This window comes from Mobula birostris, chromosome 2, assembly GCF_030028105.1.
Source record: "Mobula birostris isolate sMobBir1 chromosome 2, sMobBir1.hap1, whole genome shotgun sequence".
NCBI lineage: Eukaryota > Metazoa > Chordata > Chondrichthyes > Myliobatiformes > Myliobatidae > Mobula > Mobula birostris.
In genome coordinates this window covers 57,483,302-57,555,390 of record NC_092371.1, presented here as the reverse complement: position 1 = coordinate 57,555,390, position 72,089 = coordinate 57,483,302, and the positions used below count along the sequence as shown (strand labels likewise).

The 72,089-nt window shown below is 39.5% G+C and overlaps 1 protein-coding gene and 1 long non-coding RNA gene across 2 annotated transcripts; one reads left to right on the top strand and one right to left on the bottom strand.

Moving 5' to 3' along the window:
* Nucleotides 1–24,609: 24,609 nt before the first annotated feature.
* On the bottom strand, nt 24,610–26,790 carry sox18 (SRY-box transcription factor 18). Its single transcript, XM_072277119.1, has 2 exons — nt 26,401–26,790; nt 24,610–25,958 (listed from the first exon to the last, which is right to left on the bottom strand). The coding sequence occupies exons 1-2, from the start codon at nt 26,678–26,680 to the stop codon at nt 25,105–25,107; spliced, it is 1,134 nt and encodes a 377-aa protein (XP_072133220.1). The 5' UTR covers nt 26,681–26,790; the 3' UTR covers nt 24,610–25,104.
* Nucleotides 26,791–27,332: 542 nt separating this feature from the next.
* On the top strand, nt 27,333–55,929 carry LOC140208431 (uncharacterized). Its single transcript, XR_011888774.1, has 3 exons — nt 27,333–27,376; nt 52,797–52,980; nt 55,409–55,929. It is a non-coding gene; the product is annotated as an uncharacterized lncRNA (long non-coding RNA).
* The last annotated feature ends 16,160 nt before the right edge of the window (nt 55,930–72,089 follow it).

The following is a 72,089-nucleotide window of genomic DNA, read 5'->3' as shown; positions in this document are numbered from 1 at the left end:
CTGGCAAAGGGCAATGGACCAGGTCCTGCAGAGGATTCTAGGGACTCAGTGTTACCTGGATGACATCATTGTCACCAGCAAAGATGATGATAGACATCTTTCTAACCTTGAACAAGTGCTCACCAGGTTACGAGAATATGGGCTCAGAGCTAAAAGGAAATCTCATACTGTGAGCATGTGATCAACAAGGATGGCTTACACATGGCTCAAGACAAGATAGAAGTGGTGCTTAAGGCACCACCACCTGAAAATGTGTCTCAGCTGAGAGCATATCTTGGTCCAGTGAACTATTACCACAAGTTTTTGCTTAACCTATCCACAGTCCTACACCCACTAAATGCACTATTACAGACAAGGACACAATGGAAGTAGATTGAGAGCTATGAGAAAGCATTTCAAGAAACTAAAAGACTCATAACTTCAGAAGGGGTGTTCGTGCACTTTGACCCCTCCTTACCTATGAATCTGGCTTGTGATGCCTCGCCCCATGGGATAGGAGCTGTGTTATGTCACAAATTTCCAGAAGGCTCAGAAAGAACAATAGCCTTTGCCTCAAGAATGCTAACTTCAGCTGAATGCAACTACACACAGATTGACAGAGAGGCCCTAAGCCTCGTGTGGGGAGTCAAGAAATTCAGTCACTACCTGTATGGCCAAAAGTTTACTCTGTTGACTGACCATCAGCCTCTTGTGTCAATCTTCAACCCAAGAAAAAGCGCTCCAGTGATGACAGCAAAAGGGCTGCAGCGATGGTCTCTTTTCTTAGGAGGTCTCATGTATAACATTGAACACAAGGGGACCAAGCAACATGGCAATCCAGATGGCTTGTCACGTTTACCACTGCTGACTTCAGAGATAACTACACAAATGGATTCAGCAGAGGTCTTTCACACAACAATAGTTGAACAATTACCAGTAACAAACAGCCTCATTGAAAGAGAAACACGCAATGAACCAATGTTGTCAGAAGTGTATGACATCACGGTGGAGGGATGGCCAGGCCAGCGTGTGGTGACACACTCTATACAGCCTTCTCAGCAAGGAAGGAGCAGTTGTCAGTGTGTCGGGAAACACTAATGTGTGGTTCACAAGTTGTGATTCCTCCCAAGCTACACACCAGAGTGCTGGAGGAACTGCATGAGGGGCACCTGGGTACCATGAAGATGAAAAGTCTTGCCCATGCCTGTGTGTGGTGGCCAGGAATTGATAAACAGATTGAGGACTTGACCAAGAACTGCTCTGGATGTCAAAAGATCCAGAACACCCACCACAGGCCCCTCTCCATCCATGGGAATGGCCCTAATCACCATGGCAATGGGTGCACATCGACTTTGTTGGACCTTTCATGGACTCTACCTTTTTAATCGCCGTCAATGCATATTCCAAATAGCCAGAGGTCATAAGATGAAGACAACCACATTGGAAAAGACCACTACAGTTCTGAGGACCATGTTCGCCAGGAATAGCATACCAGAACAAATCTGCACAGACAATGGATGACAATTTGTCTCTGAAGAATTCCAAAGTTTTGTACAGAACAATGGAATCAAGCACTTTACATCTGCCCCTTACCATCCATCCACAAATGGCTTGGCAGGAAGATTTGTGCAGACATTCAAGAAAGCCATCAAGGCAACGGACAGCGAAAATTGACCACTGCAACACAAGATTGACAACTTCCTCCTTGCCTATCGTAATGCAGTATATGCAACCACTAATCAGACTCCACGATGATGTTTCTGAACAGGAACCTGAGGTCCCGCATGGATCTTCTCAAACCAGATGTACGTCGTGATGTGGAGAACAAGCAGCTGAAACACTTGAATGCTAAGTCAACATGGAGCTTTAGTGTGGGACAGTCAGTTCTTGCATGTGATTACCAGACTGAAAAGTGGCAGCTGGGTACAACTTCTGCCATAGATGGGCCACAGATGTATACAGTGAACGTGGGAGAGAATGTATGGAGACATCATGTGGACCAAATCCTGGATGCTCAGATGAAAAACACAACAACACCTTACCCAAACTCCCCTGATGTGACCACATCAGCCTCATCTACAGATGAGCCTGTCATCAGTGCTGAGGACCCACTTGATGTACTTGTGGAGACTCATTCCCCAGAGCAAATGTTTCAGGACAGACGTTACCTGGAGAGGCAGAGAAGACCTCCCCAGAGACTTGAGTTATAATTTGATATTATTAAGTTACTTTGTTATAATTTGTAAAACAAATGGTAGGCATTTGTATGTGAAGGGTGAACATATTTGTTTAGCATAGCACCCCAGTTAAAAAAAAAACAGCTGATACACTTTTAAAATAAAAGGGTAGGAGTGTACCATATAGCCTACATTATAATAAGGGTCTACTTTATGTTGTAGTAACATGTCGTTGCATGCGCTATTAGGCGTGTGTGTGAGTAAAAGTTTGGACCCTACCAGTAAAGAACCATGAAACTTAGCTCCCATCTCCCGCGATTTTATTAATAACATAATTGTGTAAACAGGCCACATACACAACAAAGACTTTTCAGCATATTTAGCTGTAAATAAAATTTTTTTATAAAGTGGACTTAGTCAGGGTTTACCATCATGTGCCTGTGCGAGCTGAGGATGTTCCCAAAGCTGTTATTATAACCTCATTTGGCTTATTTGAATTTCTGTCCATGCTGTTTGGGCTGAAAAAATGCAGTACAGACTTTCTAGTGACAAATGAACTGTGTTAAGAGTCTTCGATTTTGTTTACCTGGACAACATACTTGTCACCAGCGCATCTAAAGCCGAACATTTATCGCATCTCCGCACACATTTCAGTCACTTAAGCTACATGGGTTGTTCATTGTACCTGCTATGTACCATTTCGGGTTGTCTACAATTGACTTTCTCAGCCACCAATCTCCACAGAAGGGGCAATACCCCTGCTGTCAAAAGTCAGTGCTATTGTGTACTTTCCATTGCCCTGCACTACCAAAACACTGCAAGAGTTCTTAGGTTTGGTGAATTTCTATTCCTGTTTCATTCCATGTGCTGCTGAACTTATGCTCCCTTTGCATAGTGTCCTTAAAGACAATGCTCCTAATCGCATGTGTAACACCTGTGTGGCACCAGTCTTATCACATGTGACTGGACGCTGCACTCTTTTAAGAAAATCAAATTACACTAGGTGCTGGTAGGCCATCAGAAGATTTTAGGTATTGGAAGGAGACAGTGAATATAAAACTGTCATCAGTGCTAATGACCCACTTGATGTACCTGTGGAGACTCATTCCCCAGAGCAAATGTTTCAGGACAGACATTACCTGGAGAGGCAGAGAAGACCTCCCCAGAGACTTGAGTTATAATTTGATATTATTACGTTACTTTTGGAAATAAGGTTTTGTTTATAAGAAAAAACAATATGTACAAAATATTTACAGGAGCATGTACAATTCAAAATTCCAACATTCTGTTTAGGTTCTAAATCTTAGATATCAAACCAGAACAAATTCTTTCATAATTAGAATCAGTGAGATTCCTTTATTACTCTAATCTCTCTGACTAATTAGATCTAGTGTTATTCCCGATTTAAAAGTTTACAGACTAAACTTTCCTTTTTACTTAGCCCTAGCTAGTTAGAAAATCAAATATAATTCCTTTTCTTAAGTATCATAGTTAACTTCAGTTTCAGTTCCAGGTAATATATCTACAAGTTTAAATTCAAATTCAAAAAAATTATATACACAGTTTAACTCCTTTCATGATAATTCTCCAACATCATAACTTTTAATCAAATTAAATCACATTCAGTAACTTATCCAAGTCTTTGCAAAAATAATCAGTTCTTGCAGAAAATCAAATTCGGATTCCTCGAATGAAAATAAACTTATACATCCAACGGTATTAAATCCTCTGTGTCATGACACATTTCATTCCCATGCTGGTTCTTCACCTTGGGTGGCTCGCCATCTTGTTTCTTAGATCACTGGATTTAAATAGTTTATCATCTACAGAAAGTCAATTCACAAACTTGTACAAAAACTTGACCAAATCCTTTTTATGATTTTGCAGAACTAATTCCTGAGTACACAGTAGGGATTTTGGACACTCGTTTCTGCTGATATTGCCTCATTATAGCTGCTGCGTGTTATAGCTGTAGCTTCAGTAAATCTTTTATCACTATTGTCTCTCCTCCAGGGATTTCACCCTTGTTTTCAAGTTAGTAGGGAAAAGATACCACTACTAATTCCACTCTTAACAGTTCACGTCTTCAGCTTCTGATTGTTGCTGTGTTTCTCTCTTTGTCCGTGCCCATGTCCAGCCTGCCCTGCCCTCGCATAGCAGGTTTTTTTTCAAATTCTCTTTTTTTTAAGATCAATAACCCTTGTTTTCATCCCTCCTCAGGTTGTGCTTTCTAACAGTACATCTTTGGGTTTAATTAACCTGGTTTACACATACTTGAATGGTCGATGTGCGAGACTGGAGTGCAACCAGTGTTGTGCGTCACTGAGCGAAAATTAACTGTCATGTGTGGACGCCGTCAGCACCCACTGAGATCCCTGACCACGTCAATATGGATCTGGTTGGTCCTTGCCTTCCCCCCTCCTACAGTTTCACATATCTCCTTACAATGATGGACCGTACCACCAGGTGACCAGAGGCTGACCCTATCGCATCCATGATGGCTGCGGGTTTGGCTTAGGCGTTCATCAGCACCTGGGTCATTCAGTTCAGCACCCCATCTGGTATTTCTTCTGATCACAGTCCCCATTTCATGTCAGACCTCCAGGGTGCAATGGCCCAGAACCTCGGTGTTAAATTGCATCACCCACAGTCCAATAGCTTGTGCAAGCACTTTCACTGTTCCTTAAAGGCAGCTCTAAAGGCCTGCCTAATTGACAAATGTTGGCACGATCATTTCTTGTGGGTCCTGCTGGGCCTCAGAATGACTCCAAAAGTGGATCTGCAGTCCCCCACAACTGAATTGGTTTACTGGCAGCCACTACGGATGCTGAGTGATTTTATTCCTGATGGTATGACTGCCAGTTTGGCGTCTCATCAGCACTCCACCCTCCTCAGTAAACTCAATTCTTTTGCACCTATTCCACCTACTCCTACTCCCATAATGACGTGCCAAACTCTTGGTTTCCAGTTGACCTATGTTCTACCTCATTCATTTTTGTCCACCATGATGCACATCAACAACACCTTAGGCTCCCTTACAATGGCTCATTCCGCAGTTTGGAACAGAGCTAAAAGACCTTTATTGTAGATAGGAAGGGTAAGCATGAATAAGCCATAGGGACTTCTTGTTACTCCAATCAAGGCACATGGAACTTGAGCCAGGAGGCTCGTATGAGTTCTAGACAGACTCACAATACCGGTCTTGGTGAATTCTGGGCGTCGGGGGGTGGGGTGGGTGCTGTATAGGATAATGTAATGGGTGACAGATGACATATATAGTTCAAAATAGAAAATGTTCTGCATAATTCACTAAGACCATCACTGAGTTGTTGTGTTCACTTTATGAGACGGCGTCTGACATGATAACATCAGTGTAAGGCTTTTGGTTTGTCCGTAATGGAAGTAAAGGGCTGCGGCTTTTGATAAGCACATAAAATGACTCTCACATGTTTTATTCAGAAAATTCTACAGTAGGACAAAGGAATCCATCCACCACCCAGAAAACTAATTTTCTACATAAGCTTCACACAGTAGTTGTAATGGGTACTATCCACTAAATGCACAGCAGATGTTCGCCAAGACTTAGTCTTAGTCATAGATACAGCACCAAAGTAAACCGTTTGGTTCTCTGAGTCCACATCAAGTCCCCAGTTTTACACTGATCCTTCTCTAACCCATTTTATCCTCCCTACATTCTCATCGGTCTCCCCCGCCCCCACCAACCCCACTTATTCTACCACTCATCTACACATAATGGTAATTTACAGTGGCCATTTAACTCACCAGGAAACCCATATGTCAGAGGGAAAAAATGCAGACTCTACATAGACAGTGCCAGATGCTTGGTTTGAACTCAGGTTGCTGAGCTGTGTGAGAGTTACTCTGCAAGATGTGCCACTGTGTCACCCTTTTAGCATCTCTCAAAACCACAACCACTGCTACTAAAAATGGCAAAGGCAGTAGACCACATAACCAAAGTACTTCCTGCAAGTTCCCCACTGAAGCAGATGACATGCTATCTTGGAAATAATTTCCCTTATACTTTATTGTCACTGAGTCTCATTCATGTTACCCACAATCCAACGGTACTTTGGGAATGCTTTCACCGAAAGATTTAAGAAGGTGGTTTACCGCCACCTTCAAGGACAATTAGGAATGGGCAATAAATGCTACCCTTTCCAATGACAACCAGATGCCAAAAACCGAAAAACACCATTGGCATTACAACTACTGTTTACCAATGTTTCTGTTCACTTTCCCTTGACAGCATCGAATTCAAAAAAGGGAAGTCCTTACCACAAAATCTATTACAGGCTTGTGGATTACGATATTTCTTTCAACAACAGTGAGTTTACGCCTCTTTAAAGCTGATTGTAAATTTTCAGGCATCATGTCATGTAGATATGAGTTAAGGATTTGTTTACATCTATATATTTTGGCTTGGTTTTGTTTGATAAACCTTGGTGTATTTTGAAATATAATAGGAGATGAATGTAGTTTGAAGCACATACTGCTGTGTACATACATCTACTGATGCCTCTGGACACAACTTCAGTGATGTTCCAGGAATCATTGGGTGTTTCGGGTCTTTCAACATCATACACCCTCCTCCAGGAGACCCTCTCCCTCGATGCCCAAATTGCAATCAATGCCCAATTTGCCCAAAATGACTCTTGCATGTTTTATTCACAAAATCCTACAATAGGACAAAGGAATCCATCCACCACCATTGTTTGAATACAAAGAAATTAAAATGTTACTATTATTCATCCTCCAAACTATAAGTTTAACTTGGTGTGCATTTTCTATAAGAACCAACATCAACAATAACATCAAATAGAATTTGCAAATATTTCAGATATTACAGAAAAGTTTTGAACCCAAATTCAATCTGTGGCTGAATTTCTGATATTCTAGGCAACGCATGGCTGGCTCTTAAAGGTCCAGATTCTTTCCAATATCTACACATCAAACCACTTCACTCCTTGGAACCAATTTTTTTCTTGTATCAATTGTTTGATCACATACCACAGATACCAATACATCCAGTCACATACAGAGAAAAGATTAAGTGGCTTAAATGTTTGCTTGTTCCTCAACAGTTACCCAGGACCTGAGGCTCATATTATTTTTAGTGGCAGGAAGTCACCTCTGATACTGTATAAAGAGGTCAAGTGGTACTAAAATACAGAATGGTGGATGCATTGATTGAGAACACACACTTTTGTCTAGATCAAAGGGCCTAAGATAAACTGGTTGCTCATTCCCATCAGACAGAGTCTGGAGATGTCAGCCTCGCAACAAATGATCAGAATTAGCAAACACTGTAGAAGGCAACACTGACTTTAGGTAACTTGTCATTCCACATGATGCATGCTTTGGATTAACTCTTTCAGTACTGGCTGTTTTTTTTTAACTTAATTCTAAACACTATTAAACAGACCATTTAAGTTAAAACAAATCATAAAGGTTAACACTTTCTTTTCAGAGTAATTTCAAAGCAACCTAACTCAAAAATCTGAGGTAAGTATCAATAAATTTCAAGATATCAAATTAATCGAATTGAAGGCACAAGAAACCGCAAATCTGGAATCTGGAGCGAAAAAATACAAGATGCTGGAAGTCATGCAGCATCTGTGGGGGCAGATGTGAAATAACTATTTCACTTCTAAACACTACACCAGCGTAAGAAAATTCAGCTAATTCACCAAATACAAAAAAAAAGATCCCAGATCAAATGCTGAGCAAAAACAGTTTGCAGCAGGTTGAGAATGTAGCAAGCCAGTGATCTCAGCGAGAAGTTTAAATAATGTCATAAGCAAATTGCAGCAAACAGGACAAAAGGCAGCACATGAAACTCAACAGGAGACTATAGAGTGGAAGAAGGAAGACAGCTTTCAGAAAAATGCAATAAAGATGCATACTCTGCAAGTTCTGCTCCTCGTAGAAATACTAGATCACAAACTTACCACATGCCAATGAATCTGATTGATTAAGGCCTGTTTAGGTGCCTATCGTCATTTGTAGCTAGAGTTGATCATTCCAATGACTAATCCGAGGTGAAATTCTGCCGATTTGGATATTGGACGAGGCTCTACTGTGCAACATTGACATTAGCACATGTGACATTTTCCTTATGTGAGGTGTGTGGCTAGTGCAACACTATCTACACCACATCCATTTCTGTCCTTCCTAATATAAGCTGGAGGTCAAATTGAAGTTCCTGACTGTTGCCGAAGAAAATTGTGCAGATTTGTTGCTTTTCTCATTACTTAAAGGACATTCAGCTAACATCAGAATACCTGATTGAACAGATTCACAACTGAATGCAGGCCTCTCAAATGTTTTCCAGAGTGCAGTCAATGCTACGTCTAACAGGGAGAGTTTCTACCAGCATTAAGTTGCTGGGATGGCCACTCAGCATAGGCTGCAAACCTTGGGTGAGCAGAAAAAGAGTGCCTATAACTCAAAAGCCCACTTGTCAGTGTGTTTTCAGGGATGCCACATTCTCCCTGAACCTTGAGATAAACAAGGAATCTGAAGGAGACATAACTAAGACAAGCAATTTGGCCATTCTCCCATGCCTGGACTCCTCATGGAAGTCAATGTTTCCTTGACCCTCACGTTTCTGACTAAAGAATCATTCAAATTTCAAAGTTCAAAGTACATTTATTATCAAGGCATGTACACCATAGAAAACATTGAAATTTGCTTTCTTATAAGAAATAAGCAGGCACAAAAACAAAGAAACCCAATAGAACTCATTAAAAAAGACCTTCAAACACCCAATGAGCAAGAAAAAACAACTCATGCTAACAATAATAATTAAGCAAATAACACTCAGAACTAATGTTCTCCAAAGTGAATCTACAGCCCAACCACAAAGCCAGTTCATCACTACAGCTGGTCCAGGAGCCCATTAGTTGCAGAATACAGCCTCATTTCAGTGCAGAGAGGAGTAAACCTCATGGAGCAGCAAGCCCCCGACACACTAACTTTCGTAATCTGGCCCTGTGCTTAAAACAGCTAAACATAGGCCTGTTCCTTGCTCTCGGGCCCGGCTCCTGCTGCTTCAATTTGACCCCAAGTCTGCTCCAGTAATGGTCAAACATCAGCTCATTCCTTGCTCTTGGGCTTGTGTCCCACTGCCCTCAAATGCCCATAGTAATTTTCTGCCATTTGTTGCAAATTTGTGCAATTTGTTGGTCATTCTTCACATGAGAGAAATACCAAGAGACAACTTCCATGAAGGAATGATTTTGAATATTTTGATCTCAAGGAAGAGAAAGTAACAGCTTGAGCCCTAATATTGCTGTCTTCCCAAGAGTGTAGGCAAACACTGACCACACTCATACTCTCAGTGGCCACTTTATTAGGTACAGGTGATACCTCTTCAGACATCCCACCCTTCCCGGAAGTTCCATGAGTCTCCCGCATATTGATAGTGGCTCTGTGACACCCGGAAATTATATACAATATCCCGGAAATCAATTTTTTTGAGAGGGAGAGAGCGAGCATCCAGATTGGTCTCTCTTCGTGCTAAGAGTGGTCCTCAACCACTGGGCTGCGAAGAAGCGATATGATTTGACGATATGAAATGATATCTGCACCTTTTCTCATTCCCTGTCATGCACTGTTGAACTTGAGCACACGCAAGATCATTACGCACACGTCATCCACATCAGCGCGGGAAGATCAACTCCTCGAGCTTACAAATGACGGTGGGCTGAAAAGTATGTTTGACATAACATCTCTGCCGGCATTCTGGATCAAAGTCAAGGCTGAATATCCTGAGATAGCCACGGAAGCACTGAAAACGTTGCTTCCATTTTCAACATCATATCTCTGCAAAACGGAGTTTTCTGCAATGAATGCAATGAAAACTAAATTGCGGAATAGACTGGACATAAGGAACCCCATTCGAGTATCGCTGTCTCCCATCACCCCTCGATGGCACCGTCTTGTTGCAGGAAAACAAGCCCAGGGCTCCCACTGATTCAGCGATATTGGTGTGTTGCAATGATTTTATATGTTCATACCAGGAAAATATGTGCAGTGTGTTTAATATCCAAATGTTACTTAAAATGTTATGATGCTATTGTCTTATAATTTTCTTATTACTATATTCATGTGAGGAAAATATGTGCTGTGTGTTTAATATTAAATTCGTTAGATAAACCCTTTTAGAAATGAAATTGAGTGTATTTGCCACTTATAACTGACTTATAGTTGACTTACCACCTATATTCCGGTTGTGATTTACACCCCCACCACTGGTCCGCAAGAATATTGTCAATATTAAACCGGTCTGCGGTGCAAAAAAGGTTGGGGACCCCTGCTAGGTAGACCTATCAGTTTTCTCTGTGGACGGGCTTTACAGTCGACCTCAACAATAATGACAGTGTTGCTCGCTGCACTGTTTGCAACTGTGACTTTTCTATTGCCCATGGTGGGTTAAAACGTAAAAGACATGTTGAAGTGAGTTAACAGGTGTCATTCATTCATTAGCATAGCTAATGTTATTTAAACTAGCTGGCTGGCTGCTAAGGAGCTACACCATTGATGTCCTATGTGATGAGGCCAAACTCCCTGTAGACTTGCTTAAAGTTGTAATAGATTAAATATGATAATATAATATAAGTACATATTTTAATGTCACATTTTCTGCATATACCCAACTTGGTTTACAGATTAGACAAAATCACTAAACAGAGTATTACATATGCCCTTGGAGGTCGACTGGTGGGGGGGGTGGGGGAGTGCGGTATGAGGTTGCGGGGAGCCGGGGTGCTACCTCCCTGAAATGAGTTTTTGCAGGGTGGGATGTTTGCCTCTTGTACCTAATACAGAGGCCAATGAAATGTATGTTGGTGGTCTTCTGCAGCTGTAGCCCAGCCACTACAAGGATCGATGTGTGTTCAGAGATGCTCTTCCGCACAGCATTGTGGTAATGTGTAGATATTTCAGTTACGATCACCTTCCCGTCAGCTTAAACCAGTCTCCTCTGACCTTTCTCATTAAGAAGATGTTTTCACCCACAGAAATGCTGCTCACTGGATGCTCTTTGCTCTTTGCGGCATTTGACTGTTGTGCGCGCAAGTCTCAGGAGATCAGCAGTTTCTGAGATACTCACCCTGTCTGGCAGCAACAAACGTTTCCACGGTTAAAGTCACTTAGATCACATTTCTTCCCCATTCTGATATTTGGTCCAAACAACAACAGAACCTCTTGACAATGTCTGCATGTTTTATGCATTGAATAAATAGTCGATGTCTCAGCCCAAAACGTCAACTGTTCACTCTTTTCCATAGATGCTGCCTGATTTGCTGAGTTCCTGAATCATTTTGTGTGTGTTGGATGATTAGATATTTGCATTGATGAGCAGGTGTACAGATGTACCTAATAAAGTGGCCACTAAGTGCATGAAACAATTAGGTTCCTCTGAGTCTTTTCTGAGCAGGGAGAGCTTATACCCTCTTTATATACAGAAAAATTACTTGAGGGTCAAAACTATGTTTCTTTCTTTCTTTTTCAATCTTTTTATTAATTTTCAAATTCATAAACATAACAACAATATTAGTACAAAGAGATAAGGATTACGTTATTGGTAATTAGCATATGCGAATATAAACTACAGATAACACAAGTATAGCAAGCCTCCCAAACTCTTAATGTAATTAAACATGATAGAAAGAAAAATGAAAAAAATGCCAGGGGAAATAAAACCCAAATTAGAAAAAAAAGTAAACCGAATTAAACAAAACTAAACTAAAGAAAGCTGGGCTATTATATTACATTGGATACAATTATTAATGTCATTAACTCCGCTCCTCTGTCCATATATTTAAGGTTAATAAAAAGGATTCGGAAAAGGTCAAGTTACATCATAGGAAAGTGTCGAATAAATGGCCTCCAAGTCTCTTCAAATTTAACAGCAGGGTCAAAATTGGCACTTGTCTGATTTTTTCTAAATTTAAACAAGATATTGTTTGGGGAAAACGACTGAAATGTAGTAGGAGGATTAATCTCTTTCCAATTCAATAAAGTGGATCTTTTAGCCATTAATGTAGCAAATGCAATCATCTGACGAACCGAAGACGATAAGTAACTATGTTCCATCATTGGTAACCCAAAAATTGCGGTAATAGGGTGAGGTTTTAAATCAATAAGCAAAACTGTTGAAATAGTATAAAATATGTCTTTCCAATATTTTTCCAAAAGAGGACAAGACCAGAACATATGAGTCAAAGAAATTATCTCAGAATGGCACCTAACACAGGCAGGACTTATATGAGAGTAAAAACGAGCTAGTTTATCTTACGCATGTGAGCCCTATGCACCACCTTAAATTGTATCAACGGATGTTTAGCAGATATAGAGGAAGAGTTAACTAATTGGAAAATTTTCTCCCACTTCTCTATAGGTAAGAAAAGTTGAAGTTCTCTTTTTCATTCATTCTTAATTTTATCAGATATACCTGGCTATATTTTCATAATCATATCATATATAGTTTTAGGTTTAAACCTGTATCAGAAGGGTATAATAGAAAAACTATGTTTCTAGGAAGCTCTCATGACTTCTTTATGCCGAGCGCCCACACTGGGGTATAAATGACGTCTCAGTTCTGTGCGTAGATACAACTAGATTTACCAAATGACACAGATGACACAGAAATATACAGTACCATTACTCTGCTGAAGATACGATTCATAAATCTGTTCAAGGTAAGATTCAGTCTTGGCACACCTTGAAGAACATATCAAGCAGATATAGAAGACAAAGGGCACTGCAGAAGCTAAATCTGAAATAAGATAAATAAAGCACTGGAGGAACTCATCAGTTACAGCAGCATCTAAGGAGGTAATAAGTGTAAATTGATGTTTCAAGTCAAAATCTTGCATCAGAGACTTTGCACTGCAAGCTGCAGAATCTTGCATCCAGTCGCAAAGAACTGGTGCTGGAAGAAGAACATTTAGAGGATCCAGAACTTGAAGTCCAGAGGTCAGAGCTGAGGTCAAGCAGGAATAAGAGAATCGGGAAGAGTAGGGTGACTACTCATGGAATGTCCCTGCTCAAGATTTACATCCTCATCTCCCTGTCAGTTAGAGGAAGCAAGCACTTTCTACACAGAATATTAAGGATTCATTAATAGAGAGATATTCCATCTACAAAATCATGATTCTAAAATAATTCACTCTTATGGTTACCAGAGATACTATCTTCTTCTTCAGAAATTCCTCCATATTAAGGATGACTTGTTACTGATCCATTTCTGAGGTTTCTTCAGTGACTGATGAGGGCAGTACACCATTCATACACTCTAGCGAATCCACAATAACGTCCAAACATGGCTTGCAGCTTGAGGTTGAAGTGACCTTGGTTCAGGAGTGGAGGAAGTGAATGTTGAATAGCTTCTAATGTGTCTTATAGATCGGCACCACACTGGTGGGAAGCTTGTTGGAAGAAGGGTCCAATGTTGTGGTGAGAAAAGTTGAGAAAAGAGTTGATAGCTTGCTTGATCCCCATTTGCATCGATAGTCAGTAATGGAACCTTTGATTAGATTATGGTTTGTAAGCCATCATGTACCAATATTCAAGATTGTTTATTGTCATCCTTCACTATACAAATGAAATGATTGTTACTCTAGATCTGGTGGGGCTTAATAAAACACAATAGGCATAAAGGACACAATAAAAACACAAAGGAAACTCACAATAAATACAAATATAAAAACAATCACATAAAATACAATGTACATGTAACTGTTATATACTTTGTTACATACCCCGTAACTGGGTTGCCAAAGCAGCAGAAATGGATCACTCAGTTGGAGTCTGGATTACTGGAACTAACAAAGTTTTATTAAAGAAATAATTAACACAGTACTCTAATCAAAAGGATAATAAATACAACAGTTCAGCAATGATAAACACACATGTACACAGAACTAGGATAATAGGATCAATCAAGCTCTATCGTCGTCTAGGGGTAAATGACCAGTTTCAAAGTGACGCAAAGTTCATTTCAATTGAGTTCAGTTCAGTTCACAGTAATCACTGTGGGAGGGAGAGAGAGAGAGAGAGAGAGAAAGAGAGAGCGAATGAATATTCAAATCGGATTCCAAACAGACCTTCGATATTCCTCACAGTCAGCTTTCGGGCGAGCCTTTTGTAATGTCTTCTGAGGTCACCGACTGTGACCCCTCCGTTTCAGATACGATCGTTCCTCTGCAGTGAACCTGGCACCCAGGCAAGGGCGGACACACACCAGGTTCCCGCGATCGTACCTTTCCACCCTGTGCGTCTATGGCTTGGTCCCGCGACCAGCCCTCCAAAACTCCCACCGACTTGTGGGAGGCGCACCGCTTCCAGGGTCTCGTTACCTCGTGGTGTCATGTGTCTCCTGCCTTAGCGAACCTGTCCCTTTTTATCCCCCTGCTGGGGTATCGCCTGTCCATCACACTTCAAACAGTTCAGGGTTCAAACGGAGCTGATCTTGACTATACCCAGACCGGTGTCTCCTTGCGTTAAACTCTCTCGTCTCTTCATTAACATTTCCAAATGCTGCTCCATTGTCTTCCTTATCTCTCTTTCTCCTGAAGACAGGTGGCAGATCAACTGCTGATCCCACTGGTGCCAGCACAGGACAGTTGACATCTTAGTCTATGTGTACTTTTTGTAACCTTCTTTCGTCACAACTTACAGTAGACTAATTGTACATATATATGTAACACTAAGTGATGTGTATGTCGTGGTAATGGAGCTGATGAGGTGAGGACTAATGGGTGGAGGTGTTGATCAACCTAACAGCTTGAGGGATGCAACTGCTTTTGAGTCTAGCGGTCCCGGCATGGATGTTGTGTTGCATCTTCCTTGATGGGAGTGGAGCAAACAGTCCATAAGCAGGATGAGTGGGACCTCTCATGATACTGTTGGCCTTTTCCCAGCACTTTCTTGTACACAATATCCTTGATGGCTGGTAGATAGGTGCAGTTGACGTGCTTGGCAGCTTTAACTATACCCATTGTAGAGCCCTCCTGTCCATTACACTGCAGTTTCCATACTATGCAGTGTTGTAGCACATTAGCTCAAATGCACATCTTTAGAAATTTGTGAGTATTGCTGTGCACAGACCAGCTCTCTTCAGCCTCCTCTTCGGTGTTATCTCCCACTTCATGGAAGGGAAGGGGGCACATGGGACATCAAAACCATTGTAATAGTGACCATCTCCAATACAGGAGACAAATCTGATTTTTCAAACTACAAAGTGATCTCCATCCTATTACCACATGGAAAGGAATCACCATAATGCTCTTTAACCACCTTCTCCCAGCAGCTGAACTGTTGTGCCTGAAAATGCAATGCAGATACCGTCCATCAATCTGCATCATGAACATAATCTTCATCATGTAACAATTCCAACAAATATGGAAGAAGGGCATCAAACAAGACCTCCTTTGACCTCGCAGTGATCTTCGACCTGTCTACCAAGGGAGACAGTGGGGATATGGTTGTACTTAGAAATTGTCCCACAATCTACCAACAACAGAATGCACCGTTGATCAGACAAAAACTCAGATGACACTAAGTAATCTATCACATGTTGTTTTGTAGATCCATCATATTGATTATATGACATCAGTGAGTGAATCCAGATCCATTTAGCAAAGTGGCTTGCTATAACGGTTGTCAGTAGTCTGCAGTTCAATATGACCGATATTGTGAAGGCAGTATATTTAGTTGTGGTTTGCTTGATTGGGTAGGATTAATCACACTGAAATAAACTGGAGTGGCTTAATGGGGACTAATGTGTCTCCAACCCCACCCCTTCTCCCCCCAGTATATAGAATCTCCTTCCGATCATCTGTCTCACAGATGAATAAATTAGAACAAATCATATTTGTGTTTCATATATTTCACACTTAAAAAAAATAAGTTTGCAATAGTATTAGTAGCTTGGTATGCTAAAGTTTGTGTGAAACATAGGAAAATAGTTGAATTTATTTTTATTGAGGAAATTACACCTCTTCTTTGTAAGTTACCAAAATTTGAAAATGGTCAAACTAATTTAAAAGACTTTTTTAGTTTTGTCAAAATAATTTGGCTAATAAACAGAAGAAAGTGTAATGCACACAGAAACAAAACATGAATAATATTTGTCGACAGCATTTACTGATGAAATACCTGCAGGGTTGATAATGTTCCAGGGATGGAAGGAAACACATTCCTCTGCACATATGCCGGAACCACAGCTGCATGGTGTTTCCTTGGAAATTATGTCTCCTTACATCACTACTGTGTTTCTGTTCAAGTGTATTTAGTATTAAGATTCTCACTGTGAAGGTTAATTGGGGGTGGAATTATTGAATCGTGGTTTCTTCAGTACACCAGTACTGATCAGAGCCACAAGGAACCTGTTACTCTGAACTATGGTTAAACTTAACGAATTTTCATACCTCCTAACCAGAAAAAAGCGGCTCAAGTCAGGGGTGTAAAAGAATATTTGCTTCTTGCCTAGACAGTCAAGGCTTTAAGTAGATTTTGTGCCATTCTAAACAGAGCTTATCAATAACACAAAAAATTCTGCAGATGCTGGAAACCTGAAGCTATACCTACAAAATGGAGGACGGAACTCAGCAGGTCAGGCAGCAACTATGGAAATGAAAAAACAGTTGACGCTTTGGATTGAGACCCTTCTTCAAGACTGGAAAGGAAGGGGAAAGATGACAGAATAAAAAGGATTTTAAAAACTTATCAATATCTTTCACAAGATTCGACATCTAACCTTTTCCATTGTTATTGTAATGTGGTTGGGGCACATGGCTTATAGAATTAATTGCAGCAATTTATCAGTGTTAGTTTGACAACAAGCCTTTCTCTTAAAACTCAACCAGCAAGAAGACACAGCAACAAGTCACAAGCACACAATTCCATATAAAGTAATGAGCCATTTAGCTCATTAAGCCTATCATAGCTCCCTGACAATATTTTCCCCTTTTATCTATGCTCCCCACATTCTTATTAATTCTATCACCAACCAACATCAGGGGTAATTTTACAGGGAGCAAATAACCAACCAATCCACTTCTACTGAACCTGAGCACTCAGAGAAAACCAGGTCATTACAGGGAAAATATGCAATCTTCACACTGTTATAAAATTCTGCCACTGCACAGTACCAAAGAATGTATTTTAATATTATAAAAATAGCAACTATCAGCAAACATTTTTCAGCACATTGATATTGCTTTTTCCACTTTTGTTAAATTTAACACAAGGCAAATCTCAGTCCTTTGTAAAGATTGCAAAATTGGTCAAAAGCAGTTTCAAAGAGCACCTGGGTGGCTCACACCTGGACATATGCATTAAAATGAGACCTACACATTTTCTGATGGAACCAAGTTCAGTTTCTTATCTTCATGTTTTGACAAGTTTCTGTGCAGCCGATCTACTAGCTGCATTAGTGTGCCACCCACGTTTGCCTCGTAGTCTTCAGTTTTGTCGACAAAAATCAAGGCTTCCTGACATAGATCAATGTCCCTACTTTAGAGGGTGTGATAAAATAGAAATTTCCTAACGTTCCCATCAGCCTTACATAAGTGTGAGAAAAAGATCCATTACGAATTTCTTAGGAAACCGAGCACTGAAAAAAAAGATCCATTACGAATTTCTTAGGAAACCGAGCCATGCCAAGGATATCTGATTCTGAAAACAAACAGGGAGAAAAATATATTACCATTGACAAAATCTTCAGCAAGTATAGAGACACACTTCAAATAAAAGGAAAATTCTGAATGCATTTGAATTCTGTGCCATTCATTTACAGGGAACCCGCTATTGCTATGCCTCTCTGTCAGACTCACATTACTTGCTTCACTGATTTGGTATTCCTGGACAGAGGAATGCTTGAAACTAGGCAAAAACAGTAATCACTAACTTCACCTGTTTAAAGATGTCAATTTTGCGATATTTTACATGGCTGACTAAAATGTCTCTTGTCTGTGAATGCTTCTGTAATTTGAGGTTTTAAAAGTAAATTAATATATTTTAAGTTCAGTTCCAATAATACTGTGATACCATAATCTATCCGGAAATATAGGACCAGAAAATGAGTAATAAATGGCTATCAACTCTGTCTCCTTCCTGAGAAACTTTACTGCAAAATGAATTGTGTGATTCAATATTTGTCACAAAGAACTTCCTACAAATAAAATTCTCAGACAGGATGCTTGTGAAAATGGCTTAAGCCTGCATTACCGTCAGCACAAGGAATGGTATGACAATTGTGGCACAATGCCTGACCAATTATTGCAATCTTTCAATGAAAGATGAAGCATCATATCAACAATGACATCATCACCTTGCACGGTTCAAAACCTCTTATGTTTAAAGAAAGTGGCATTTTTGGGTTTTTTAAATGATGAAGACCACACAGAGCCAAAATTACACAGGTATAGTATCTCCTCTATGTGGAGTTAGCAGAACCCTAGTTATAGGAATAGAGCAACTGGTATCAGTTAATCTACTGGATGAAAGGATTAAACATTAATTTTTGTCCCAACCATAAACTTGTCCAGTGACTCCCTGGTAGGAAGTTTCCCAGAGTACAAGCTTCACAGGGCACAGACTTCCACTCAAAAGAGAGGCTATATTAGAGCCACATACCCCCTAGAGTTTCTTCAATTAGATCACACGATCTTTACCTTAACTCTATTTACATGTCTTGGTTCCAGATCCCTTAAAAATAGCATCTTTAAGATTTAGCAATCTCAGTTTTGAAATTTGTCAAATACCCTATAGCTCAATATCTTCGCATTGAAAGCAATTCCAGATTTCCAGTACATGTTGTGTGAATAAATATTACCTGGCATACTGCCTGAATGACCATACTCTAATAATAACGTTGTTCTTTATGTGGACTTTCCAATCGTAGAAAATAGTTTCCCTTTCTCTGCCTTAGTTACCTCATTAGTGTTTTCTTCATCAGAATACAAACCTATCCACACACCTTGTCCACAAAATCTAAGCATTTTAGTCTCAATGTCCGAATCTAATTCAAACCTAATTTATTCTCCATGAAGAGGAGCGCCAGAAAGATATACTCTGCTATTAGTAAAATGCCAGACACTGTTTCAGGCTTTCCATTTTTTCTTACATTCCAATTGCCTTAAGTTAAAGCTAACAATGTAGAAATAGTAACTATTTCACCTATTTAGAATCAAATGAAAAATATTGCTAAGTAATTGAAAATGCACTATAACATGCTTAGATTATTAATTTTTACATTCACCAAGGAGTGTCAATTGTATACTGTATGTTACTTTTCTGACCTTACCCTGAAAAGTAATAGGGTATTCAAGATCTCTAGGAACAGATGAGATAAATAGGCAACTTTGCTGTGTATCTATAGCATATCTTAATCAAATGTTATTAATTTTATAACAAATTAGCTATTACAAGCATCAATTGATGGACCAAGAAAAAATATAAATATAAATTTATCGATATTAATTTGTCCCATATTATTTTTAGAAGACATCAATTCTTAGCAAAATGAACCAATTTCATTAACATTGTTATGCAAATATATTCAAAGTAGGACACAGGACTAACTGACTAACCTATTGTATATAAATAAAGACCAATATCCTTCATTTTCTTGTGTCACCTTTTAAGAAAGAGGCTGGTCTGCCATCCAATAGAGATCTCTGAAAAATGTCTGGCATATGTGGAGGAATAGATATCTAACTAACAAAATGTTGCAAGAAGGCTGATTAAATTATGATAAAGATAATTAGAGTGGGTGAGACGATGGCCCAAGGTGAAGCAATCCTGAAAAGATAGCTATCAAAAAGTTCAGCACTAATGCTTCAATATTTAAATGTCAAGCTGACATGTGCTATTCGCATTGGGTTCCCTAAATCTCATCTCTGGAGATCCAATTTCCCTCTCAGATGATTTGCCACACTATCTATCTGTTTATTTCTTGCATGCTTAGGTGGTATCTCCTCTGCTTACTCCACTTCTGCCTTCCTGGTTAATAATAATTCCTTCAGCAGAGAGGCCCTTTTAGATTTTGGGTCACAATTTATTTCTACACTTTACCTTTCTTTATTTGTTTCAGTTTTCTATTTCACATCAATTTTATAAGTAGAATTGCAGAAAGTGAAATCTAAAACACCTGCTACATTTAACTTTATTCATGTATTCAGAATGTCAGGCAGTTCTTCGCTTAAAAAAGTTGAGTTTGAATTTAACATCTGGCTCAGGATCAGGGCCGGATTAATCTAGTAGCAAAAGTAGCATATGCTATGGGCCCCGCCCGCACTAAATGCTTGCAAACTGCAGTCTGGTGAAATCAGCATCTCACATTCTCACCGTATTCTCACAACTGTTAGAGTGAGTTTTTACACTTAAATAAATGACTTCAGTCATCAGTCTTCTATTCTTTGAGAAAGTACTGTGGATTGAGTTCATAACAATGTATTTCCTAAAAGCTGTGAACCCAGTTTCATTTGTAACAATGCATCTCTGAAGCCTCTGAGCCAAGAATGCTAAGTTTACAGGTACTGTAGTTGCGAAGACACCATATCAATGCTTTTTGAATATGAATTGTCCTCTATGTTAGCACGTAACATACCAAATAATGTATTATGGATTTTAACTTACATTCCTAAAGGCCATGAATGCCAGTTTAGGCATACTGGCACCAGTAGAATGAATTTAGTCAAAAGATGTGAAAATTTCAAAGAATTGTCTATACTTGTAACTATGAACTATCCTTTGTGTTCAGCAAATAAATATCGAGCCTTAATTACAAGGCGGTTAGACCTGTTCTGCCAGGGGTCTCTGCCTGCTGTAACCTTGTTTTGTCGAATAAAGAAACTGCCTTGCACCTACTGGTAATGCAATGCTCTGTGATTTCATCCACGGCAACAACGCTGTTGTTGTCATGTCGGGGGAGCTGCATGCTGCATGGTACGGTATGTGTATGCAGGCGTGCGTTGGCTCCATGCTGTGTCGTGGTCCCAATGTTTCTCATATTGGCGCCAAACAAGACCTTGTAGAGTTACAGTTGTAGCGTTTGATAACTGACAATTCTTTGGAGTCATGTTTTCCAAATGTAGAAAATATTTGTCTCTCATGGTTACCAACTGCAGTGGAGAACGCTCATTTTCAAAACCGAAAGGATTAAAAATGAACTGAGGAGCACCATGGATCACAACAGATTGAACAATCTCTCTCTAATAAGCACTGAACATGAACTTCTGTGTGAAATAGACATTTCCAGTATCATCAACAAATTTGCTCATGTTAAATCTAGAAAATCTAACTTTTAATTTGTAGTTTTGTTACTTTTGACATTTGAAAATGATAACTACATGTAAGTAATACTATTACTGAAGTGTATTATCTGGCTGTATAGCAAATGAAAAAATTAAATTACTTTACGATGCAAGTAAATAACTTATGTTTTAATACCTAGGTGCATTTTTTAAATTTAGGGCCTCTTTATAACATATGTTACAGGCCCCGCACTAGCTTAATCTGGCCCTGCTCAGGATACAGTATCTTCCATTTTGTGCCTCTTACTGGAGTGGGCTCTCAGAGTAAACAGTGTATAATGCTAGAGGTAAGCTGGTGCATCAATTTAAATTGTTAAAGATAAATATTTCAAAATAAACTGATATTGGGGAAGTTTTTTTAAAGGTAGTTTTAATACTTTTTTTATTAGTTTTACATCTGTACTTGACACTATTGAATACATAAGAAATCACAGATACTGGAATCTGGAGCAAAAAAAAACGGCTGCAGGAACTCAATAGGTTAGGCAGTATCTGTGGAGGAAAATGGACGGTTGATGTTTTGGTTTGATGCCTTCCATCCTGACTGATAGATGAAGCAGTTCAACCTGAAGCATCAACTTTCTATTTCCCTTCACAGATGCTTTCTGTCCCATTGAGTTTTCCCAATAGATTGTTCTTGCCTGATAATTTTGGAATCAGTTATATTGAAAGGGTGACAGAAAGATGGATCGATAACAGCTATTTATCTTTACCTTAGAATTATGCATGCATCTTTTACAAGGGATGCAAATACTCAAGATGGCCATTTTATTAAGTACAAAAAAAAATCCAGTGAGCAACAGTTCTGTGGGTGAATACACCTTGTTAATGAGAGAGGTGGGAAGAGAATGGGCAGACTGGTTCAAACTGACAGGAGGGTGACAGTAACTCAAGTAAGCATGCATTATAACAGAGGTGTGCAGAAGACCATCTAAGAATGCACAACACATCAAACCTTGAAGTGGATGGGCTATAGCAGCAGAAGACCACAAACATATACTCAGTGGTGATTTTATTAGCCACTGGAGGTACCTAATAAAGTGGACACTGAGTATATATTCTATTTGCAGGTTTCCTCATGACCACTGCTACTGAAGCAGTAAAGCTGTGACTGGGTGCCATGGTAGCGTAGTGGCTAGCACAAAGTTATCACAGCTCGGGCATTCTGGAGTTCAGAGTTCGATTCCAGTGACGTTCTATCCGGAGTCTCTGGAGTACATGGGTTTTCTCAGTCTAAAGATGTACTGGGTGGGTTAATTGATCATTGTAAATTTTCCATGATTTTGTTAGGATTACTCGGGGTTGTGGAGTTGCTGGGGTGGTGCCGGAAGGGCTTGCTCTGTGTGGTATCACTGAATAAATAAAGATGGATGGATGGATGGATGAATAAATAAATAAATAAATAGGAATATTACAGAGCTGAAAGCAGTCCATACTGATCAAAAGTGCCATCTAAGCTTGTCCTATTTGCCCATGTTTGTCCATCTCCCTCTAAACCAGGGATAACGAACCCTTTTGAGAGCATATACCCAAACTAGTGATAATCCTCTAAAAAGTTATCTTGTGTGTCATGGTACAATATTTTTAAGCAGAGATTATCATTGATTAATAGATCAGTAACAATAATTATGGACTTTTTAAGGTAAAAGTATGAGACCTGTTGCTCATTTACTTGCATTAATTGTTTTACTATGAATAAAAGTACAAGAGAGACAGATTGAAATAAATGAAGCATTTTAGAAAATTCATTCAAAAATGATTAATATTAATCTTTTAAAAAGATTGTTGAAAACTCACATCATTTCTGAATAGTATTGTTAGTTAATCATTTACTATCCAAATATTGATGTGTACACCAGGTTGGCAAGGATTTCATAAACTTATCATCCAACGTCATATGTTCTCATAAACGCCTAGCTGGTACAGAGCTGGTGTGATTCGTTTCCTGTGAATACATCTCACTGCTCTCAGGTGTAAAAAATCATTCGCTGCTTCATCATGTACAATTTTATTAGGAGTAGGGTTTAAAGAATTGTGGGCAGCACTATGTGTCATGTGAGAACAAAATAATTGTCCATGCCATTTTGGGCACGCATGCCATAGGTTCACCATCTCTTCTCTTTTCCAATTTATGTACCTGTCAAAGACCTTAAAACTGTTAATGCAACCTGCGTCAACCTCATCTTTTGGCAGCTCATTGCATGTACTGAACCCCCTCCGGGTGAAAAAAGTTGCTCGTTAGGTTCCTGTTAAATCTCTCTCCTCTCACCTTAAACCTATGCTGTCTAGTTCTTGAAGGACTGTGCATAGTGACCTTCCCTATGTCCCTCATGAGTTTATGCACTGCTATATGATCACCTCTCATTATCCTATATTGCAGTGAAGAGTCTTAACTCACTCAGCCTCTCTTCATAACTCAGTTCCTCGAGTCTGGACTCAGTCACTCGAGTTCTGATGGTCCTGAGGAATTGTTGTTCAAGCAAATTGCACAGGTTGCCTTATGTTTATCTCATAAAGCTATTTTAAAATAAAAGAAATTGGTCTAAACTTAAAGTCATTACTGAGACAAATTAAGAAGCCTTAGAGTTTGGAGAAAGTGAGATAGATATATAAATTGATGTTAGCTAACTTTTGTTTACTATTTTAACTCTTTTAAGTATGAATATTTGTGATCTTCCATCACTCATGAAGGACAATTCTGTCTTGTTTGAAAGAGTATTATTAAGACCCTGATACTGGACATTATTCTTTTAGGGTATCATATGTAAGCAACATAAGGCATGGGCAAAAGACTAGAGAAAGGACAGAGTTTCAGGATTCTGATAAAAATCAGACTCCCAACAAGGTACTTGTCATGAATCACAGAAGCTAACACAGAACCTTTAAAATTAGTACGTTTACAGGAAAGAAATGGATGATTTTGGGAGGAATATTTGTGCATTAAACCTTTTTTTGCTTGAAGGCAATCTCGATCTTTAGATAGTGAGCAAATGCGGGATCAGGTGTGTTCAAGTATAGACAATTATCGAAGCAACTTACATACTGAAAGTTTTGTTAAATAACAGAATTTATTAACAGATTTACAAAATCCAATTACAACATAAAAACATTATTTATAAAAGTGAGACTTTGTTAGAATTATACACTGAATGTTAGCAGTAAAAAGTTTTTAAAGCGCCAAAATATCGTGGTATATCCACCAAAAGCTGAAACGAAAGTTCAAAAAAATCTCAACATTTACATTTCCATTTGGATTTTAAACTAATGTAGTCCGATCATATTTTATACGTGTTGCTACATAATGGCTTACAAAAAATTATTCCGTTTTGTTATAATCTCTGACGGATACATGTTAGCTTTTAGTATTAATTCGTTTCAGACACCGAAAATGCCCTTATCATTTGTTTTACAACCAGTCACTCGTTACTTTCGGGTTCATTTTATTAACCCCTTTCCTGAATCGGAACTCAACCAGTGATTTCCGCACATTTCAGTTGAAATAGAAAGAAATATGTGACTGCAATAACAGTTTAATGACTCCTTAAAAAAAGATGTACTGAGAATTAACCATCACGGGAATTTAACAGTTTGAGTGCAGCGAGTTAGCCAGTAAGACATGCGCTGTAATAGACAGCATTGCTGGCGTCCGACAGAACCGAGATGAAGCTACTTTCCTCGCATGCGGACACACCTCTAGGGTTCAGTTTCGACAGAGAGACGTGAAAGGTTTGTGCAGAGGTGTCCGGACGAGTCCTTGCCAGATTTAAATATTGGTCAAACTCACTACGATCAACATCTGTCCAAAACTCAGACGGACCAAAGTGCTCCACAGAATCAATGCGTTGCGCCTCGGGGGGAGGTGAGAGCTGCCCCAGGTGAGCAGAAATGCTGCCCTGACCTCCAGGGCACAACTGGCTGTAATAGAGATGTTGTGGATTCCTAACCAACTCACCCACGTTGGCAGAGATTTGGTCTGGGTAGGACAAGGCATCTGTCTTCTCTCTACTGTAATCTATGTGATGAGGGTAGTTTCCGAAGGAAATATTACAGTCGTCCTGCGCCTGTGACGGAAAGAACACTGGATCCAACACGTCCAAGGGAGACATCTCGGGAGTAGGCAAGCCATAGTTCTCGAACTCCGAACCCAGTCCATGCAAATCTCTGTAGTGACTAAGCGAAGGGAGTTGATGTTGGCCGGAGGATCTTCCCTGGTGTTGATTCCTGGTGAAGTTGTCGCCGCTAACTCCCTGATTGGTTCTGAGAACGGTGCCATGATTCCGAGGCAGGTTGTGCGCCAGAAGACTGGTCTCCATTCGTTTGACTTTTTTACTCTGTTTCTTCCTGCGTGGTCGATATTTGTAGTTGGGGTGATCTTGCAAGTGTTGAACTCGGAGTCGCTCAGCCTCTTCCACGAATGGGCGCTTCTCTTCAAATGGAAGCGATTTCCATGACTGCCCTGCAGAATCAGAGAGAGAGAGAAAAAACAATTCATTCACTTTATCTTGAGTGTAATATAGTACACCGAGTATAGGTTAATTAACTGTAAATGATAACTGATTGAGTTAGAAACAAATATTTAGATAAATAATCTAATTATAGCAACTTGTCATAACACCACCCTGGGAAAAGTAGATTTTTTTTCTAATGGAGACTGGTTTGTTTACATTTCTGACACCATGCCGGCTTTTTACCAAGTCTGTTGAGATCACACACTAATCCTGAAGTTAATTTTTAACTTCGCAACATGTTATCAAATTTGCGCATTTTGAATGTAGCTGTTGCTTTACCAGACAGCATAAAGCGAAAGTAACCATAGTGTTTCTTCAATATCTTCCTCGCTATAATACATCTTCATTGTGCTTGCGCCCCAATGGTCAAAATACAATGTCTTTGCTTACCAAGCATTTTACTTAGTACTGCATTGTGGAGATCGGGATTTTGTTGAGCCAGCCTTTTACGCTCGTCCTTTGCCCACACCATGAAAGCGTTCATAGGGCGTCTGATCCGCGATTCCGAGTCGCCTTTCCCCTCCACTTTACTCGTGGGTTGAGCAGACGCAAGACCGGTTTGAGAGACAGGGCTCTCGGACTGAGCCCATGGAGAAACGGCCGTGTCCAAGCCAGAGCCTCCAGGCGGCGAATCCTCTACACAACAATATTCGGCCTCAGAAATACTCATTCCAGCCAAAACACTTTTATCTGACCGTTTATAGCGAGCTGCTTTCAACAAGGCGGATTACTTAAACAATCACAACCTTCAAATCTTAACAACTTCTGTTCTTGGCTCATCTGTTCCAGCAGCAGATATACAGGAGCAGCACCAATCAGAAATCAGGAGGCGTGATTTCACCAAGCAAACATTAAAAACAAGGCACAGCAAGGCGGAGGTTTCACCAACAAACCAATGAATGCTGGTTAATATTTTTCTAGGCGGCTTTTTGGGTAATGCGATTCTCACGAACTCGCATGCTGAGTAACTAATACAAATCATCACTGCGTTCAGAAGTTGATTTCCATCAAACAAATGCGCAGGTTTCTGTAAAAATAACAACTGTGAGTGGTTTCAGATTTAAGACCATAAGTTATGAAATTGTAAATTCATATAACAGAGCGTAGATCAAACTGAGAAATGGGAAATTAGCAGTATAAATAATGCTGATCAAATAACTAGGACACTCAGGTATTACAACGAAGGGACGTCTGAGACCCTTAAAAGTACTTGTAGTCTCCAAGTAGTCTCTAGTTCTGTGACATTTGCAAACCGGATGGTTAGTTGGCTCAGTAGATTATCTTTGACCTTGTAAAGTGCTATCAAGTCATAACAAAGGAGAGCTAAAACAACGAGGTTGCATTTTCAAGGAAGCCACCAATTCAGGTACCATAGCATTTTTATCGGATTTGTCTGTGGAGACACTTAAGAAAATTATTCTTAATAAATTTAACGGATTAATTGGAGGACATCCTCAGATTGTAGGTTGCTGGTGTAGGAAAGTAGGACCTGTCCTGCTTTTCTTCAATTCTTTCCCATATATTACATAAATTAAATCACCATTTCCAAACACGCGGGGGGGGGGGTACGTTTGAAGGCTATTTCCCGCTAAAACCCTAAATTTGAAAAGTAATAATAATCTGTTTTGGGGGAAAATTTGAAGGAGCAATATTAATTAGAACGCCAAGATACCACGTGATATTTTGTGACTCCCTGTGTGAGGTTCAGTTTTGTAAAACAGAGAAGTTTCATCCTAAATTTGTGCTTAATTGAGCAAAAACGTTAGAATAAATCTAAGTAGAGAGCTTGCTTTTGTTCAGGTGGGTGGAAGATTCTTTTCGCCTTTAGCATCTTAAGCATTACATTTTAAAACAAATGCAATCAAATACTCATCTGGCCAAATGTTTTCAAGAGTAGGAAAGGGCAGGTGCTCCTGCAAAACTCTGAGAATAGTCATGTTGTCTTTAAAAGTAGAAATCTCGAATTTAAGCATATCAATTTTATATTATGCCGTTCAGTTCCGTACTGGAACAGGCAAATCCAAAATGTGCCATGTGTCCATTCAAGGACTCATTCGAGACTATTAATCTATCCTCTATACAGAAACGTTGTCTACTGACGCATATAATTGAATTAGATTATCCATTCATTCGGATGTTGGTGTCATTACCTAGATATCGCTATGTGCTTTGCTGGGACCTGAATTGGGTGATAAAATAATTCCACCCAATTGCATGTATATGATATATATTTTTTTAATTTCATTGATTTTTGTGTAACTTGGCTCTTTCTTCTCAGTTAAGGTAATTGTAAATAAAGAAGGTGCACAGATGTTGATTTAACCACTTCAGTTGAAATATTTGTCTGACCTTTTATCGATACCAGCTATATCGGTGCATTGAAAGGTCGTTCCAAAAAATAGTGAGGCGAAAGGCAGTTTATAATTAAATGCTATTTAAAAGTTCGAGGGAACTCTCCACCACACACATCTAAGCAGGCCTTATCTCACCACAGGACCGGTGGAACATCTAGTCAATTTGGGATTATGTGATCAAATCCTATATCGAAGTTTGAATCTACAACCTTCTGACTCAGTGGTATCAACAAATGTCGTGATAAAGAGTTAAAACATTAAAAGTTGCCGTTCTGAACTTCAGTCTCAACACTGTTCGATTGAGGAGTTAGGACATGCTAATCTTTTTTTTAGAAATAGAACCTCTTTCAGCGTTTCTGCGATGTCCTCTGCGAAATGTATATTTGCAGCGCAGTTCTTCAAAGCAGCTTCCGGTCAGTTTAAAATAGGAAGGTCTGCTGAGATAGAGTGGAATGTATTTTTTTTAACTCTGTTCGGAAATTTATTTGTATTGCATATATATTTGTAGTTATTTTATATCTTACATCCAAAGGAGTAAAAATCTATATGACAACGTTTTCTAAATATTGTTGACATACCCATTTAAAATAAATATCCATTTTCGCGACAATGATTAAACTACGCGATCAGTAGATTTCTACATTATGATTATGTAGTTCAGGTAAAATTGAACAAGACATATCTTATTTTCTCCTCGACTGCTTTACAACTTTGGCAAATTAGTGGGGTTTTTTTACAAATTATACACCGAATAGTAATAGAACATTGCGTTCAAGAGAAGCCACATTTGGCGGCGGGGGTGGGGGGGGGGGGTTGGGAATGAAGCGAGACTGTCACAAGAGTTACGCTCTGATAAAGAGAAACTGATTATGAATGGGATCTTAAAAATTGTCAGACGAAAGGGTGACATTATCTTAAGGACAAATAATGTTGCCTTTTAGTCGTCAGTTAATATTTATCGCATTTAATAGGAAATACTAAAACTAAGTAGTTTAAATGCAGAATATTCGATGGATTTACAACTAGTTACAACAAGTAACTGATGTAAGTCCTGTTAATTTCCTCTCAAAGATTTCATTCCACCTTTTCAGAAATTATTTACCAATATGCTAGCTCCTACTAAGATAAAGTATACTCATAAAATTGTAAAAAATGATTTAAAAGTAAAATATTCTGCACAAATAACTGATGCGGGAAATTCCATAATATATAGCCAAAATTATACAGTTATTACATTTGTAGTTCTTAGAGAAATAAACCTTTATTGATATCAGCAACTATTGTACTGAACAATTATTCGATGGATTTAATACTACGAAATGTGTACTAAAGATGCAGAATTATATAAAGGACAATCAAATAATATTTCGTCATAATTGTGTATGTTTTCGTACACAATGGCTGTAAGTCAAAATTAATTCCTGGTTTTACGGGAATTTAAACTTGAAACATCTCTGAATTGATTACGAACTGCGCTGTACAATTAGTTTAATTCCCCAGATTGTTGGAGGCAGTTTACATAACTGCACCTAAGTGGAACTACCTTGCGTGCAAACCTTGGGTGCAACTATTAAGACGGGGCGAATACCGGTTCCAAAAAAATGTTTGTATAGCGCAAAGGCTTTAAACAGGAACGACGTGCCAACCCCCCGCTAGGACATCTATTACTATGTCGGTGATAATATGGCGTGCCGGCTGCTCATCTCACTGTGTGCATCAAATAAAATATGCCTAACCTCTCGACAACTAACACCAGTAAATTTCGCTGCCGATCCAGGAACCAAGTGAGCTGAACCATAGAACAATTTCTGGTCTACGTCAGCACTGAGGAGCTGAGCTCGGCTCCATTTAAAGCAAGCTCATAATTACACTTGTCAAACATGCCAACATATCACATCTTCTAGTTTAAACCTACCCTCTCTTGAATTAAAATTCAAGTGTCCTTTAAACAAGGATAATCTCCAGCATAGATTGTTCCACCCTCCTATGCTGCAGGGGTAAACATGAATGTAACTGGTAGTGTAAAAGGCAATCACATTAAGCATAAAGTAAATGTTACTAACCAAATATCACCAGTTATTTGTCTGAATGTATGGCACCTCTAACTATTTCTTGCATCAAGTTTCAGGTTTTGGGTCACTCTTTATTCTCATACATTCTATTTTACACCAAGAAGCTTTCACTTAGAGAAGCATATTTTATGGGTGCTTAGTGTCTACCCCAGAATAAGGTTTATACAAACAAGATATTCCAGTTTGATTAAGCACTGGCATCCAACCAGACACCCTGTTCACAAAAATGTACAGCAAATGGATTCAATCCAGCTATGTACCATTAATACAGTCCCCCATTGATAGACTGTGCCATCAAACAACACTCACACTCCATTAACCAGCTCACCAATTCTCCATTCAGGTTGCACTCGGCCTGAGTCCTTGTCACAGCTGCAAACATGGACCAAAGCGCTGACTTCCAGAGCTGAGTTAAGACTGACAACTCCTGGCATCAAAGCTGCATTTGATTGAATGTGTGTTAAAGAAGTAATGTTGTAACTCAAATGCGAGCATCAATGGGAAATCACTTCAGTGCTTAGGGTCACTCCTCACATGATAAAAGATAGTTGTGGCTATTAAAGGTCAATCATTCCAGCACCAGCCCTGGAGATTCTCAACAGTGTTCTAAGCCCAAATATCTTCACTAACTTTGTTAACAATCTTCCTTTTATCATAAAGTCATAAATACTTGCCAATGATTGCAGCACATTTAATTACGTTCAGAACTCCTTTGCAAATGAAGCTTTTCACGCCAACTTGCACGAAGAACTAGGCACTAAGCAGGTAAGGACTAGTAAGTGGTAAGTAGACGTCATGCCTCTAAAGGCAACAAAATGTCTGTTCTGCACCATTTATTTATTGTTGCTGGGTCTATCCAAAAGCGTCTTAAGAGTAAAAATTCAAAAGAATACCTCATCACCATCTTCTCAAGGGCATTTAGGGATGGGTAATAAATGCAATCTTAGTCAGCAACACACATCTTGAAAATTACTTGATGCCACAAAAGAGAGTTTGTCCACTTACCTTTGACATTCAAAGGCACTACCATCTTCAAGTGTTCCATCATCAATATCCTCAAGACAACTATTGAACAAAAGCTGAACTGGAGCAGCCATATACTTACTGTCGCTACAAGTATAGGCCATAGCATCTTTACCTCCATTGAGGTACAGCATTGTGTTTTCCATTATCTACAGTATAGCACTCAACAGAAACAAAATGAAATGCTCTCCATTTATCAGTTAAGTGCAGGTCCAAAAATATTTTAAAAACTCAATACCTCCTACAACAAAGCACTCCTTCATGGTGACACTCCATTCACCACCCTATACACTCTTCTCTTCACCAGTGAAGCACCATGCTGAAGATACTCACCTAGACTACTAAGATAGCACTTCATAAAGTAGAATCTCTACTGACAAGAAGGACAAGTGCAGTAAGTCATAGAAACAGTATCACCCACGGAATCCCCTAAAGGCCGTGCACTGTGCTCATTTGGAAGTGCTAGGCATTGCTTCACTGAATCAAAATTCTATAGTTCCATAACCAACTGCCTTGCAGGAATACCATTCCCAGAAGGATTGCAGCTGTTCTCAGAGGTGGCTTATTGTCACCTGCTAAAGGGCAATTAAGATGGGCAATAAATGTTGCCCTAACCGGCAACACTTCCCTCCAGAGAACTGGAATACATTGTCAACAACATACTGTACATTATGGAATACACTGCAATATGGGCATGCTATGTTGATACCAGAGGCATGGTGACACTTGCAGGCTGCCCCCAGCACAATCCTCAGACTGTGATGGTCATTGATGCAGAACAATGCAATTCACTGTATGTTTCAATGTTTCAATGTACATCTGACAAATAAATCTAATCTTTTCTTTTATATTACCTAATGGTATACCATCTAGATTATGGTATACCATAATGTAGTTAAAGAAAATACCCCCCTTGACTGTTTTTTCTTTGGTTCATTTGCAAAGCAGATGCAAGTGGTATCTTGTTTACACTTGCAGATCTCAATTACAAATGATGTAAAATTAGGAAGAATATACAACACAGAACTAAGCCTTCATCCCCAATAGTCTATGATAAAAAATAACTTGCTGCCTCCTCCCATTCCATCTACTTCACCACACATAGTAAGTCTATCTTTATTTTCCCTTTTGTCCTCTATATTTTTGCAATTTCCTTTTGAAAATACTATCAGTGGCCACAAAGTACCTCCTGTGTATGTTTGTGGTCCTCTGCTGCAGAGGCCTATCCACTTTACAGTTCAAAGTTGCTGGTGAACGCAGCAGGCCAGGCAGCATCTGTAGGAAGAGGTACAGTCGACGAGATCCTGACGAAGGGTCTCGGCCTGAAACGTCGACTGCACCTCTTCCTACAGATGCTGCCTGGCCTGCTGCGTTCACCAGCAACTTTGATGTGTGTTGCTTGAATTTCCAGCATCTGCAGAATTCCTGTTGTTTGCACTTTACAGTTCGGCAGGTTGTATGTTCAGAGATACTCTAATGAATACCACTGTTATGATGTACAGTTACTTTAGTTACTGTCACCTTCCTGTCTCCTCTGACATTTTTTGCCCACAGAAATTGCCGCTTACTGTATTTTTTTTTTGATTTTTGTACCATTCTCCATATACTCTAGAAACTGCTGAGGTCCCAGGAGATCAACAGTTCCTGAGATTCTCAAACCACAGTCACATGGAATGGATAGTAATTCCACAGTCAAAGTCACCTTGATCACATTTCTTCCCATCAGTAGATGTTTGGTCTGAATAACTACTGAACTTCTTGACATGTTTGTATGCTTTTATACATTGAGTTGTTGCCACATGATTGGCTGATTAGGTATGTGCATTAACAGGTGTACCTATTAAAGTGGCCACTGAGTGTATGTTTTAATTTTAGAAGTAGTGTAACATTGTCTGAAGATTTATCAAAGCAATAAATACTTCACTGCTTATAAAATGATTGCAGCATTTCCCAGTGAGCCTTTGCTAGGGGTTTCATCGCTTACTTCTTTTAGTATATGGTAGACAACATATACTATGCTGAAACAAATCCCAGAGTAGTATATGGTGACATATATGTACATTGATAATAAATTCACTTTGAACTTTTATGGAATATATTTTATGGCGTCGCCAGCAAAAATATTTTGATTAAGCCTATAGATTATCAACTGTGCTCCTCAGCTACCTCGTGTGATAATGAAGTTCATATTCTACCCACTTTATAAATTCCTCTTGAATTGTTTGTTGGATATGTTAGTAAATTTCTTGGTTACTAATTATTGATTCTAACATGAAATAATCCTTCTTCACTACTACATAAATCATCACACTATTTGTGGAAAACAGCTGAAACAGCAGGTTGGAAATATCTGATCCCCAAACAGAAATGCTGGAAGAACTCAGCCAGTCAGGCAGCATCTACAGAAATTGAAAGATTAATAATTCAGGCCAATGACCCTGCTTCAGAACTAAGTGGAGTGGAGGATTTACAGTTTTCATTGCAGAGCTGGGGGGAAGGGGGTCATTCAGTTTGTTCCAGGGTATCACTAGAATTCAAATACAAGAGCTTTGGAATTCCTGTCCAAGTGATTAAAATTTAATTTAAGAAATACAGGTAGGAATGTTCAGGTCCAGCTGTGTTTAACACTGTCTATGCATTTTTCAGAGTTTTCTGGACATGTATCAACTACAAATTGTTCTGCTTCAGGGTTCTTGCATAACTTCAGTCTGGAGCTGGTTTAGGCCCCAACTATCAAATTACTGAACAATTTACTTTCTCTGCTAAGTGAGAATTGTCTTCTAAAGTTACAGTGTATACCTTTCTGCTTTGTTGAGGCTAACACCAGTGCAAATGCACTATGAAATTATTGATAAGAGGGACTAAATCATATTCTAATTTGTCTTTTTCTTCCTTAAAGCTGAACTTTAATGATTTGAAACCCATCCAAATACAGATGACTCAGAGTTTGAATAAAACAGGTGGAGACACAGTTCCATAGAAACTAAGAAAGATTAATAGAAACAATCAAGTCGAGAAGTTCTGAGCTTGAAGCAATATTAGATTAAATCCAAGATTCATAACTCTGATAAAAACAGGTTATGCTACAGAACCTTCTCCATCAGATAAAAATGAGGGGAAAGGCCATGTATAGGACTTTGCTTATCCACGTTTAGGACTCGGTGCTAACTACTGCTATTACCATTACTATTGTTGCTAGTTTTATTTCATTTCACTTCCTGCTCCACCCTTCCCATTTTAAAGACTACTAAAAATACTCTTCAATGCCCATCCAGTCTCCAGTAAGTTTGTAGAATGTAAGTTTGTAGTTTGTAAGTTTGTAGAACAGTCAACACACATGAAATGCTGAAGACCTGAAGAACAGTCTCAATCTAAAATGTTGACTGTTTACTGCTTTTCCATAGATGCTGCTTGACTTGTCGAGTTCCTCCTGCATTTTGTGTGTGTTGCATTAGGTTCCCAGCATCTGCAGACTTCTCATATTTATGTAGAAAGTAACATCTCATTTGTGAACCTGAAGTTGATAAGGAAGACACAGCAAGTCTTAAAGCAGACATTGATAGGTTCTTGTTTGGACATGGCATCAAAGGTTATGGGGGGGGGGGGGCGGGGAAAGCCAGGAATGAGGGTTGAGGAGGAGAAAAAAAAAGGATCAGCCATGAGTGAATGGCGGACCAGACTCGATGGACGAGATGGTCTAATTCTGCTCCTTTGTCTTACAGTCTTATGGATTAATAAACAAATCTTTGTTTACTTCAGTAATACTTTAAATGGTTCAAATAGTTCAATTTAATATCAGATAATGTATACTGTATACATCTTGAAGTTCTTACTCTTTGCAGACATCAATGAAACAAGAAATCCCATAGAATGTATGATAGAAAACATTAGAACGGCGAAGACCCCTCTCCCCTCCCAACACACAGACAGCTCCAGAAGCCTCGACCTTCCCCCTCTGCTCACCTGCACCAGCAGAAGCACCAACCCCTCACCCCTACTATGTAAGCAGTAGTCAGAGTCCCCAAAGAGACCTTGGTCTAGAGTCCATCAAAAACTACAGTCTATAACCAACCACTTTGGTATCTCCTGCAACAATGAGAGCAGAGACCAGCAACTCACTGTTCTGATGTGAGAGGGATCGCTTGAGTACAGAGACACATACCTCCTACTGTCTCAGCGTTTCAGACCCCACGATGCTTCAATCAACAAAATCAGCGAGCAAATCATTTACTGGGCTGCTCTCTGAAGGTGCGCGTCTTCCAGGCTTTTCCTGGAGATAGTGAAGTGCCAGGCCGCACAGCCGACCCGAAGATCTACTGCATGCAAAGGACTGTAGTTTTTGCTATAGATTATGGACTCCAGCAGATGCTTGAAAAGAAAAGAAAGACATAAGAGAAGAAGAATAAGATGTTTTGTGGATGAACTGGAAGAAGTCTCTAGAGTCCACTGGAGCCATCTTTCTGAGCTCCTCCTCCACCTTATTTGATCAGCACATATAATAAATAAGAAACAAATCTTTAAGCTTCAGTTTAGTGATAAAAAATTTTATTGATGTGTTTGCAAAGTTATTTTTAATAATATTATTTTAAGACACCTCCAACAGGAAAGGATATGTTCTCACAATTTTATTTTAAGTACTTGCAGAATTCTTAGTAAGTACCGTAGTCTCCTTTTCCACGTGGGATCCTGTGTTATGTATGTGAAATTCATATAAAATAATCTGTAATCTTAAAAGTGGTGACCATAAAATTATACAGGTTGAGCACCCCCAAGCACCCAATGCTTGGGGCCAGAAGTATTTTGGATTTTGTTTTTTTTGGATTTTGCAATACTTGTATTTATATAATGAAAAACCTTGGGAATGGGATCCAAGTCTAAACATAAAATCCATTTACATCACATATACAGTTCTATATAATATTTTTAATAACAATTACTACCTTGGCTGCACAGATGGCCAGCCGGTTTCTGTTTGGCATTGCCATAATTTCTGACTCTGAATTTATGTGCTACAGGTAAGCAGTCTTTGTCTAACACTTTGGTATCACACATATGTACTGATGCACCCAATCAGCATATTAGATTTTCATAAGTAACAATCTTGGTAAACTCATCAATGATTTTCTCTGCTGCTTTGTGATCAGCAGATGCTTTATCACCACAAATCTTTAAAAATTTAATGCCCTGTCTTCTCTTAAATTTCTGCAACCAGCCTGCTGAATATTCACATTTACCTTCAATTTTTAGTTCATTATGATAGACCTTTGCTTGCTTCATGATCAGCATAACATTAAGTGGCATATGATAACTCCGACGCTGACGAATCCACTCTTTCAATATATGATAGAGATTTTTATTTTTTGTTTTATGCAGTGTTTTTCTATTTTTCATTAATTTCTCTTCATGCCTCAACAGCATGAGCCTCAACCTATAGCATTCACATCTATGGTGATGAAGTGCTTTGGGAGGGTGGTCATGGCTAGAATCAACACCTGTCTCAGGAAGGACCTGGACCTTCTGCAATTTGCCTATTGCCACAAAAGATCTACAGCATACGTGATCTCAATGGCTCTTCACACAGCAGTGGATCACCTGGACAATGCAAATACCTAAGTCAGGCTGCTGTTTATTGACTACAGCTCAGCATTTAACACCATCTCTCCTACAGTCCTGCTTGAAAAACTACAGAACCTAGTCCTCTGTAGCTCCCTCTGCAACTGGATCCCCGACTTGCTAACCGGAAGACCACACTCTCTGCAGATTGGAAACAACATCTCCATCTCGCTGACAATTAACACTGGCATTCCACAGAGTGTGTGCTTAGCTCTCTGCATTGCTCTCTCGACACTCATGATTGTGTGGCTAGGCATAGCTCAAATGCCATCTATAAATTTGCTGATAATGCAACCATAGTTGGCAGAATTTCAGATGGTGATGAAAGGGTGTACAGGAGCGAAATATACCAATTAGTTGAGTGGTGTCTCAGCAACAACCTTGCACTCAACGTCAGCAAGACCAAAGAGCTGATTCTGGACTTTAGGAAGCATAAGACGAGGGAACACAAACCAATCCTCAAAGAGGAATCAGAAGTGGAGAGAGTGAGAAATTTCAAGTTTCTTGGTGTCAGTATCTCCGAGGACCTAACCTGGACGCAACATATATGCAGCTATAAAGAAGGCAAGACAGCGGCTATATCTTATGAGGAGTTTGAGGAGATTTGATTTGTCAATTAAAACACTCAAAATCGACAAATATACTGTGACTGGATGCATCACAGTATATTTATAGATTTATAAATTGGGGGGGAGGTGTGCGGGGTGGACTACCAAACAAGATCAAAATAAACTGCAGAAACTTGTAAAATTTGTCAGATTCCGATTCATCATGGGTACTAGCCTCCATAGTAATGATGGTGGTGTCCATCATTAAGGATCTCCAACACCCAGGACATGCACGCTTCACACTGTTACCATCGGGAAGGAGATACAGAAGCCTGATGGCAGACACTCACTGATTCAGGAACAGCTTCCTTCTTCCCCTCTGCAATCTGGTTTCTAAATGAATATTGAACCCATGAACACTACCTCACCACTTTTTATTTCTGTATTTTTTTGCATTACTTATTTTAACTTAACTATTTAATAGTTATCTATATAATGTAACTCATTTTTTCCCCCTATTTATTTATCATGTATTTGAAACAAGGCAGTGAATTTGTGGCACAGATCAGTACCAAGGCATATGATTTAGTGGCCATTACAGACACCTGGTTGCAAGGTGGAGATAACTGGGAATTAAATATCAGGTAATATGGAAGGATAGGCATGAAGGCAGAGGAGGTGGAGGGGCGCTTTTGATTAGGGACAAAATCAGGGCGATCGTGAGAGACGATATAAGATCTACGGAGCAGAATGCTGAGTCCATCTGGGTAGAGATTAAGAATAGAAAAAGGGGAAAAAAATCACTGGTGGAAGTTGTCTATAGGCCACCTAATAAAAATATTGCAGTGGCAGAGGCGATTAACCAAGAAATAACTGAAGCTTGTAAGAACAGAATGGCAGTTGTCATGGGGGATTTTAACTTCCACATAGATTGGGTGAATCAGGTTGGTCAAGAAAGTCCTGAGGAGGACTCCATAGAATGTATCCATGATGGCTTTCTTGAGCAGCATGTTAGTGAACCGACAAAGGGAAAATGCTATCTTAGATCTAGCCCTGGGCAATGAGACAGGTAAGATTAACGATCTTGTAGTCAGGGATCCTCTTGGAAAGAGTGATCATAGTATGATTGAATTTCACATTCAGATAGAGGATGAAATAGTTATATCTAAAACTAGTGTATTATGCTTGTACAAGGGAGACAACAATGGGATGAGGGAGGAGTTGGCTAATGTGGATTGGGAGCACAGGCTATTTGGTAGGACAGTTGAGGAACAGTGGAGTACTTTCAAAGAGATTTTTCACAGTGCTCAGCAAGGTCAGTAAGTGTGGGGAGAGCCAGCCTTGGATAACTAAGGAAATAAAAGATAGTATCAAATTCAGAGCTCATGCGTACAAAGTCACAAAGAGTAGTGGAAGACTGGAGGATTGGGAAGACTTTAAAAAGCAACAAAGAACAACTAAACAACAGGAATTCTGCAGATGCTGGAAATTCAAGCAACACACATCAAAGTTGCTGGTGAACGCAGCAGGCCAGGCCGCATCTCTAGGAAGAGGTACAGTCGACGTTTCAGGCCGCGACCCTTCGTCAGGACTAATTGAACTGAAGAACAACTAAACAAGAAATAAGGGAAGGAAGATAGAGTATGAAAGTAAATTAGCACAAAATATAAAAACAATAGGAAAAGTTTTTATAAATATATCAAGTGGAAAAGGGTGGCTAAAGTCAACATAGGTCCCTTGGAAGATGATAAGGGGAAATTGATATTGGGTAATAGGGAAATGGCTGAGGCATTGAATGACTATTTTGTGTTGGTCTTCACAGTGGAGGACATGTCTAATATGCCAAAGAAGGATGTTATGAACAAAATGGGAGATGAGGACCTCGATAAAATCACTGTCACTAACGAGATAGTGATGAGCAAACTAGAGGGCCTGAAGGTAGATAAGTCCCCTGGTCCTGGTGGGATGCATCCCAGGGTGCTGAAAGAATTGGCGGAGAATATAGTAGATGCATTGGTAATCATTTATCAAAACTCTCTAGACTCCGGGCAGGTCCCGGCGGATTCGAAGACAGCAAATGTCATACCACTTTTTAAAAGGATGTAGGCAAGAGACAGGCAACAATAGGCCAGTTAGCTTAACATCTGTTGTCGGGAGAATGCTTGAAGCTGTCATTAAGGAAGAAATAGCAAAGCATTTAGAAAGGAGTGGTTCCATTAGACAGACATAGCATGGATTCAGAAAGGGCAGGTCCTGTTTGACAAACTTACTGGAGTTCTTTGAGGACATAATGAGTACCGTGGATAGGGGAGAACAGGTGGATGCCGTATACTTGGATTTCCAGAAGGCATTCGATAAGGTGCCATACAAGAGACTTATAAATAAGGTACGTATGCATGGAGTCGGAAGAAGTGTATTGGCATGGATAGTGGATTAGTTAACCAACAGAAGGCAGAGAGTTGATATAAATGGGTGTTTCTCCGGTTGGCAGTCAGTGGTGAGTGGGGTGCCACAGGGGTCGCTGCTGGGCCCACAGCTGTTTACTATTTACATTGATGATTCGGAAGAGGGGACTGAGTGTAGCGTAGCAAAATTTGCTGATGACACTAAACTGAGTGGAAAAGCAAATTGTACAGATGATGTGGAGAGTCTGCAGAGGGATATAGATAGATTAAGTGAATGGGCCAAGGTCCGACAGATGGAATACAACGTTGGTAAATGTGAGATCATCCACTTTGGAAGGAATAATAGAAGAGCAGTTTATTATTTAAATGGTGAAAGATTGCAGCATGCTGTTGTGCAGAGGGACTTGGGAGTGCTTGTGCATGAATTCAAAAAGTTGGCTTGCAGGTACAACAGGTTACTAAGAAGACAAACGGAATGTTGGCCTTTATTGCTAGAGGGATTGAATACAAGAGCAGGGAGGTCATGAGGGATTGAATACAAGAGCAGGGAGGTCATGAGGGATTGAATACAAGAGCAGGGAGGTCATGCTGCAACTATACAGGGTACTGGTGAGGGCGCACCTAGAGTACTGTGTGCAATTCCGGTCTCCATACTTGAGGAAGGATATACTGGCTTTGGAAGCAGTACAGAGGAGGTTCACTACGTTGATTCCAGGGATGAAGGGGTTAACCAATGAGGAGAGATTCAGTCACCTGGGACTATACTCTCTGGAGTTCAGAAGAATGAGAGGGGATCTTATAGAAACATACAAAATTTTGAAAGGGATAGATAAAATAGACATAGAAAAGTTGTTTCCATTGGTAGGTGAGACTAGAATTAGGGGACATTGCCTCGAGATTCAGGGGAGAAGATTTAGGACAGAGATGAGGAGAAATTGTTTATCCCAGAGAGTGGTGAATCTGTGGAATTCTCTGCCCAGCGAAGCAGTTGAGGCTTCTTCACTAAATATATTTAAGTAACAGTTAGATAGGTTTTTGCAAAGTAAGGGAATTAAGGGTTACGGGGAAGAGGCAGGTAGATGGAGCTGAGTTTACGGACAGATCAGTCATGATCTTATTGAATGGTGGGGCAGGCTCGATGGACCGGATGGCCTACTCCTGCTCCTATTTCTTATATTCTTATGTTCTTATTTCATTGTACTGCTGCAGTAAAGTTAACAAATTCCACGACATATGCCAATGATATTAAATCTGACCCTGATTCTACGTATATGAGATCACATCATAAATTTCTGTGGTACACAGAGATCTGAGCATTGCCTGGAAACCTTCTAGCGCCTTGTGGAATTTTCCATTTGTGGTGTTGTGTCAGTGCTCAATAATAATTTTGGATTTCTGAAGTTTCTGGATTTTGGAATTTTGGATAAAGGGTGCTTCAACCTATGTAAAGTACTGTTTTTAGCATTTACAGTCTCTTTTGATTCACTATAAAATTACAGTTTACTTTGCAGAAACCTATCTGAATTATTTGTGATCTCAGGCTCAGGATTGATTCTTACCAGCTCTCCTATGATGCCTGGCAAGCTGTTTAGTGTATCATAACCACAATGTCAAAAGATGAAACGAGCTCAACATATCACCTGGGTACCAAATTTGGACATGACAGTACTCCCAGCCCAGATAATCTCTTAAAAGTATCTTGGGAGCAATATCTAAATTAGAAGAACTGAGCACACAGGCAAAATGCTGGAGGAACTCAGCAGGCCAGGCAGCATCAGTGGAAATGAGAAAACAATCAATGTTTCAGGCCAAAACCCTTCAGGCCTTGACATGAAACGTTGACTGTTTATACATTTCCATTGACGCTGTCTGACCTGCTGAGTTCCTCCAGCATTTTGTGTGTGTTGCTCTGATATTCCAGCAACTGCAGAATCTTTTGTTTTAGAAGAGCTGAGCCACAGACAAGCCATGAAATAGCCCAGCATAGACATACACAAAAATCTGCTTTAAATATAAAACACCAGGCTCATCCATCACTGTCCTTCCCTCTGTGTTGTCTTGCCAGAAATTGTGCTATGTAGATCACATGAAAGGAGTAACCCTGGAATCCTCAGCATTAACTCCAAACCCCATGAAGTGTCATGAAATCAGGACAAAGAGACTAACAATTTAAACCCCCCACTTCAGCTCATGAATCAATGCATCTCCTCTTCAAAAAATAATTGAAAGAATCACTATCAAATGTATTATGAGTCGTTGGCTTCAGTATTGTAGCACCAGCACTGACCAAGTTGGTTGAGCCTGAAGGATAGCTTATAGACTGGATCTGTCATTGAGTGAATCAAGAATCTATTTGATCTTGTCCTCCCCATATAATTCCTTCTATAATAACACTTGTGAGGGTGATCTCTTGCAGCCTTTGTGGAACCAAAGATCCTCATATCAAACATCCCCCATTGTGTTGTACGTTGTTTTAAAATGCAACAGATACATGGTCAGCACAACATTGTGGGCCAAAGGGCCTGTAATGCTCTGTAGATTTCTATGTTCTATGTTTGCTACTGAAAAGGTCTGGCAGTTCAAGCATAACATGCATGAAACAGCAGCAAAAGAAAAGAATTACGTAACAATCTGTAACCTTGTAGCTTTGTAAGTATCACACTCTACAATGCAATCAAGCCAGAAGAAGCTCAGAAAGATATCCCCAGGTATATCTAAATATGAGGTGCCAACCGGTAAACTGCATTTTCAAATAGAGCATGCAATGCACTGGTGATCTCATAAAAGATCAGATAAAAGTACTGGAGTCTGGCACTAATCTAGCTGTCAACGGTGATGGATAATTAAACCACTGACATGAGGAGGAGGCTTCAACAATGTTGCGATCTTCAGCAATTGCAGAGCAGAGTATTATGATCACACAGGAGTGTACAGTTGCAACACATGCAAAATGTTGAAGGAACTCAGCAGGTCAAGCAGCATCTCTGGAAATGAATAAACTGTCGATGTTTTGGGCCAAGATTCTTTGTCAGGACTGAGAAGGAAGGGGAAGACACCTGAAGAGGAAGTAGGCTAGCTGGAAGGCGATAGATGAAGCCAGGAGGGTGAGAAACATCAAGGAGAAGAATGAATCTGATAGGAGAAGAGAGTTGGCCATAGGAGAAAGGGAAGGAGGAAGGGACCCAGGGGGAAGTAATAGGCAGGTGAGGAGAGATAAAAGGTCAGAGTGGGGAACAGAGGAAGGGGTACAATTGTCTACCAGAAGGAGAAATTGATATTCATGCCATCAGGTTGGAGGTTACCTAAACGGAATGTAAGGTGTTGTTCCTTCACCCTGAGAGTGGCCTCATCTTGGCACAAGAGGAGGCCATGGACCGATATGTCAGAGTGGGAACTGGAATTGGAATTAAAATGTTTGGCCACTGGGAAGTTTCAGTTTTGGCTGATAGAGTGGATGGGTTTGACAAAGCGGTCCCCAATTTACAGCGGGTCTCACCAATGTACAGCAGGCCACATCAGAAGCACCGGATAGAATAGACTGCCTCAGCAGATTCAAAGATGAGGTGTTGCCTCACGTGGAAGGACTGTTTGGGGCCCTGAGTGGAGGTGAAGAAGGAGATGAATGAGCAGTTATAGCACCTAGGCTGCTTGTGGAGGTAATTGCCGAGAGACAAGTTAGTGGGGAGGTACAGTTGAACAAGGGAATCCCAGAGGGAGTGATCCCTGCAGAAAGCGGAGTGGGGGTGGGGAAGGTAAAGATATGTTTAGTGGTGGGATCACTTTGGAGATGGAGGAAGGTGTGTTGGATGTGGAGGCTCATGGGTTGGTGGATAAGAACAAGACCTCTATCACTGTTAAGATGGCGGGAAGATATGGTGAGCGTGGAAGATGTGGTGAGTGTGGATGTTCAGGACGTGGAGGAGATGTGGGTGAGGGCAGCATCAATAGTGGAGGAAGACAAACATCGTTCTTTGAAGAAGAAGGACATATCTGATGTCCTGGGAAGGAAAGCCGCATCCTGGGGACAGATGCGGTGAAGGGGAAGGAGGCTGAGAAAAGGGAATAGCAATTTTATAGGAGATACTGTGGGAAGAGGTAGAGTCAAGATAACCGTGGGAATCAGTAGGTTTATAAAAGATATTAGTTGACTGCTTGTCTCAGAGATGGAGACAGGGAGATCAAGAAAGGGGAGCGAGGAGTCAGAAATGGTGTAGTAGATGATCCATCTTAGAATCCTCCTGAGATCTCAGGCATTTCAATTCACATCACGTAACCAGCTGGGAGTGCTGGATAACACAAAGACTTTGGGATGAGATGACATCCCAGCTGTGATATTGAAAGTTATGCTAAGAAAAATGATTCAGTTCATGCCTACAGCCAAATTGTTCTGTATAATTACAACACTAGTCTAACAGACAACATGTACAATTGTGCGGTTTTGTTCTCATCACAAGACACAGGAACATTCAGTCTGGCTGACTGTGATTCAATCAGTCTTACTCACAGTAAAATATTGAAATGCATTGTAATTGTAATCAAGTAGCAGCTACTCTAAAGGAACGTTCTCAGCAGTACCCGTTTAGAATTTTATCAGGACCACATAGTTCCAGATCGACCACGGACAAAAGAGATGAGATGATCATGATTTCCTTTGATTTCATGGCAGCCTAGACCAAATGGGGCAATAGGGAGCCCAGTTAAAGGTGAAGTCAATGAACATGAAAACGAAATACTTTTATCATTGGAGTTATAATTGCTCAAAGAATACTGGCTATTGCAGGTCCTTATACGAGCCCCCCAGACCACATAATCTTTAGTTGCTTCAATTCTTCTATCATAAAGTCATTGGGAATGTTTGATAATGATTGCACTATATAAAGTTTCATTTGCAATTCTACGTAAAATGAACCAGTCCATGTATGCATGCAGCAAGACCTAGAAAATATACAGGCAAAGTCTAATAAAATTACAGAATTCCAGGAAGGATTCCTGACACAGCATGTGGACAATTAGAGGAGAGGCTATACTGAATCTTGTACTAGGTAATGAAATTGGATAGGTCATAGAACTTTATACATAGCTGCCTATGAGGTCAACAATGCACCAACCGAAAATGAACCAATTGGTTGTCCTTCCATACATTCGAAATATCTCAGAAATGACAGCCCGACTGCTCTGAACATAGGATTTCAGTCACACACAAGCCAACAGCAACATTGAGAAGATTACCTTGCAGACCAAAAGAATGAACCAAGCTATTAGACAATACCAATGTGGTCTAGAAAATCAATATGTGGACTGCAGCAAATATTGCATCAGCCAAACTGGGAGAAAACTATCCACAAGGATCCATGAAGATCCATTGACTGTAAAGTGACAAGATCAACTCTCCCTAGTCTCTACCCATGAAGATTGAGAAGGGCACAAATTCGACTGGCCATCTGTAAAAGTCATGGTGCATGTGAATACATGGCACGCGAGAGAATTCCTAGGGTTTTCCACAATCAATTCTGTAAAGAAACATGTTGATCTTGATCCTATTTATAAGCCACATAATTCCAGACCACAAGCAACAAAATTTGCTACAAAGCCAATCAGCGATGAGATTTTCTCCCTATGTCACAACTGAGTTTCCAAAATTATGTCCAATCAGCTAATTGAAAAGTCTATAAATGCTAAGCATTCCTAGGACACACCACAATCGAACGCACACTGACAAATTCTCCTTGTATGGTGACGAAACATTTGCAAGTAAATTGCCAAGGTAGGAGAACAACTCAACTCAACCAAGTCATAGAACTCTTGATAGCTGAGCATTTGGAAGATAGTGACCATGGCTGCTTGATCTTCAGTATGGCCATGCATAGGAGGAGTCAGCATAGGAAAGCATTCAGTTGGGAGAGGGCTGATTATAATGGAATTAGGCGGGAACTTCTGAACATAAATAGGGACCAGATGTTTTCGGGAAAATGCACAGAGGAAAACTTGCATAGGGTTTTGAATAGGTTTACTCCACTGAGACAGGGAAATGATGGTAGGGTGAAGGAATTATAGCTGACAAGAGATGTGCTGTGTCAGCAACTCATTTCCTCAGGATTATTGATTTATTTATTCATACTGTTTGTCTTTTTTCATACATTTTTTGTTTGTCAGCCTTTGTGTGTAGTTTTTCATTGATTCTATTGTATTTCTCTGTTCTGTTGTGAATGCTTGTAAGAAAATGAATCTCAAGGTAGTATATGGTGAAATACATGTATTTTGATGACAAAGTTACTTCGAACTTTGAACCCTAGCATATATAATTTGATAATAAATGTACTTTGAACTTTGAAATTTAAATAGTTATTCTTTCCACTGTTCGTTTCAAGGCTCTATTATGTGCCATCTTTAAAGTGAACTGCTGTAATTTACTTCAATTACTCTGACCATTCCTCCTAAACCCACAACCTTCCTCTCCAAGAGGACAAGAGCAGGAGACATTTGTGAGCACCACCACATTCAGGTTCCCCTCCAAATCACTCACAATCCTGACTTGGAAATATGATGCTACTCTTTTTTTTATTGCTGGATATAAATTCTAGAAGACTCTGCCAAGGATTTCACCAGGAGCACCCTGCTAAGGATTTCACTAGAAGGACAGTGGCTGTTCAAGAACGTGGCTCATTTTTGACAGTGAAGTATGCATCACAAAAGAATACATAAGACAAATATAACAGCAATGTTCTTGATTGGGAAATGTTTGCACAATGCTTTAATCCACTGTAGAAGGGCTTTCAATCTGGAATGTTGACTGTTTACTCTCCTCCATAGATGTTGCTTGACTTGTTGAGTTCCTCCAGCATTTTGTGTGGGTTGCTCAAGATTTCCAGCATCTGTAGAATCTCTTGTGTTTATGACAAATATTCTAAGTCAATCTGCAAAATGCATAATTGAGTATCAAGTAGCTAAATCAATGGAAATTGGCCTACAAAAAAAACCTAAATTATAAGCAATACTGAATTAGTATCTAACAGTCTTTTATTTGAACCTGGTGATCAAATAGTGGCTTTTTAAAAGAAATTTAGTCATAAGCAGTTAAACTATAGAACTTCAATGTCATAATTAATTCCATTCCCATTTGATAATGTGAAGTAGCCAAATCTTATTTCCTATCCAGCAATAACTTCTACTTTAAAATAGAATCTTCACGTACAAATTGTATTTGATTAGAATTGTCAAAATACAGATCACAGAGCTGTGTATGACCAATGACTTGTCATGGGATGCTGATTTGCATCCATAATAACTTGATTGGCTCTTCCTGGCACAATAGATTTCAAGGTGTGTTGACAGAAAGTGGTAGTCATGGTGAGTGTAAACTCAATCACAGCATGAAGAGCATGGCAGAGTGGTTTTCCTGACTTTAGAAACTGACATTTACAATCAGCTATTACCTGCATTTGCCCATTTGGATAAATTCAGCAAACTGCTAGAAAATGCACGTATAGCAGTTATGTATCACAAATCCGCGTGGGCACGTGGCCAAGTGGTTAAGGCATTGGACTAGTGACCTGAAGGTCATGAGTTCGAGCCCAGCCAAGGGAATGTGTTGTGTCCTTGAACAAGGCACTTAATCACACATTGCTCTGCGATGACACTGGTGCCAAGCTGTATGGGTCCTAATGCCCTTCCCTTGGACAACATTGGTGTCATGGAGAGGGGAGACTTGCAGCATGGGCAACTGCTGGTCTTCCACACAACCTTGCCCAGGCCTGCGCCCTGGAGAGTGAAGACTTTCCAAGCGCAGATCCATGGTCTCGCAAGACTAATGGATGCCTTTACTTTACTTTATCGCAAATCCTTTCCAAAGTTTAGACTACTTATAAATGTGAAGACATTTACAATAACATCATAGGCTCTATATTTTTAAAGAAGTAGAATTACAATTAATAGGATATATTCCATCAGATAAGCTGTTAATGAGTTATTACTTGTGAGGAGATATTTTGCTGTTTCAAAATTGCATGCAGATACATCAAATTTTTCATTTTGAAATAAGTGAAGCAGGAAACAGTTAAATGATAAAGAATAATGCTAATATATACAGACAAGAATAATTAAGTTAAAAAATAGCTTTCTTCATCCCATTGGGATTGAAATATCTACCTGAAAAGGATATCTCCAATTCAGATTTCTAGAACAATAATCTCTATTGTTAATGAAGTAGATTATTCATTTGGAACTCCTCTTGGGTCGGGGAGCTGGTGAGTTAATATAAGCTGCAACAACGTCAGCAACTGGATAAATTGAAAATAGCACTCATTGTCATCTTTTCCCTTCCTGGATATCAGCTGAGGAGACATCTGCAGAATCAAAATTCAGTACCAGCTGTATCTACTTGGCCATTACTGAACATGGACTTGGCTGGCACTGAATATATTTTCCTCATAAACTTCTTTGCCTGTTTTTGCACAATTACGGGATGACAGAAATGTTTATGTTTAAGTTCTATTTAATTCGAGTTGCCAAATTCCTCCTCTAAATATATTGATTAACTGGTTATATAACATTCTTACAGTTTTATAAGGCTTACATAATTCAACTAATCGGACAGTTATTTACATTAGTAAAAGGAAGAAAGTATCAATTGAACCTGGAATTACCTGACATGTATCAAATAGAGTTACAGAGCTTTGAGAGATACAGCAAGGTGAAGGCCCTTCAGTGCATTGAACGGTCTGCCCAGAGCCTAATCAATTCTCTCCATATTCTCATCAAATCCTCTCAGCAGTATTTACCTATAGACAACTGGGTCAATATACAGCAATAAATTAACCTGCCAACCTACAAGTCCTTTAGAAGTCAGAGAAAAGTAGAGCATCCAGATGAAAATGTCCTCTCCTACTGTTGCTTTGGATTGGAGTATACAGTGGCATGCCAAAGTTTGGGCACCCCGGTCAAAATTTCTGTTACTGTGAATAGCTAAGCGAGTAAAAGATGACCTGATTTTCAAAAAACATAAAGTTAAAGACGATACATTTCTTTAATGTTTTAAGCAAAATTACTTCTTTATTTCCATCTTTTACAGTTTCAAAATACAAAAAAAGGAAAAGGGCCCAAAGCAAAAGTTCGTGCACCCTGCATTTTCAGTACTTAGTAACACCCCCTTTGGCAAGCATCACAACTTGTAAATGCTTTCTGTAGCCAGCTAAGAGTCTTTCAGTTCTTGTTTGGAGAATTTTCCATGGCAATTGACCCTAAGCTAAGACTCAATCAGAATGGTTTTCGGCGGAAGCGCACAACCGTAATGCAAATATTTGCTCTCCGTAGAATCATCGAGGAAGTCAAGAAGAACAACCTAAGAGCTGTGCTTATTTACATTGATTTTTGCAAAGCTTTTGACTCCATTCACGGAAGTAAAGTGCTGAAGATCCTGAAAGCTTACGGAGTGCCAGACCGTCTACTGAGAGCAATAGAGTCCAGCTATACCAAAACCATGGCGAAAGTTGTATCACCAGACGGAGAAACAGCAGTGTTCGAGCTCCTAGCTGGAGTGCTGCAAGGGGACACTCTGGCACCCTACATCTTTATAATCGTCCTTGATTACACTCTGCGTCAAGCTACCAAAGATCATGACAAGCTTGGTTTTAACATAAAACCAGGACGAACCAGAAAGGTCAGACCAGTTATGCTCACAGATCTCGATTTTGCAGATGACATAGTCCTGCTCTCTGACCAGATGGAGGAAGCACAGCAGCTACTGACAAAAGTGGAAATTGAGTGCAATAAAGTTAGACTTCACCTAAACGCTAAAAAGACAGAGTACCTGGTGTTTAACTGCAATGAAGGTACTCTTAAGACTGTAAAGAATGATACCATTAAGAAAGTCTTTGACTACAAGTACCTCGGGTCAAGAATGATGAGTTTGGAGAAGGACATAAAGATACGGAAGGTGCTGGCATGGAGGGCTCTGAATGACATGAAGGAAATCTGGAAGTCAAACCTGACCAGAGGGCTTAAAAAGAATATCTTCATAGTAGTCATAGAATCCATTCTCACGGATGGATGCGAGACGTGGACACTCACCAAGACTATGCGGAAGTCTCTAGATGGTTGCTATACACGAATGCTCTGGATGGCTCTTGACATGAGTTGGCAACAGCACATGACAAACGTCGAGCTCTATGATGACCTACCGATGCTCACCACTAAAATCGAGGCGAGAATACTGCAACTGGCGGGGCAAAGTCTTCGCCACCCTGATCTACTTGCCAGCCTAGTCATCATGTGGGAGCCCAAGCATGGCAGGATAAACTCTGGGCACGCTCCCAAGACTATGGTCAACATGCTCCTAGAAGACAGCAGCGCGGCTAATGTAGATGAACTGAACACACTGATGAGGGAGAGGGAGAAGTGGAGAGTCCATCATCGTGCCCGACGCTGGCCCCCTAGGCCTGAGTCGACGTAGTAGTAGTAGTTGGGGGACTTTCGCCCATTCTTCCTTGCAAAAGGCTTCTAGTTCTGTGAGATTCTTGGGCCGTCTTGCATGCACTGCTCTTTTGAGTTCTATCCACAGATTTTCAATGATGTTTAGGTCGGGGGACTGTGAGGGCCATGGCAAAACCTTCAGCTTGCACCTCTTGAGGTAGTCCACTGTGGATTTTGAGGTGTGTTTAGGATCATTAACCTGTTGTAGAAGCCATCCTCTTTTCATTTTCAGCTTTTTTACAGACAGTGTGATATTTGCTTCCAGAATTTGCTGGTATTCAATTGAATTCATTCTTCCTTCTACCAGAGAAATGTTGCCCCTGCCACTGGCTGCAGCACAAGCCCAGAGCATGATCGATCCACCCCCGTGCTTAACAGTTGGAGAGGTGTTCTTTTCATGAAATTCTGCACCCTTTTTTCTCCAAACATGCCTTTGTTCTTTGCAGCCAAAAAGTTCAATTCTAACTTCAACAGTCCACAGGACTTGCATCAAAATGCATCAGGCTTGTTTAGATGTTCCTTTGCAAACTTCTGATGCTGAATTTTGTCATGAGGATGCAGGAAAGGTTTTCTTCTGATGACTCTTCCATGAAGGTCATATTTGTGCAGGTGTCGCTGCACAATAGAACAGTGCACCACCACTTCAGAATCTGCTAAATCTTCCTGAAGGTCTTTTGCAGTCAAACGGAGGTCTTGATTTGCCTTTCTAGCAATCCTACGAGCAGTTCTCTTGGAAAGTTTTCTCAGTCTTCCAGACCTCGACTTGACCTCCACCGTTCCTGTAACTGCCATTTCATAATTACATTACGAACTGAGGAAATGGCTACCTAAAAACGCTTTGCTATCTTCTTATAGCCTTCTCCTGCTTTGTGGCGTAATTTATTTTAGTTTTTAAAGTGCTAGGCAGCAGCTTAGAGGAGCCCATACCTGCTGTTTGTTGAGACAAGGTTTGAGTAGTTAGGGTATTGATAAAGCTTTGAAATTTGCGGCACCTGGCCTTTCCTAACGATGACTATGAACAAGCCATAGCCTTAACAAGCTAGTGAAGGTCTGAGACCTTGGTAAAAGTCATCTAAGAGCTCAAATCTCTTGGGGTGCCCAAATATTTGCATGGTTTCTCACTCTAAAATTGTATAAAACAAAAATAATACACTAATCTTGCTTAAAATGTTGAAGTAGAATGTTTCATCTTTAACTTCATGACTATTGGGGATCAGTTCGCCTTCTACTCATTTAACAGAAATTTTGACCAGGGGTGCCCAAACTTTTGCATGCCACTGTATTAGCTATAACTGGAGGTTAGATAAACTCGAGTTTTTTTTCTAAAGTGTCAGTAGCTGAGAGGAGACCTGATTGATATATACATACACAAAATGCTGAAAGAACTCAGCATGTCAGGCAACATCTATGGAGACAAATAACCAATTGATGTTTTGAGCTGTGACCCTGCATCAACATTTGAATAAAGGGGGAAGCAAACCAGAATAAAAAGGTGGGGGGAAGAGAAGGAGAACAAGCTGGAAGGCGATAGGTAAAGAATCCAAACGAGAGGAAGGTGTTAGGTGGGTGGGGGAGAGGTGATGAAGTGAGAAGCTGGGAGGTGATAGGTGGAAAAGATCTTTCGGCTGAAGAAGAAGGAATTTGATAGGAGGGGAGAGTGGACCAGGGGAGAAAGGGAAGGAGGAGGGGCACCTGAGGCAGATGGTAGGCAAGTGAGGAGAAGAAAAGGGGTAAGAGGGGAGCCAGAGTGAGGAATAGTAAAAGAGAGAAGCGGAGATGAGAATTTACCTGATGTCGGAGAAATCAATGTTCATTCTGTCAAGTTGAATTCTACCCAGATAGAAAAAGAGATGTTGCTGCTTTAACTTTAGAGAGGCCTCATCAGAGCAGTAGAGGAGACCATGGATATTATGTTCAGTAACTCCAAAACGTAAACAAAAAAAATTGAAATAACAACACAGAGTTGAGAGATAACTCACGTAGATTTGGTTTTACTTATAGTGAGGCGTTCATGTATGATGTGGCAGTGTCACGATGTATGTCATCCATGTACTATTACATATAACCTTTAATGAATTATTTAAACAAACAAAAATGCTTAATCAAACATTATTTTTAAAATATTCCTAAAATAACACTCAAATATTAAATACACACTATATACAGTATACTCTGCAATACAATTAGTATATACACATCCACAGCATGGTAAATTTTAAGTTGACCCATTCAGGCCTAAAATGCTAATCACTATGGAGGCTTTCACACTCTTGTGTACTCTTACTCTTACTCTTACTCTCGTAGTCTTGGCAGATGAAACTTATGGCTGTGAAACAATCTCAGGTTCTGGGGCCTCCATGATGGTTGTAGGAGTTGACTCTGGGACTGCAGGAAGTGATCATGACAGCTCTGGACATCTTTCTTCTGGATGTGTTGGCATCGGGAACCATGCATGGCAAGCTTTGCTGGACAATGTGGATCATAATGTGTGAGTACAGTGCCTGATGTCACCACTTCCTTTACCTTATGGAAAGCCACCTCACACTGCTTTATCACAATTCTCACAGTCTCTAGTAATGAGTTCAAGGGTGGGTTCACATTAGCCAGGTTTGACAGGAACCTGCCATAGTAATTGACAAATCCTAAAAAAGGACCCCAACTGTGACATCTCCATTGACCTTGGGCATCCACCACTGCTTGAATTTTATCAGCATACTTGTGTAATTCTTGTGCATCGATGGTGCCACCACGGTAAGAGATGCTTAGTTTAAAGAACTTACACTTGCTGTTCTTGCACTAAACCCATAATCTTCCAAACTTTTTAACACTTTAACACTGCTTTGAGATTTTGGAGATGTTCCTTGTCATCCTTACCAGTAACAATGATGCCATCCAGGTAACACTGAGTGCATGGATAGTCTTGCAGCACCTAGTTCATAGCTTTCTCCAAAGTGCAAGTGCAGATGCTACTTCAAAAATAAGTCTATTATAGCGATAAAGCCCTTTATGAGCATTTCTTGTGAGAAACACCTTGGACTCTTCTTCCATCTCCATCTGTAGGGAGGCCTCAGCTAAGTCCACTATGCTGAAGTGTTTCCCTCCAGAAAGGCTTGCAAAGATATCCTCTATCCTGGGTAAAGCATATTGATCTACTTTCATTGCTGGGTTGATGGTGACCTTCAAATCACCTCAGATCCTGACAGACCTATCCTTCTTTGCTACAGGACCATTGGCATTGCCCATAGGCTCCACTCAAACTTGGAAAGAATTCCTTCCGCCTCCATGCGATCAAACTCACTGACTATTTTATCATCGATGATATAAGGAACTGAATGGGCTTTGCAAAACAACTTGGGTACAGCATTTTCATTTAACACTGTTTTACCCTTGACATGTTTTGAGCTATCCTTGAACACTTCTGTGCCATCATCCAGTACCTTCCTTAAGTCACTTTCAATTGACTCTATTTAGAATATAAGAACACTTATTCCTCTTTTATTGTCATTTAGAAATGCATACATGCATTAAGAAATGATACAATGTTTCTCCAGAGTGATATCACAGAAAAACAGGACAAACCAAAGACTAACACTGACAGAACCACATAATTATAACATATAGTGACAGCAGTGCAAAGCAATACCACACAGTAGCAGCGGCAGCGAAGCGGGCATTTCAGAAGTTTCTCCAGATGTTCCTCCGTACTCTCATGTCTGTCTCCATCAAATCAGAATTGTGCATGGTACCCTACTTGACAGATTACATATATCATTCACCGGAGAGGTCGTACGCACTGCTGTTGCGCTGCCATCTTCTCCTCGTAAATATTACAGGGGATGTAGCATGCAAATTGTGGATGGATCTCTAATCAAGATGTAGTTGTCTCAGCTAATCACATCCTTACAATACTGTCCCTCCTGTTCTTATCATATAGAAACCCACTGGGGTTTCTTGTCTGTTGTATTTCACTGTTACGTGACAATGCTCAGATATCCTCTCCAATTCAGCCAGGTATGCTGAAATGGACTCCCCTTCCTTTTTATTCTGCTTATGAAACCTAAACTATTCTGCAGTCAACAATGTTTTCAGTTCTAAATGTTCTTCCATTACTTTCACAATAAAGCAAACAAAACTCATTTCAGCTGGTTTGGTTGGAGCAGTCAAACTTCTAAGTAAACTGTATGCTTTTCCACCCAAAGCATTCAGCAAAACTGGTACTTGTATCTCCTTGGCTATTCCATTTACTTTACTGCACTGCTCAATTTGGTCAGTATACATATGCCAGTTATCCCTTGTGCAATTGAACTATCTTTCCAATGTAGCCAGCCATTTCTTCTGTTTTAAATTTATGATTATTATCACCTGGTACTCACTGTTTATGAACCTGTGAACTTGTCTATCTTCTGCCATTTTTAACTCCAACATCTCCTTTTCCGAAGAAGCTCATGCTGCACTGTGGTTTTTTAACTTGACCGTTTCTTGCTGCACTTTTTTAAATCGAATGTCTCACTACGCAGCAATAGGGAGACAATCATCTCGCATTCATTTAAAACTTACTCATCACCACTGTTATGTTTTTTAACTCCAAAACATAAATCTAATCAAGATAACACCATGATGCCGGGAGGCACCTCGTGCACATTCATTTTTACTTTTAAGCAAGGTGTGCATGTATGACGTGGTAGCGTCATGATGAATTATTTAGACACACACAAAATGCTTAATCAACCAATACGTTTACAGTATTACTCAAATATCACTGAAATATTAAATACACTAGAATGAACTTGTACATAACATAACATTCCTAGTGTGCATGCGCTGGTCGTGCATGCAGCCTGTTACAGCCGTTCTGACGAGTATTCTTACTTTTTTCTTTTTTAACTTACGTTATTTTTTGTATTTTTTTTTCACAGTAATACGTTGAAGCTGCACCCTCTCTAACATGCTGGTAGAGAGAGTTTTATTTGGGTTTTTAGCGCTGGAAATAGTTACATTCCGACACGTCTCATTAGCGGGCAGAAGCATGGTCGCATTGTTTATTCCAGGGACCAGCTGATTGAGCTTATGCTGGCCAGTTTAGTGAGCAGAGCGGCGGACACTCCTGCTGAAATCTGGACGAAAACACACAGAGGATGCAGAGGGGGATCACAAAGGTGAGGAAAGAGGACTGGGTCGAGACAACAGAGACTTATGGAGAAGAGGAGTTCGGTGGGTAATAAAATGGTTGAGTTGACAGTGCCAGCCAGGCGTCAGAGAACATTTCGGGAGCGCAGTGTTACGTGTTTTACTGAAACGGGGCTGCAAGAGGACATACCCGGTCAAATCTTTTCCATGGACGGCTTCCAGACCATTCGGGCTGACTGGAAGTGCACTGAGAGCGGTAAGCGTAAAGGAGTTGGAGGCTTGCTGTTCTGGTTAACAACGGATGGTGCAATCCAGGTCATATTATGATCGAGGAATGTGCTTGTAGACCAGATATTGAACTTTTTGCTGTTGGACCCTGGCCATATTCCACCGAGATACAATACTGGGCATCACGGGAGGTTGTTCCAGCCTGTGGCCATCAAACTTTGCAGCTCCTCCGGTGGAGGGTCAGACACCCTGAGCCAATAGGCTGGTCCTGGACTTATTTCCATCTGGCATAATTTGCATTTTGTTGTTTGATTGTTTGTGGTTTTTGCATTGCTATATTTATGCTTTATTCTTGATTGGTGCAGCTGTAATGAAACCCAATTTCCCTTGGGATCAATAAAGTATATCTATCTATCTATCTATTATAAGAGTTATAGATAGGTTAGATGGTCCGAGTCTTTTCACCAGAGTGGAAATGTCAAATACTAGTGGGCATAAGTTTAAGGTGAGAGTGGAAAGTTTAAAGGGCATTGTAAACAACTCCCCTTTCTTAACAGAGCAATTGAAGTGCTTATCTAATTAATTCTTAAATGTTGTGATAGCTGCTTCCCATCTGACACCACCTCATCAACCACAAAACTGCTTCCAAATTCTATCACATTCTGTGGGAAGAAATGCCTCCCCAGGTCCCCTCTGAACCATTTACCCCTTCCCCTAAATCTATGCCATCCAGTCCCTTAAACTATCCTAATAATAAAAAGCAAAATGATTAAGCTATTATCATTTAAGCAACAACTAATCAATAATTCTTTCTTGGAGCTACCAGGAATGTTCATAATGTAAGACTCAGTAGTAAGAGTAATATTTAGTACCCTTCTTTATGAGAATATCTTTGTAAATACAATTTGTCATTTTTTTCTGTATTGCTTTTAGCAATTATATAATGTTTCAAGTATTTCCTGAACTACCTGATGTTCGCTGTTCAAGCAGAAGAAGATAACTTCCTTTCTTCCTGGATAAAGAGCATCCACAACATAATACATGCAGAGGTGAGCTGCAAGTTGCAACATATTGTGGGTAACACCCACTGTCTTTTGGCATTATCTGGAGGCAAAGAAATTTGGGACAAAATGTCCATTATCCAAGCAGGCATGGCAGGTTTGGTATGAATATGTGGTTGGAGATCTAATTGCACCACTGCAGCAGGACTTTCTCCAGCTTTGCCTTTGAATACCTTAGCCTCCAAATACATTGGTTTCATGTTTCATAGGAATTTGATTTCTTTCATTCATGGTTGATAGGGCTTCTGAGTGGTGTCCTTCCTCCATTTCTCTTTTAGCCTTCTCAGTGAGGGTCTCCCCTCCTGCACCTGATTCAGCAGGTCAGGTAGCATCTGTGGGAAGGAATAGATGGTTGACTTTTCAGGCTGAACCCTTCATCAGGACTGGAAAAGGAGGTGGGAAGAAACCACAATAAGAAGGTGAAGCAAGCAGAAGGAATCGAAACTGGAAAGCCATAGGTGAAGCGAGGTGAGGGGTAAGGTAGGTGGGTGGGGAGGGAGGGATTAAATGAGAAACTGGAAGGTAATAGGTGAAAAGGTTATGGGGCTGAAGAAGAAGGAATATGATAGGACAGGAGAATTAACAAAGAGAATAAGGAGGTGCTCATACAGAACCATAAATGAAGCTTAAAAATATAAATTTTCACCTTCAAAATAATCTAAAAGCTTCAAAGTTTTATATAGAGGAGGTGATAAACTCTCCCCAAGCCAATTCCCAATAAACCTAACCCTGACTGGGCTTAGGTACAGGATTGGTGTCATCATAGTCAGGTTACTCATTACTACAATTTCTTGTTTTACCTACACCACCCTGAGCCATATGAACTAGACTAGACAGCCCTGCCAAATAAAAATGTTGGTTAAAAAGACTGGCTGAGAATTAACACATGACCATGCCACCCACAGGGATATTCATAAACAAAACATATATTCCTATAGTCATCCACATAATCGGCTACATGGCTTACTGAAAGTCTGGACACTTTCAACTATTGTGGACTTCCAGACCAGATGACTTGGAAGAGAAAACTCACAATTTTCACTGAACAAGACATCCACACTATCCATGGCCCCTTTAGACTGAAGGTTTGCTGTTCAGAGTTTTGATTCATGCTTTTTTAAAAAATCTTTTTATTAATTAGTACACACAGGATAAAACATATAGCAACCAATACATTGTTACAATATAGATATACAAGAGGTATTAATACAAAAAAAAACAATGAAAACAACATAGGTTAGTAAAAAAATAACAAGGTAATATAATTGTATACTAGTTTTCCATATAACAGTAGAGAGAGAAAAAAACCCAGAAGAAAAAAAAAACCCCGAAGAAACTACCGTGCCACTAAGCTACAAAGCAAAGCAATGGGCTAGCTAGGTAAATAGTAAACATAACCAGATTAATCAATCACGTCCTCGAACTCAACCTCCATTAATAGCAGATAAGATCCACGTAGGGAGTATATATATGATCATAGAGAGAAAAAACAATTACATTAAATGAAAATATTGAATAAAAGATCTCCAGGTCTGTTCAAATTTAACTGAGGTATCTTAAAGATACTTAGATTACTTCTGATTTTTTTCCAAATTTAGACACAGAATCGTTTGAGAGAACCAGAAAAACGTGGTTGGGGCATTAATCTCCTTCCAATGTTGTAAAATACACCTTTTCGCCATTAAAGTAAGAAATGCCATCATTCTACTCGCTGAGGGGGATAAATTACTAGAAGTTTTAGGTAATCCAAATATAGCAGTAATAGGATGGGGAGAAATATCACTATTCAAAACCTTTGAAATAATATTAAAAATGTCTTTCCAAAAAGTTTCCAGAGTAGGACAAGACTGAGACATATGGGTCAAGGAAGCTATCTTGCCATGACATCTATCGCAGAGAGGGTTAATATGAGAATAAAAATCAGCTAATTTATCTTTAGACATGTATGCTCTATGGACAACTTTAAACTGAATTAAGGAGTGTTTGGAACAGATAGAGGAAGTATTAACTAATTGTAAAATATGAGCCCAGTCATCTGCCGAGATAGTGAAGCCCAATTCCTTTTCACAGTCGGTCCTAATCTTATCGAAAGGAGCTATCTTAAGTTGCATGATAATATTATAAATAATAGCCGTTACACCTTTCTGACATGGGTTAAGGTTAAATGGTAGCGTCTAAAATATTTGATCAAAAATCGGTAAAGCCTGAAATATATACAAAAATTTTGGCAGAATAAAAATCTTGACAGCATTAATACGACCAGTCAAAGTTAAATAAAGTGGAGACCATTTAAAGGAAAGTTGTGTAATATGGTCAATTAAGGGTAAGAAATTAGTCTTAAATAATCCTTATGTTTACAGGTAATTTTAATCCCAAGATATGAAAAATGATTATTAACCAATCTAAATGGCAGGTTCTGATATAAGGGAACATGCTTATTAATAGGGAAAAGTTCACTCTTATTAAGATTTAATTTGTATCCTGAAAAAAGACTAAATTGTGATAATAAATCTAAAGCTGCTGGAATAGATTTTTGAGGATTAGAAATATATAAAAGTAAGTCATCAGCATAAAGTGATACTTTATGAGACTTTAACCCATGAGTTATGCCAATAATGTTAGGAGATTCTCGAATAGCAACTGCAAGGGGTTCTAATGCAATATCAAATAATAAAGGGCTAAGAGGACAACCTTGTCTGGTACCTTGAAAGAGAGGAAAAAAAGGTGAATTAAGAGTGTTAGTACGAACTGAGGTCATAGGGGAGTGGTATAACAATTTGATCCAGGATATAAATTTCGAGCTGAAGTTAAACATTTCAAGCACCTTAATTAAGAAGGGCCATTTGACCCTGTCAAAGGCTTTTTCAGCGTCAAGGGAAATGACGCATTCAGTATCATCTAGTGATGGGGTATAGACAATATTTAAAAGTGTACGAATATTATAAAAAGAGTAACAATTCTTAATAAAACCCGTTTGGTATTCGAAAATAATATGAGGAAGTGCTTTTTCTAGTCTATTTGCTAATAATTTAGAAAAAATCTTACAATCAACATTTAACAAGGATATTGGTCTATGAGATGGACATTGGGCGGGGTCTTTATCCTTCTTTAGTATTAAAGAGATCGAGGCTCTATAAAAGGATTCTGGTAGTTTACCAAGTTTTAATGAGGCCTCCAGAATCCTGGATAACCAGGGGACTAATGAGGGTGCAAAGAATTTAAGAAATTCCACAGTAAACCCATCAGGGCCAGGAACTTTCCCCGAATTCATAGAGAAAATAACATTCTTGATCTCATCAGTAGTAAAGGAAGATTCTAACATAGAGGATATATCATGTGTGATCTTAGGGAAATCTAGGTTGCCTAAAAAGTCACACATATGTTTAGAATCTGATGGAGATTCTGATTGATATAAAGAGGAATAAAAATCAAAAAAGGATTCATTAATCTCAGCTTGATCAAATCCTTTTTTGATAAAGTAGACTCGAAAATTTCTTCATTTATTTGGCAAAATAAAAATCCGAGATTGGGTAGAATGCATCTGCAGAAAGCTAAGAGAGATGGAGGCTTGGCATTACCTAACTTTAGATTTTATTATTGGGTAATTAATATTAGACACATGAAATTTTGGTTACTTGACCAAGATACACTATCCATTCCTAAATAGGTAGTTTTGGAATTACATTCTGTTCAAGGCTATGCACTTGGCTCTATATTAGGTTCTTCTCTTCCTTCTGATTTGAAACGCTATAAACAGGTTTGCAACCCGATAGTTAAACATACCTTACGTATTTAGTTTCAATTCTGAAAATTTTTCGATCTTAATCAATTTGTGATAGCGATTCCTATTATTGGCAATATATTTTTTCTCCCTTCCTCTACGGACCATGCCTTTCAAATTTGGAAGACTAATGGTATATCACGGTTTTTGGATTTATTTTCAGATGGTTCCCTTATGTCTTTTGAACAGTTATCTAACAAATACAATTTACCAAGAACACATTTTTTTAGATATTTGCAAGTTAGAAATTTCCTAAATACCATACTTTCTTCACCTCCGGCGTTACCCCCTAGAAATATTTTAGATTCATGCTTTGATTATGTTTTATTTTAGCACAATTTAATTTAGTTTAACTTTGTCTTTAGATCTGTTCTGATGAAATCACTTTACTGTGTCTAACTCTCACTCACAGAAAATTGTTAACCAGGGATGTATAGGTATGGAAGGATGAATTGCTTAAAACAGTTTGCAGTCATATGTATGCAGAAGTGGCAACTTTGAGAGATCAAAACATAGAACAGAGCACAAGGATACCAATCTGTCGTGGTAAAATCCTTTGATCCCTTATCAATGTCACAGGAAGGGTGCCATAAACGTTCGTTATCACACATGCATTGCATTCATGCAATCAAGCATCTGCAATCTCTCTTGTTTTTGGTGTAGTGAATAGTCTTTACGTAAATGAGCCAAGTAAGAATTCAGAGCAGGTTGCAATTTAATGTACAATGTGTGTTCATCCAAGTGCAATGCTTTTCCCTCCTTTTTTGATTAAATTTACTGTATATGATTTACTCTACACATTAAATCAGACCTGAACCAATATGATAGATCAGAAATCCACTGTTGCACAATGAAGAACTTGGCTATCTTTGGCTGCATACAAAAATACAGCTACGTACGGACATCACTAAATTTGTATGTACTTGCATAGCAAAGAATTTTCCTACTGGCATTTGATAATCTCTGTAAACTTTTCAAATGAATATCCAACTTAACCCTTTTTGTGTTAAGACAATGTTGAAATATGAATCAAGAAACTTACATCATATAACCATATATAACAATTATAGCACGGAAACAGGCCATCTCGGCCCTTCTAGCCCATGCCGAACTCTTACTCTCACCTAGTCCCACTGACATGCACTCAGCCCATAACCCTTCATTCCTTTCCTGTCCATATATCTATCCATTTTAACTTTAAACGACAACTTCGAACCTGCCTCAACCACTTCTGCTGGAAGCTCGTTCCACACACCTATCACTCTCTGAGTAAAGAAGTTCCCCCTTATGTTACCCCTAAACTTCTGCCCTTTAACTCTCAACTCATGTCCTCTTGTTTGAATCTCCCCCATTCTCAATGGAAAAAGCCTATCCACGTCAACTCTATCAATCCCCCTCATAATTTTAAACACCTCTATCAAGTCCCCCCTCAACCTTCTACGCTCCAAAGAATAAAGACCTAACTTGTTCAACCTTTCTCTGTAACTTAGGAGATGAAACCCAGGCAACAGTTTAATAAACCTCCTCTGTACTCTCTCAATTTTATTGACATCCTTCCTATAATTCGGTGACCAGAACTGTACACAATACTCCAAATTTGGCCTTGCCAATGCCTTATACAATTTCAACATTCCATCCCAACTCCTATACTCAATGCTCTGATTAATAAAGGCCAGCATACCAAAAGCTTTCTTCACCACCCTATCCACATGAGATTCCACCATCAGGGAACTATGCACTGTTCCTAGATCCCTCTGTTCTACAGCATTTTTCAATGCCCTACCATTTACCATGTATGCCCTATTTTGATTAGTCCTACCAAAATGTAGCACCTCACATTTTTCAGTATTAAACTCCATCTGCCATCTTTCAGCCCACTCTTCTAACTGGCATAAATCTCTCTGCAAGCTTTGAAAACCTACTTCATTATCTATCACGCCACCTATCTTAGTCTTAGTATCATCTGCATAGTATCATGACAATGACATTCATCATTGATGCTAATTTTAAAAAGTACTCTTGAAATTACTCGCTGAAATTCAAAAAGTAGATATTGACTTTTAAATAATTATTTTGAACTTTTGCCAACTGCTCTCAAAAACTGGTATTATGACACTGTAGTGCAATATATAATTCTACATTTTCTTATTATACACATCAACAATTACTTTTCTCAGATAAAATCAAGTTTTGGTCATTTTTATTTCATTAAGAAGTCAACCTGTTGTTTGCATTCATTAATTCCAAAATGATTCATAATCATTACAAAATAATTGCTTCAAAATACTGTAGCTTCAGGAAGGGGTCAATAAGTACATGTGCTCCTTTTTACCTCAGTGGTGCTGAGGTCAAGAGAGTTGAATGCTTCAAGGTCTAAGGAGTGAACATCACCAGTCCTTGCCCACATTGTTTCCATGACCAAAAGCATTCATAAGTGTCTCTGGTTTCTCATGAAGCTGAAGAAATATGGCATGTCTCCTTTGACCCTCACCAATTTTTACTGATGCCTCATCTGGATGCATTATGGCTTGGTGTAGCATCTGCTTTGCCTGAGACCACAAGAAACTGCAGAGTGCTGTGGATGCAGATCAGCACATCATGGAAAACAGCCATCCCTCCATGTCTGTACTGCTTACTGCTCTGTCAAACAGCCAGCATAATCATAGTCCCCACCACCCCAAAGATTCTCTCTTCTTCTCCCTCTCATCAGGCAGAAGATACAAAAGCCTGAAAACACATACTATCTGGAACGGGTGAACGGGTGAACGTGAACGAATTATTGAACGGGTTCTACAGTATGATAAGATGGATCTGCATTGCACTTTCTCAGTAACTGTAACACTTTATTCTATACTCAGTTATTGATTTACCTTATTCTACACTTTTGTAATGAATTAATCTGTATGAACCATATGCAAGACAAGTTTTACACTGTACCTCAGTACATGTAACAATACTAACAAATTTACCAATTTATCCTCCCCCCCCCAGTATAATCAAGATGGAGATGTATGCAACTGCATTCTTAAAATTAATTTCATTTAATCAGTGATGGATTAATATCGACAAGATATACTTCAAATATACTGTCATTATTTAATTTCCAACAGCTCAATAGCTTATTAATGCTTTAATGGAAGTTTAATTTGTTAGATTTAAATACATATTTCCACCAACAATATGAATATCTTCTGATTTATGTTTTATCAATATGATATAAATTGTAATGTTTAATGATTAAATTCAGCATACAATAGCCTTAAATTCTTTTGACACAACAATCGAGTTCTACTTTGGGGATGCCACGTGATCAGCACAATAGTGCAGACAGTATAGCATTTTCCTCATGGTTCCAGGAACCTAGCTCAATCCTCATTTCTGGTGTTGACTATGTAGCATTTGTACATTCACCCTGTGACTACATGGGTTTCTCCTGGCTCTCCGATTTCATCCTACATCACTTAAGATGTATCAGTTAACAGGTTAATTGGGTGGTTTGATGTTGCCTTTAGTGTGCAGGTGATTTGTAGGACCTGTGGAAGGCTAATAGGAAATGTGAGAGACTAAAATGGGATTAGGATTAATATCTGCTTGATGGTCAATGTGTACTCATGGACCAAAGTGTTTGTTTCTGTTTATTAACCCTATTTGTAATTTTTTCCTCAGTTTTTCACAAGCAACCATTGCTTTTTTTTCAGTAAGTAGGAATATCACATTAGAACAAGGGTTCACTTTGACATATAGGATCACAGATGATGAGAAACAAATGTTCTTCTTGGCACAGTTCTTAATATCTAGCACAACCAGACAAAAGGTCATTTTGAACCTAATTCCTCAAATCATTACTTACACTGAAATGTTGACTTTTGCTGGTTTGATGTGGCTAATAATAATTCCAAGATCTGAATACCTTGGATACCAATATATAGCTGGAATATCTGTTTCCAACCATGTTTCCTGCTAAATATTTTTATTGAGGTTTGCAGGCATGTTAAATCTATTTTTACTAATGAGATTAATTCCTTCACAGTTACATAAATCTTGCTTTTATATACTCAACCTGTGGTTTATGTGATTCTAGCCTCCCTGTTAATCTCCTCATAAACTAGCACTTAACTTTCCCTTGATTCTTCTGCCACCCACCTATAATGGGAAAACATAGAGTAGTCAATGAACCCATCTGTGTGTCTTTGGGATGTGGGAGAAGCCAGAGGACAACCCTCGAAGGCCCAGGCAGAATGTGAAGTCTACACAGACAGCTCCAGGGGTCAGGATCTAATATGGGTCACTGGAGCTGTGGCAACAGGACCTACAGTACTTTTGCATTACTGAGATTTTGATGATGAAGCAGATTGCATATATCAGATGTGAATGTACTCTTTGAAAAACTATGCATTCTTTGTTGTATGACTTTTGATTTATACTTGTTTCAGCCATTTCCGTTATACCGTATGTGTGCAATGTATTTTTAATAAAGGATGTGAGACAGAAACTCTATTCTTGTTGCTTTCCTTAGTGAACACCTATATAGAAGAACCTACAGATGGTACATTGGCATCGGTGTTGGATGCTGCTGCTGAGAAAGCAGGTAGGCTGTTATCAAACAAGAAGTAAAGAAGAATGGGGTTTTCCAGAGGAGCATTGATTCATTAGTTGAGGAATGTAGTCAGCAGAAGTGTTGCCAGTGTCAGCCCAGATGTCATAAGAGTTCATGAGGCCTGATGTCAAGGTTGAGAGCTCTGGCCTTTAATTGCATCTCTGCTGGTGTCTGCTTTGCTGGTAGAACATGAGGTACTTAGTGATTGCGATGGAGGAGTATGGTATGTTGTCTGTAAGGTATGATTTTGTGAGCATAACTATGTCATATTGTTTACTTGACATCTCTGCTGATGTAGACACACTCCTGTAATGCTTTAACAACCTGGAGTTTTGTGAAGAGGGGCTGCAAGACTGTATGACTGCAACAGACATTAAAACTAAATTATTCTTCTGATTCTTCCTTTATTGTGTTTTAATATTGCAATTGTACAATAGCAATATGGCTGGCTCACCCATTTCAGTGTCAATTATATTACTATGGGTCTGGAGTCACAAATAAACCAGACTGTGTAGGAAAGCTGGATCTCCTTCCTGATGAATATTAATGAACTGGCCTGCCTTTTACAACAACCCTATGGCATTATAGGAGGTTCACGAGGATGATTCCAGGAATGAAGGTGTTAACATATGAGGAGTGTTTGGCAGATTTGGGCCTGTACTCACCGGAATTTAGAAGAATGTGGGGGCGATCTCATTGAAACCTACCGAATGTTGAAAGGACAAGATAAAGTGGATGTGAAGAGGATGTTTCCTGTGTGGGAGTATCCAGAACAAGAGGGCACAGCTTCAAAATTGAGGGGCGACCTTTTAAAACAGAGGTAAGGAGGAATTTTTTTAACTAGTGAGTTTTTTTTATATATAAAAAGGAATTTTTTAACCAGAGGGTAGTGAACCTGTAGAATGCTCTGCCACAGACTGCGGTGGAGGCCAAGTCCATGGGTATATTTAAAGCGGAAGTTGACAGTTTCCTGATCGGTCGGGGCATCAAAGGATATGGTGAGAAGACAGGTGTATGGGGCTGAGTGGGATCCGGGATCAGTCATGATGGAATGACGGATCAGACTTGATGGACTGAATGGCCTCATTCTGCTTCTATAGCTTGTGGTCTTATTGTAGTCACCATTACTTCAAATTGAAGATTACTAGTGAATCTAAACTCAAAATGACCAATCCCACCAGTTAGATTTGAGCATTTGCTTCTGTGTTGTTTGATCAGGCCTTGTGATTACTATTCTGGCAATTGAACTATTGCACAACCGTAACTATGTGCTCCTTATCTCACTTCCTCTTTCAGCTCTAATGATAGGGAATATACTAATATCAAATTTAATATTTAGGTTAAATGACCTCATTGGTAGTTTCTGTTATCTCCATCAACATCATAAACAGGTTCTTATTAAATGGCTCATGAATCAGAAGATAAATCATGGTAAGGGAGTTTCTGGAGGTTTTTTTGTGGGAAAGATGCAAATTAGCCTGAGGTAGAAGAGGACGAAATGTTTATTATGATGTCTAGTGGAATAAGCTTCATTAAAAACATCTGGTACTTAATAACATTACCTCTCTGATCTCTGATCCTGTCCCAGTGACCTTCACTTTTGGGGAGACCTACGGTGGTCCAAATTGTTACTGTAGTATCAGTGTTGGTATAAAGACTTTACACCTTACACACATACATGAAAGGTTCACTTATAAAAGAATCATTTAATAATCTGAATAGATTATCGTATTATAATTAAATATATTTAAGTATTCAAATGTAGCCTGGCAGCTTTCATATTAAACCTTCACTGGGAAAGGTGAATATCATACAATCCCTCCTTCTATATAAAGTCAATCTCTGACATCCTGCATTAGGTTAAAGTGACTGCCTGAAGTTGGACACCGTACAGTTGTATTTCTGCCTTGTGGACAGGAAATGTTTGATGTTTCTGCTGCAATGGCTGGACGTAGATAAGATCGTTGTAAAAGTTAGCTTAGTGACCTCTCCCACCACCCAGCTCACCAGGCCTGGCGTCCGACTAGTTGGCCCTCACCCAGCTGCTGACACTTTTGCTCAAAGTGTGCCTCTGTCTCATACAATCCTGCTCAGCAACTGCAGCTGCACCACACCTAACAAAGGAAATCTGGCTCAGGCTCCAGACTCCATGACTTATTTCATTTAAACATACAATTTTTCTCAGCAAGGTCACATTCACAAAGGGGTTCCCATAGTCTATTTTAGAACTCCAGGATAGAAATAGATTGTGAGGAGAATATTTCTGGACTCCTCTCCATACTTGAATTAATGCAATTTAAGTATCACGTATTCCCAAATATGCCTTTACATATGTTAGACTGGAGTGTAGAATTGCTAGTTTTCTTGTAGTTAACTTTTCTATGTTTGCTTGCATTTTTATATAATCACCTATGTACTTGTAATTGCTCAGTTAATTTTCCAGTAATTATGCTACAGTTGCTTCTGTATTTTCTAGAAACTTCTTAGTTTTCTGTAACAGGTATCAAGCTACTTGAATCTGGCTATTTCGTAGGTTGATTGTTATCACTGCAAACTTTTTTATTTGATGTTTATCTTATCACTGAAAATTTGTCTGAGTAGGAGATGACATGACTATTTTGTATCTTTGTCTTTCCTTTATTCTTTCGGCTCTTCTTTCATTTTCTGCTCTTGTAACAATTTATAGAACATTTGATGCCACATTCTTGAGCTCCGAAGAGCCCTGGGATGGCAAAAGCCTCAGGATCCAACACATTTGGAACCTTCCTTAACCTTGTTGTTTTGCAGTTTATGGTTGGTGTATTTCTGTCTATCAACACCCTTTAGAGCTAAAGAACATTCGGCATCTACTGCTTGATTTTAAGTCTGATATTTCATGCCAGATGAATCAGAATCAGAATCAGGTTTAATATCACCAGCATATGTTGTGAAATTTGTTAACTTAGCGACAGCAGTACAATGTAATACATGATAATATAGAATAAAATAAGTAAGTCAATTACAGTAAGTATATAGTATATATGCATATTAAATAGTTAAATTAAAAATTGCTGAGTGTGTGCCTTCAAGCTTTAGTACCTCCTTCCAATGAGAAGAAACCATGTCCTGGCTGATGGGGGTCCTTAATAATGAATGCCACCATTCTGAGGCATTGCTCCTCGAAGATATCTTGGATACTACGGAGGCTACTACCCAAGATGGAGCTGACTAATTTTACAACTTTCTGTAGCTTCTTTCAATCCTGTGCAGTGGCTCCCCCCCCCCCAAACCAGAGAATGACACAGCCTGTCAGAATGCTCTCCATAGTACATCTGTAAAAGTTTTTGAGCATTTTAGGTGACAACCTAAATCTTCTCAAACTGCTCATGAAATATAGCCACTGCCTTGCCTTCTTTACAGCTGCATCAATATTTTGGGATGAGGTTAGATACTCAGAGATCTTGGTTCCCCAGGAACTTGAAATTGCTCACTCTCTGCACTTCTGATCCCTCTATGAGGATTGGTCCGTGTTCCCTCATCTTACTATTCCTGAAGTCCACAATCAGCTCTTTGGCCTTACTGACGATGAGTGCAAGGTTGTTGCTGTGGCACCGCTCAAATAGATAGTATACCTCGCTCCTGTATGCCCTCTTACCTCTATCTAAGTTTCTACCAACAACAGTTGTACCATCAGCAAATATTGTGACTACCTTACATAGAGCAAAGCACCAGAAATAAGCACGATGTTGGGCTGGTTGGTTTTCAGTTTGACCTCCATCTGAACTAGCCTCTGTGCAATTCCCTCACATCTGGTACAAATGCCTGGCTCCAATCATCCTGGGACTTCCAACCCTGGAGTCAGGCAATGAGGCAGCCTCATGTGTCTGCAAAGGTCCTATTCTTCTCAAGCCCTGACAGCCCTTGATAGGAAGCAAGTCTGGTGGGTAGAACTTCCTATCAAAGCTGTGAAAGTTCTTTAAGTATTTTAAAATGTTTCTGATATGCAGAGATATTCATAAAGTATTAAAAACTATTAAACTTGCTTAACAACTAGAAAAATTAAAATACTTTTCCAAAACACATTAAAACATTAAAACATTTTAAAACACATGATACTCACACTTTATATCAATCTGTCTATCTTCAGGCCATGCTACTTAGTGACTGTGCTAATACTACATTGTGACTCTATGTGCCGGATCGTATCTATGTGTGAATACTTGTACACTGTACTGTGTTTTGCCCCTTGGCTCCAGAGAAACAATGTTTCTTTTAGCTGAATGCATGTGCATGGTTGAATGACAATAAACTTGAACTTGAAACACCAGTAATCCAAGTAAAATAACCAACATGGAAATAACTGAGCTTACCTTTTCCTTTCAGATCCTAGCCAGGGAATGTTCATTCAAATGAATCCATATAGTGATCCCGTACAAGATCTTCTGGTAAAGAATTACAGAGGCAGATTTCCCTGTGCATACTGCTGAGCAATCTCAGTACATCTGGACTGCACTGCAGTTTTCCATAGTTCGTTTGGTGATAGGATGGGGGGATGAAAACAATGTTATCCATAACTCAGCTTCTCCCCAGGTTTACAGTGGGACCAAATAAGTGAAGAACTCTAGCTTATCTGCTAGAGGTAGATATTATTGCGTTCTCTCTGAAACGTGCAGCCACGGCTATTATTATTTATTTAATTAAAGATACCTTATGGAATAAGCCCTTCTAGTCCTTCAAACCACAGTGCCCAGCAATCCCCGACAACCCCTATTTATGTGTGTTGTTTCTCTTCATGCCTTGTGACACATCGGGCGGCAACCTAACCGCTTCTTTAGCATTTGTCTGTTTTTCACAAGGCCGAGTTGCTAGGTCGACACTCAACCTGTCACGGATGGAAAGGGTTCAAGGAGATGGCCAGATTCCAACCCGGGACCACTCCCCTCGAAGTCCAGCGTGGATGCCACTACATGACCGGCCATCTGACCCCTATTTAACCCTAACCTAATGAGGGACCATTTTACAATTATCAATTAACCTACTATGAGTGGTATGCCTTTGGACAGTGGGAGAAAACCAGCGTAATGGGAGGAAACCCACGCATTTCATGGGGAAGACTCCTTACAGAAGATGCCGGAATTGAACTCTGAACTCTAACGCCCAAAGCTGTAACAGCATTGCGCTAACCGCTACACTATCATGGCACCCATGGTAGTTTGATTCAGCCCTTTAACAATCAATATACAGCATCTGCTTATCTACATTCCATTACATTTTAATGAACTCAAAGTTAACAGGAAGACAATCAGTCTTTACTAATAATGTTTCAATTCCTTGATTGAAAGAAATTGGCTTCCTTATTTCTGTGGTAGTGAGGGATTCATAGAGTACCCAGCTCTGAATTATTATCTCTCAGGTGCTCCTGAGGATTGAAAGTGCAAGGCTGCTGCTCTGTACAGAGAGGAAAAGGTACCTTAGTTTACCTCCCAAACTATGCTAATGTGGTTCTCTCAGGAGAACCCTCAAGCTTATTTTGTTATCCTACATCAGGCAGATTAACTCCACCCACTGCCTAGTCATCCTTGAGAGATGATTCACGTCCTTGTCGATTTGTAAAGTGCCTTGGGAAACCTAGGCTGCATGGTTCTCAGATTTCTCAGTGCCGGCTTTGATACTTTCTCTGCCCTTTTCAGCTACCCCTCAGATGGACATTCTGCCACAGAGCGATGCTTGCAATGGAGAAAGTGATACCCTGATGCTAGGGGCATGTCAAGGATGGCCAGGCAGAGTAGGACAGCAGGACAAGCCTGAGGTTTCTGCAGAGAATGAATGACACCTGTCAGTTGTTGCACATTTTTGGAGATGGCATTTTTATTTTACTTGTTTTTTCCAAGTAATTATCACAAAGTTGGGATTTCACAATTCTAAAGTCAAAGTCATTTTTATCCTTAAATATATCATGCATCAATTTTTTCTGCCACAAAACCTAGCCGACTGATGAAAGGCTAGCAATGAAGTATTAAGTACAAGTGGGACAGAAATACAGTAGCAAGAGTTATGATGTTGTCAATCTGCACAGCATGGACGTTTCTTTAGGGCTTTGCCCCTAAGAAATTAGAATTACATATTCTGGATTTCTATTCCAGCTACTAATCTGCTTTGCAAAGGGTCACCTACCTTTGGAAGGGAATGTCAGCCAAAAGTCCCATTCCTGACTTCTGTCAACATACTATTGGTCAGTGCCTATAGGTAGGTATTGCATTAAATTATATTGAAGTTCACTATGATGGTCAAAAAGCCTGCCGAAATCCTGCCGTTTGAACTCCTGTATAAAATATTACCAAATATGTGATATACACTTCTGATTTTTTATATTTAAAATCTTAGTTTAACAGCATATAAAATAATTTGAATTTATTTCCTTTCTGTGAAAACAGCAAAAAAACACAAATTAGTCAAGTAAGTTGCTTTTAATTTGTGAGTCCCATCCCCTCACTATTCCCTCAGTTTAGTATGTATATTTCCTTTGTGCAGGGCTTTCTTATTTTTCTCTCTCATTTTATTCATTTCTAAATAAATAGTTGCTATCCCAGGTTTGGCTCTATTATCCTCATCTCCATCACTTTTCATCCTTCTGGCCTAGCTCCTTTTATTCTCTCTGCTCTGTCACTAAATGTTAAAGTGTTTGGTCAGGTTACGAAAATGCAATTTATAATGATTTCAGTTATGCTGTCAATGCTGCAATGACGTGACAGATGTTCATTTTTATTAATATTTACTGAAAGTCAGAGAGCTAAAAGATCACTACCAATCTTGTACTTCTTAAA

Coding starts and splice junctions, on each gene's coding strand:
- sox18 (XM_072277119.1), bottom strand. CDS start 26,680: ATGAGTATTTCTGAGGCCGAATATTGTTGTGTAGAGGATTCGCCGCCT. Junction 25,959..26,400: donor AGTACTAAGTAAAATGCTTG/GTAAGCAAAGAC, acceptor CTGATTCTGCAG/GGCAGTCATGGAAATCGCTT.